This window comes from Sitodiplosis mosellana, unplaced genomic scaffold (genome assembly GCF_009176505.1).
Source record: "Sitodiplosis mosellana isolate CC-2019 unplaced genomic scaffold, AAFC_SMos_1.0 Smas_scaffold_6191, whole genome shotgun sequence".
Lineage (NCBI taxonomy): Eukaryota > Metazoa > Arthropoda > Insecta > Diptera > Cecidomyiidae > Sitodiplosis > Sitodiplosis mosellana.
Genome location: NW_022601432.1, coordinates 4,771,175 through 4,843,263, shown reverse-complemented (window position 1 = coordinate 4,843,263; position 72,089 = coordinate 4,771,175). Strand labels below are relative to the sequence as shown.

Below are 72,089 nucleotides of genomic sequence, written 5' to 3'. Positions count from 1 at the left end.
TTTTGTGCGTCACACAACGTCCATTGAATGTATCAGCTCTTTTATTAGTCGCCGTTTTTTTCTTCTTCATGGAATAAATTTGTTTATCGTCTGCATGTTTTGCAATTCTTTTATTTGACCCTCTGAAACTGTCACAATTATTGCCTAATTTTGGTTTGTATGTGTGATTTTATTTTTGTTGGCCGTCATTGTTGTTCGTTTTTTTTCTTCTTCGAACTGTATGTTTACATGTTATCACAATCATATATATCATATCGCTTGACTCATAGGATTTGTTCGTGTATCATTGTTAAATGATGAATGTTTTGCTGATATGCATGCAACAACACCAGCTAGCACCAGTAGCAGCAACAGCAGCAAGCAAATAAGGCGAGGAAAGTGTAAAAGAAGACAAAAAAAACCGCATACAGACACGAAATGCGCACGCCAAAAAATGAATCATCGATGCGCAACGAAATTGTCGGTGTTTTGTTGAAATTGAATATCATATTATGGCTATTTCAATATCAAGGAAATGTGTCTACAACATTTCTATATTTACACTTAATTGAATGCGAATGTATAGTCATATCATTTGAATCAAGGGCGAATTCCATTCATCGTTAGTCATTTGACATCGAATTTAACATTTTAAAAGAGTGCCACTGTTTTGGCCAGGCTTTTCTTTCATTCGTGGAAAGCTCGACATGACTGGGCCCTCGACTCGACTCGGTCCGGCTCGTCTCATTCATTGTGTGGGAATTCACCGCCAAATTCAAAATTAAACAAGTTTAAAACCCGTAATAACCAGTAATTTATGGCTTTGGTTAGCGTGTAAGCGGTCTATCTCTCGCTCAGTGTGTATGTTGTAAATATAACGGTTGATGCATTTCGTTTGATGCGCGAGTGAGAAAGAGAGATTGTGTACAATTTTATTAGACATTCTCGTCGAATTATATTTGCATGCGTAAATAGAGCTTGTTGCGTTCTATTTGCTTCCAGTTTATATATTTATTCCCATAAATTTTGTGTGTGTGCCCTTTACATCATGTGTCTGCGTCAAGAATGTGCAACAAAACGTTTCTCAACCTCCCTCTCTTACACTTTTCTCTAGTGTCTAGTCCCATTTTCAATTTCACTCATCAATCCTGCATGTGTTGTGTGTGTCTGTATGACCGACGCAATTTTATGTGTGTGCAATGTGCTGAATGAAGATTTAAACATTTTCCACATAAATTCAAACATATTATGGTTTTACTCCTCATTTGTCCTTGAGTGTGCGTTTGTTTTTTTTTTATTCTTCTCTTCATCCAATATGCGCTATGATCCTGTGCTTAGACTGGCTGCTGCTCTCTTTCCAGCGCTTCACATTTTCACATTGCAGCAACAGCAACTCTCTCTGTGTGTGCTCTGATAGTATCTGTTGCCGTATGCATACCGTCATTTATTCATTTCATTTCGTTCTTTGTCCCTTCATACATATGGATGAAATTGTATACAAAATGCTTTTGCGTCTAGTTTTTGATATCTCTCCCGTAGTTGTCGTCAATGTATTGGTCTTTTCTCTTCGCTTTTTTTTAAGTTGCGTTTAACTTCTCGTTCGTTTGTTATGTTTATTTTTTTTTCTCTCTCTCTTCTGTCTGTCCTATACTTTTCTTCTCGCTCCCGTGTTCATTCGGATTGTGATTTCACTTCTTGGAAAACTCTCCATTTTCCTTTGGAATATTTCTTCTTTTTTCGTTTTGTGTGTGTGTGTGTGTGTGTGTGTGTGTGTGTGTGTGTGTTTGCCATTGTTTTTTCTCACTGTCTTGGCCACCTTGTTCTTCATGCTTTATAATAATTATTATTACGATTATTATTTTGATTATGTACGTGTCGAAATGGCATTAAACTATCTCGGATAATGCTATATTCAGTTTGCGATGCATATTTACCGAAGGGGAAATTTGGTTGTTTTTTTGTGCAATTTATTTTTATTAGCTATATCTTCCAAGTCCACCAGCCAACACGTCTGCGTTGAATCCGTAGGCGAGGCCGTTTTCACGGACAACAAACCGATCACAAGGAGATGATATTAAGAAAAGATAAAGATCATACAAAAGAAAAACACAAAAGTAGTAATAGGTCGTTAGAGTGGAATGAGAATATTATCTCAATTTTTAACTATTGTCTACCCCCCCTCCCCTGTATTCTTTTCTGCCAAGTTTATTCCTTTCAATGTTTATTTTGACGTTATTAGTATTGAATTGCTCGTATCTAATTAGTTGAATCAATTTTTCACGTTTCAGATATTCTCCATCACTCGTCGGTTCGTTGTTCATCCTCTTGCTTGGATGAAAATTAAAGCTTTCTCAATTAATTAGTGACTTACGTTCTCACTTTTGACCTTGGGCAAACAAGGGAAGATCACGTTGCTCTCTTGCTCTCTATCCGCGCCAACATGCCATTTGATTCCCATTTTTCTTCTTCTTTTTCGGTTATCTGCTTTAACAATTTAAGCTCAAGCTGTTCGTGCATTTTGACATTGAGCAAATGACGAGAGACATAAGCCAAGTGCTTGAGTCCTGTCTAAGGACTTTTTCGACGAAAAAAAAAACCGAATGAAAAAAAATAAACGTCACGCAAATGGCTGAAAATGCAATGTTTTCACCAAAATCAAATCCAGAAATTATCGTCATGATTGGTTCTTTAGCAAAATCAATCAATTCGTAATAATAAAATCTAAAAAGATAAAAAAAAACAGTCGCAAGGTTTATGTCTCACACAACCTAAATGTTGTTAATACAAGCGATCCCTATGTGATAGGGAGGCTTTTATGCAACCCGACCAATTTATTTGATAAGTAAATCATAAGCGAGTAACAAGAGAAGAAAAAGAGCCGAACAAAAAATGGCACGTTTTTGCATATTGTGCTGGCACCACCAGCGTGTATGTTTGTGCAGGGATACTCCAGGAGAGTTTTGCAAGATGTCTCAATTCGGCTGTTGTTCCTTTTGATTTCGGTGCCACTTATGTATGTGTGTGTGTGTGCGTTTTTTTCCTTTTTGTTCTTGTTCACTGTGTGCTCAAGTTGCTGTTTCACAAGTCAAGTCACAAGTAACAACTCGTAAAAAGCAAAATCGTAAGCTAGTTATTATTACTATAGCTGCTGTTGCACATGCATTATACCGAAGGACAAATAAAGGTTGCAAGCGAATGTCTGTGTGCTTGAACTGAATAATACGTCTGTTGGCTGTTGCTTTTTCTCTTTTTTTCAGTCGTTCGTTTGGTGTGTGTCGTGTCGCCGTCATCGTAGCCGTTGCTGTCGTCGTCGTCGTCGTCGTTGTTGTTGTCGCTGTCGCTGTAGCCGTCGTTGAAATCACAACTCCTTCTTCTCTCTCTTTCTCTCTCTCTCTTGGTGTATTATTTTGCCGTTGGTTCCTTTCCACATATATTTTAGTTGCTGCTGCTGCTGTTGTTGTTGTTTCCCTTTGATTCAGTACCAATTTCCAGTATCTCAAACCACCATCACCACCACATGAAGGGATAACACCGAATGTGAACGGTGGAGTTGAAAATGCGCTTAGAGTGATAATAATATTGGCATAAATGCATCTAATGAGAAAACTTATGAGCAAACAACACCAGCCAGCATTGCCATGCACACAATGTAAGCGCTGGGTCGCATCGCGCTGCAGAGGACACAAAAGACACAAGCATATAGTGTATGTGGATTATAATTGCAGTCGCTTGACGTCGATTGTTTTACTGATTTTTTTTTCGTTGGTTTTTGTTTTCGGGTGAATTTGAAGTTGGTTCTTTTCCTTCTTCAATGCTTCTTTCGGCAATGCTTCTCTCTCTTTTTGACTCGTTCGTGTGCATGTTTGTATATGCGTGTTTTGTCATCAGACCGTTAACTATGGATTTGAGCATGCAATTCATACGTTGAAAATATGATGGCAAGCGAAAATCATATTGAAAAATTGTTGCAACTATCATCGTAATTACTTACGCCAATTGCACTTTAGGAGGGCAATGCATATTGATTGAACCCGTGCAATTGTGTATGTATCTGTGTGGGTGGTGGTGGTTGTGCGAGGATGGGAGTATGGAAACAGAAACATACCAACATCCCAGTTTAGATTTGAGACGATTTGCCATCGTTAGTGTCAAAGATTTAACAAAAGAAAATCCAACGACTAGCCATTTATTCGCATATTAATATCGATTCGACAACAGCTTAAACCAATTTAAAGAGAATACATGAACAGAAGAAGAACACAAAAAAATCCTGTCAATCTTTTCTGCTTCTTCGTTATACATGTTCCTCTTTTTGCTTCGTTGTTCGTCTTATTCATTCGATGTTTGCCCAATGGCACCGATGTAGAGACTCCGAAGTAATTTGTGTTCTTTAAATAAAACTTTGATCCTTTGTGAGTGTCAAACGCGCAGACATATCGCATGTGACACTGTTTGATGCACGATGGAAAAGGCCAAGATGTAAATTTGTTTTTGGAATTTAAATCAAATGAGAATGCCCTGCTGCCGCCGCCGTCGACAATGACTACGACGACGGTGATGGCTATACAGGCGACGAGACTGTATACGTATGTATATATTCAAACGGTTCATCCACTCGAGCGCGAACGAGTGAAGAGAGTTGAAAAATATGCGAATACGCTTTTATGAGCATTTCAATCAAACGTTTCAATGTTTGCAACGAATTATAAATGCATTACAATGAATTAAGCGACGAAGGGGAGAGAAAGAGAGAGAGAGAGAGATAGAGAGAGAGAGAGAGAGAGAGAGAGAGAGAGAGAGAAAGAGAGAGAAAGAGAGAGAGAGAGAAAGAGTGGGACAGAGAGAAAAGGATGAGACAGATGTTCACTGGTGCGATAAACTTTAATTTTAGCATAATTCATAAGCTTTCATTTATTTGTTTGCTTGCTTGCTTCCACAGTCATTTTATCATTTTCTTTGCTCTGTTTTTGAATTCAGTTTGCATCTCATTGATACCGTCATTGTCGTTAGCCCTTTCCTTCCGTTGCACCCAATTGGACTTTAATCACACTTTAGTTGATTGTTTCAATTTAAAGAGTGAATATTTTCGACCGTAGCTATTCATTTTTTGGTCGCGCCAGTTCAGTTTTTTTTTCTCTCGGCAAAGAGAAATAACCGAAACAACATAACAGCAATACCGGCTACTGAACGAAGTAATAGCCAAGGAGAGGGAGAGAAAAAGCAACAAAAAAAAGCTGCTCATAATTCGTATATTAGCACTTGAAGTCACTTTGGATGTGCACATATTGTATATCAATATGATGTGAAGCGGAATGGCGAATGTGCATGATTGTGTGGCGGTGAATCAGCCATCGTGTATACATTCTATAGAATTAGGGTGGTGTGATTTAGCGTAGCCATGCAATGGCAAAAGTGTCATCAGAACGAACAACGGACGTGAAAAAAAAAATGTTCTATCACCTCAACGCATTCCACGTCGTTCAATTCAATTTTGAAATGGTCATAAAACACGATTGTCAACCAAAGCGTCTAAACGCCCGTCCTCCCGCCACGGTCACATGAAATGCCCATCTCGACGGGATCAGGTTCTTAATACTCGCCAACTGTTCTCTGATGCCAATCTCACCAGTCCATGTCTATGCATATTGGTCTGCCACCTTGCACAAACGTTCCGCACTAACATACATAGATAGATAGCTGAAAGCAGTACATATATCCTTTATGGTGTGATTATTAACGAAAGCCACAAAAAAAAGATTCTACGAAAGAACGCAATGAACGAAATGTGTAGCCCATAGTGAATATAAACCGCATGCAAGTGCATTGACAAGGTCATGTCAAGTTCAATGAAAATGTTTGGATTGAATGCGACGCACTCGTTTAAATATTTCAACGATGACTGCTGCTACTTCTCTGCTGGCGTAATTGATCTTGGTTCTTCTTCTTGTTTTTTTTTCCTTCGTGTGTTGATTTTGACGCTGTTGTTGTTATTGCTGGCGGTGTTGGTGGTGGTTGTGTTGGCTGGCGAGCACCAATGTGCATATAAAGACCTAGCGATATATAATATCATGATGAAGATTTGCTTCGTATAAATTGTTGATTTTTTTTTACCCATCTTTTTGCTTTACTCTTTCTCTTTGTCAAAAATGTTTTTTTTTTCGGGTGTGCAGTACAGACTGCAGACACTCAATTCGCACCGCATATATTTTGGCGATATTGTCAAAAGTCGAAATATTGTTTTACGTCTGTTCATTCACTTGATTTTATATTATATTTTATCCATTCGCTGAATGTCACTTTGTTGCTGTTGCTGCCGCTGCCACCGCAGTTGTTGTTGTGTGTGAGTAATTTTCTTGGCACTTGCCGATTCGTCATTCGGCTGTGAATCTCTTGTCGTATGTTAATGCCGACGATGTCTTGAGAATTGAAGTTCGACGAATGGCGAACATGCCAGCCACCAATTGAATAAACCAATCGTATCACACACATACACAAACCGAAAAAAAAGTCGGTTGATTATGTTGTTGTTGTTTTTTTCGGGTTGCTGTTCACTCGTTATTTCGGGAGTCTTGTCTGCCATTGACGCTTTCGATGAATGTCATTCCGTGTAGCACGCACTTAAGATGCAATCAAAAGCAACTGCGATATGAATTAGTGTGTGGTGTGCTCTTCACTTCGATAAATTTCTTCATTTCATTCGCTGAATCTTCTTCTTTTTTTTCGCTTTCATTTTGTCATATCCTTTTTTGTCCCTCTTGTAATCAATTAAAATATCATTTCTGATTTCAGACTGAGTCTCTAATTCATAATGTGTGACAAATGGGTTCGACAGGATCAAGAGCGAACAATGTCAAGCAGGAAATTCAAAAGTCATTCAGACATACATACACGTGCGCACAGAGAGCGAGAGGGAGAGAGAAAGAGACAAATGCCAATCGTCAAGAGAAGAGACTGCAGCCATGGATAATATAAGCTGATAAACAAGGGACACCGTATAGAATTCACTCCCCGTTGGGAATTTCGTCGTAGGTCTAATGTTCAACCGGGAATGGGTTCAACGACTACTCCATTGATGATGTGATTTTTATTTTGCTGCTCGCATTTAATTTAACTTAATATCTTGTTCACTTGTGGCTGATAAAATTTGTGTTCTTTTCTCTCCAAAAAAAACTGACTTCATTTGAAAAGCACTTTGCTAATATTTTTTTGAATAAAACACATGAGAACGATTGACGAGATAAATGAAACAACAAAAAACAACAATTCGCCGAATATTTGTGCGGTGTATTTGTCGCCGTTTACCATCTGCTTTTTGAATTCGGTCATCCGCAAATATAGCCGAAAACAGGCCAATAGCAATTTGTTTTGCGCATCGTATCGAGAACGACAACAAATAGAAAACAGATGTCTACGGCTTTTTGGATGCAACGTAGATTTTTTTTTTCTGATGACATGATCAATGAAATATGATCGGTTGTCATTTTTTTTTAAATCACCCAAAAAATTCGGCCACATTTTCAAGAATGTGATGAGATGAAATTCAGTAACTCAAGCCAACTGGAATTTTACCAATATGTCTAACACATTCCTTTTGCTTATTTTATGCTGAGATTTGCAATTTTTTTTTTGATTATCCAGAGGAAAAAAGAAGAACAATGAAGAGTGAAGGAAAAAAGGAACGAAAAGAAAAATTCATGAGGATCAATTCCCAAACTTTTAAAAGTTTTGATTGTCAAGTTAAAAGAAAGCCATTTTCTGTCTACATCGAAAGTATTGATCAAACTGTATCCTCTTACCTTTATCCGTCTTTTGTTACATTTTACAGACAAAAGCGTAGTAGCCAGCAACAATTCTACATTAGCTGTGTAATCGTTGCATTAACTCCAGCCACATTGTCGGGCATAGAGCCATTTTATGTTCCCTAAGAAGCGAACACGAGTCATTTTCGACGTTTTTTTCCTCTCTATTTCTCTCTCTCTCTCTCTCTCTATTTCTCTCTCTCTCTCTCTCTCTCTCTCTCTTTCGTTCTTCTTTTCCCACATACGCGCATTCTATATGACGGGACGGGACGGGACGGGGACATCGCGCTGTGGACATTTATTACAATAAAATTAATTGAACTAAAGTCGATGCGCATAAAATTTGATTAGCAGCAATGACACAAAGTAGACAAACAAACAAACAACCAAACAACAAAATATCAAGCCAAAAATTTTTATATACACGTATCGCATATTTGTACGTTGTATTATATGGTCGAAATGTGCTCAGGATATAGACGGCATTAAACATATAGATGTGTGTATATGGCAATTTTTTATATCGTTATTTGGGTCTTGAAACGTTCTTTTCAATTTCGTTTTGGAATTGCGCGCCTCGAAAGAACAGCCGAGAGTAGAGAAAAAAAAACAAGTCAAATCGTACGTCAAGATAAATAGCAAGAAACCGACCGCGTAACCGAATCGAGACCGGCACGACGTTCGATGCGTAGACGGGGTTGTGCAAATGCATGACATGCATGAATATCAAAAAGGTATATTTTCGAATATGCAAATATTCATTTCAAGAGCAATCAAATCATATGCACACTCTTTCAAATGGAGCAAAACTTGTGATTCAGCGAGAGAAAAAAAAAACCATCACATTCTACTGGATACATATCAGTCGATGTCGTCGCGTGATAACGACGGCGATGGAACAAAATGTGCAATAAAATCTTGTGAATGTCTCGACAGCTCAATGTGTTTCTTGCTCGCTTGCATGCGCGCGCGCTCACGTCGTCCGCCTTTTGACTTTTAGTGTCATCATTATTCGGTCGAAGCAACTGCAATACCTCTAAAAACAACAACCACACAAACTGGAGAACAAAAGAACAAACGAACAATGTGATTCAAATAAAATAACTCATTAAACGATCAGACATGGATTCAAATAAACGATCGTAATTCATTAGCGATCGAAAAAGCCACCAACTTGTTGTGTTTGAGTTTTTTCTTTCGCGATACAAATGACGATTTGCATGATAGACTCATGTTATGTTTCATGACAAATATTCAAGCTGTGATGTCTCTTTATTGATATTATTTATGATGTTAGCGATGTGGATGTAGACACGCTGCGGTGAGTACCAATAACAATGATGATGATGATGCACCGGATCAAAATAATTCCAAACAAAACGGTGGATTTTTCCGAATACGCATTTATGGATTTACATTCTGGCACAAACAACGTGATAAAGTTATAAGTGGGTTCAAATAGTCTAGCGAGATAGGATACAAAAACAAGCAAACAAGATCAGAATTGGTTCAACAGATAAATGACGTAATTTTTTAATGCACCATTTTTTTTCTTTCGTTTCAAATTTTTTAATGAGGCTTCACTGAAACCAGATCGTTCTAAATAAACAAGCGATTCACAAGGATGAATCCTAGTTGTGGTGTATTGGTGTATCTTCATGTCACGTAATTGGAATAGTCCACATTTCGTGGAAAAGCTTCAAGTGATCTGATTTATTGTGATGAGAAAAATTGAAATTTAAGCTTTCCTGATCCTGTTATGGTATGTTCTGGTTGAAACCAAACACTTAAATCAATACGAGACTTTTGAGTCTCAAGATCTAAGACAAGTGGATCATTTGATTTGGTACCTCCCAAACTGCTGTACATATAAAAGATTGGCGATGATCAATTCGGTCGGAAAATTCGTATACAAACACACACACATACGTCATCAGGCTTGGAATGGGCCTTGCCTGGTGTTCTTATCATGTTGAAACATAATAATGAATGGCTATTATTTTCCGAATGAATAAACAATTGTACGTTGTAGCATATTGAATATGGGCCGAAAAATCAAAGGTAAATATGTATGTAAACATTTTGTATACGATTATCAATGTTCATTCTAATAACCGTAGACATGTAGTGCATTCGGGCGAATATTGTTCTAAGTGAAATAAAGCGTGTGTGTGTTTGTTTATATGTGTTGGCAGAATGTTTGTCCTACACACACACACACACACACACATAACAAACTTATTAATAATCGGTTGTTGTTTAAAAATACGAATTGACGCGGCGCAGTGGACACAGTACGTTTCACGGTACATTGCATACCATAAACAATAGAGAAAACGAAAACGAGCGACAAAATATTGTTTCATTTTTCTTCTTCTTCTTCTCTGAAGCCACTGTGAAAAATAGCCAGCCACAAACTGTGTGAGTTAGTAAATGAAAAGCGTTCATTTCGTTTCTAGTGAAATGGCTCGATTTTCGTCGTTGTCGTTGGTTTCGATGTTGGCTGCGCCCATTCATGTGTCACTGTGCAGTGTGCTGTAGTTTTTCAAACGGTACCCCAATCACCGACTCCGAAATATTCGCGTTGCGTTCGAGTTTTTCAGGCAGCAGCAGTAGCAGTAGCACCGATTGCCACGTGGAAAATACACTCGTTATTTGTATTGAGAGAGAGAGAGATATCTGCACTCATTCGATATTCACCAAATAATATAACACACACATTACGTTGTATAATGCAACAAATATACGAGAGAAGAAAAAAAAAACATTTTGTTCGGAGACAGACAGACTCATAATAATCAATGTGCCGTTCTCTCGTTCTCTCTTGCTTGCTCTGCTGTATGTATACCATATATATGTTGTACGTATCCCCTCATTCGAAGAATTCGGCAGACCCTTTCACGAAATAGACTTTCAAGACGGGCAAAATGACGTGAAAAAGAGAGAAAAACATAAAACCAACAACAAACAATTTCGGCTAGACACATGAATCGATGGGAGCGAAATGTATGCGATTATTTTTTTTTTTCGTTTTTTTTTGCCATTCGTTCGTTGGTTCGTTTGTTCGGTTGGCTTCGCATCTCCTTTCTCATCATCACAGGCGCATTCCTAGCTACGATGAATCGGTTTTTCGTTTGTGCAGACGTGCGCTAGGTACATATTGTATGTTTTATGAATAAAAGGAGGAAGAATCCACTTTGACGTGAAGTGAAGAATGAGTAGCGATTGAAGATGAAGAAAGGAAGGAAAAACAAAACAACGCGCAAAACGTTTGACTCTCTCTCTCTCTCTCTCTCTCTCGTTCTCTAAACAATCAAACAATTCGTGGAAAAATACCGAAACTAGCAAAAATTGATGGCGCAAATGATGTCGTTTGATTTATTGCCCTTGGACAATCCAGTGCAGCCTCTCGATACAGACACTCATACACACAAACCAACAACAATAACCAAATGCTTAAATATGACAACGGGAACCAGACAGTTAGTTGAATTGTGCATATATGCAAAGTGAGAGACACACAAAAGGAGAAGAGGATTCCTTCGGCACGATACATAGCTCACTCTCTCTCTTTCTCTCTCTCTCTCTCACTCTCGGCCACCACACTGTTGAAACGCCAGTCAGTGAAAATGGATAAAGACAGCGTTAATAATTCCTTCAGACTTACCCCCATTGCGGTGACAGTGAGACAATACAAATGCCGCCGTTTTTAGTATCCAAACATATCGCCCATATACATATACATACATGTATATATGCACAGAATACTTGGCAGACTTTGTTAATTTGTTCTCCATTTCAATGTCTGAAAACAAATCATCTATCTCGCTCTGTTTCTCGCTCTCTACACACAGAGAGCAGTCTATAAACGAGTTCTAGTATGCGGATGTATATTCGGCAGAAATCAAAATGATTCGGTAACTCGACGACGTTTTGTGTGCGTTTTTTTCCCTTCTCTCTCTCTCTCTCGTATTTTTTTGTGTGCGTTTTTTCTTCTGTCTGGCCGAAAGACGCTATGTCTGTTGTTTCTGAAACACTCAAATTGAATTGTTGCAAATGATTTCAAGCTAAAGCACCGAAAAGGACACAAGAAAAAAAAACAAATTGAGAAACATTTTTTATCTACTACCAATTTAAGTCGAAATTCCATTAAAAACTCACGGTATTAAATTATAACCCAGTTCCAATGTACGTTTTAAGCTCGATCAAAATGTCGTTGTTAGATTTTTTTTCCCCTCAATTTTTATTTTTCTCGTTTTTTGGATAAGTCGGGTTGATTTTAAACGCAGCCCTATACACGCATGTTTTATTGCAATAGACGGGAGTACCACCATTTAATGTTCGCTCCTTTTTTTTTCGTTTAATTGCTGCATCTGAACTTCACAAGTTAAATTTTCCAGTCGGTAGTTAGGTGATCGGAAGGAGTTTGAGACCGCCACCGCCAACGACGACCGTTTGATTTCAAGCATGAAAAAGCTTTGCTAACACCAACCAACATAATGACTAAATTTGATGCATCACTTGTGAAAATAAATTGCACATCGATTTTTCATCAAAGGAACAATATATTTAGATGATGTTCCCTTATTGGTATTTTCGTTATTTTTGTTACTGCCTTGCCTCTTCTTCTTCTTCTTCTTCTTCTTCTTCTTCTTCTTCTTCTCCGCCTTTGTTTTTCGTTCGAAAATAAATGATTCTTGTCATCAATAATTAACTTTTATAAATTATTTGGAATGAAAAATTGACATCTGCTTGACGTTTGCTTTCAATTATCCGAGAAGCAATCGTTTCGAGTACAACTGGGGAACGTAAATTGCAACAAACCAAATAAATGTTGTTGTTGTTGTTGCTCATTTAATGTGAACATTTCGAATAAGAGTACGACAGCCCGTTCACCCATCCAACCAAACTAAGTGCAACAAAAGAGTGTTTTGTGTATGAGAAATTGGTTATTGTTGGAATATTTTCTTCTTGTCCATAGATCCATTTGGATGTTTTCAATGTGACTGTTGAACGTTGTTTAGTCGCGAAAATGGTTCTAGAGTGACGGAGACGGTGGGGAATCGTTCAGTTCTGTTGGCAATTTGACTGAATGCAGTCAAATCATGTGTAACATTTTTGCGCTAGATGCTTATGTTGTGTGTCTTCTTTGCCGCCGCTGCCGTCATCGCCGTTGTGGCTGTCGGCAAATCTCTTTGTGCAAAAGCCCTGGTCTCGTGATACTGTCATTTTTAATCATACGTCATTGAATCCATTTCCGCCGATCAGCGGTCAAATGTAAACGCTTGATTCCGCTATAAATCATCGCAAAATGAATCGCAGCAAATTATTTTCTCTATTTTGAAAATCGAATAATACAGGGAAGAAATAGCATACACAGACACACACGTCCATTTATAGAGATAATCGAAAATTATACTCTGAAAAAAAAAATATATATATATAGTGTGTGCCAGCTGTCAAATCCAAATTACTAACTGTTGAAAATGACGCTCCATAAGCGAATGCGAGACGACAGCGTTTAAAATTTTTTCAATGAAAAAAAAACAAATCAACAGCAACAATAACCAGCTCACAAAAGTGTTTTCACTTCTTTCTTTGTCATATTTTTTTTTCGGTTGTTCAGTTGTTGTTGCTTTGTTTCATGGAGTGAGCGCGCGAATGACGATGAGGAGAGCAAAATAAAAACAGAAAAAAACACACAACCAAATGTATTGCGTACAACCTCCAGTCTAGTCATCGGGTTCGCTATTTTAAATCCGTCTGCGAAAACGACGACCATTTAGTACATAGAAGTGCATACCATATAAGCGGATTTATATAGTTGATATAACGAAAACTCGCCATTAGAATTTATTCCGAGTTAGTCTGATTGCACACACATAATGCGAAAAAGTGGCAGCAATGGCACACACAAACACACAATGTAGGGGTACTTCAAAAAAAAAAAATATGGTAGAATAATGGGTATGTTGTGGCCGCTCTCATTCTCTTATTGTCGTTTCACTCACATTCGGCGACTGCTGTTGCCGATGCTACTGATGATGTTGCTGTTGTCGCCGATGTTGTTACTCCTGTGTCTGTGCCGCGCACGCTGCTCTGGCAACAATATCCTGATGAAGTTCATGAATTTTGCACAAGTAGACTCGGCGAAAAATTGCACTATGTCTAAAGCGCGTGCATAGCCGAGTGATTTGAGACACTTGTCCAGTATGTATGTGCATAGCACTAGCATCGCCAGCCAATCCATATCGTCTGCCGCTGCTGCAAAACGAAATAGAATACTTACATCCTCCGAGACCGAATACAGATTATCAGTGAATATAAAAAATGAACGAAACGAGAGGAAAAAACACACATATACAATCCACAAAAAGCGTAGAGGAAATAAAGACGAACAAAGAGCGGCGTGCATACATATTTTGAGCTAGGAGCTGAGTAGCGCTACTGATTAGGAACGGATGATGCAGTTTACAAATTCAACTTCAAATTCGTTGAAATAGAATTTTTTTTCAACGCGAATGAGGTTGTTGTTGCGTACGTTTTTTTTTTCGTCTACCGTCAAGTCATTATCATTGTCATCAGAGCATTCATTTTTCAGTAAATTAATCACCGAAAATGGTGAAAAGTGTTTCATACTTTATCTTATGCTTAATTCAACGATGCGCGAGCGCGCGATTGTTTAGTCTGTGACGAATGAAGTTTTGCTTATTAACATTCCTAAACCGAGGAGGGTCATTCTTACATGAAATGTAGAGCTACTAATCTGCCTTTTTTTTCTAAATACTTTTTGAGTGATGAAACAAATTATGGTGAATTTGAATTTTATGCTCATATTTTTTATTTAATTTAAAAGAGGTGCACTAACGACAAATAAGTGCACAACATCTCGAAGCGCCAATCAAATTTTTATTATCAAATGTTTTTTAAAAATTACATTAATTATGATTAATTAAAGTATTTTCTGGGTCTTGAACAGAATTAAAGTGACTTTCGATTCTATGCTCATATTATTTATTTAATTTAAACCAAAGGCGGTATATTTCAAAAAAGAAATAAAACCAAGATCTTGTGATTCATTTTGAAAATAAATATATTACTTCAAAGTTACTTTGATGAAATACATTTCATGTAGTGCGCCAAAAAAATAGTTTGTTGTGAAACAATAAAATAGATTAAGTAACTAAAAACTCAAGAACGCAGAGCGAAGCGAAGCTCTGCGGTCTTGTTTTTAGTCTGCGGCACACACATTCACACTTTATGTGAAACCAAATATGCAGAAAGCGACATAGATGCATACTTGCGATGTACAACGAAGTAATGTTACTAAGCATATTCGATTACACGCACTATTTACGTGGCTGCTAACATTTCAAAAAGAACATTCCTTCAGCCATATTGCGTGTGTGCCTGTGATCTTTGAACTTTAAACGATTTCTGAATCAAATCACTTCCCGAGTGAGCCAAAGAAACGGTTCATAAGGCATCTAGACTTTTGCTTATACCTTGTGTAGATATGCATTGGAGCGAACGAATATTGTTATTGTTTTTTTTTGCTGTAAACATTTGCGAAAGACAGGATGAAGAGAAAAAAAACCATTCACTCCTATGAATATATACACAAGGTATATGCAAAGGTGTAGATACCTTACGAACCGTTTCTACGTTTTACTCGGGTTCCATTCGAAAATCACTGTTTCCAAAACAATGTAAAATTGATTTGCAAGCATTCTTCTACTCGGCCATGGTATGTGTTATTGCGTTGTCCTTGTCTGCTATGTTTCTGTGTCCCTTCAATCACATCCACTTGGCCCGTGACAATTGCGATGTAGTTTTTTTTTTGGTTCATTCTTTCACAAATGACGAGAAAAAAAACGAACTCGAGAGACACTTTACACATAATGGATGTTCGCACAGACTTACACACAGAACGAGAAAAAAAAACGTTCGAAAACTTGGAGAATGCGCTATTCTGCATTCAAACACGAAGAGAGAGAGAGAGAGAGAGAGAGAGAGAGAGAGCGAAAGCAAGAAAAGAACACAGTGCTTTTGGCAATAGTGGTGCTACATGATGGTATAACCCCTCAAATTCATTACTGAAAAGAATTTCAGCTAGAGTTTTATCAGTTCTTTTGTGTTCATTCAACACGAATAATACAATTAGTTTCTGGCGCCTTATTTCTAGAATAAATTCATTATATCCTTTGAGACTGATTCGGTGTGTGTGTGTTTTTTTGCCATTCTTCTCTCTTTTTCTGTGACTCTTTCTTTCTCTTTCGTCGAGTATGCTTTGCATTTTCACTGTGTGCATTTGGGTGAATTCATTAGTTTTGATCATCTTTCGAGTTATTTAGCGTGAAAAAGAAGGAAAGAAGTCGCAAAAAATGCATTTCAAAATGAGCAAAAGAGTGACTTGAATCAAATGGTCTTTCTCGGTCTGATAAAATTTAAAAAAGAAAACGAAGAAGGAAATAAAAACCGACGGCGGCCTCTTATGCTGAATGATTTACGCAATTTCCTTTCGGTAAGTGTTCGGTTCATTCAATGAATCTGTAGTTGAGATGTCAGCTGTACAAACGAGTCGACGACTTGATTTGAATTCACTTCTTTCTTTTTCTGGAAATGGTGCGGTCTCGCAATGCTGATTAGTCACACACATCTCCGACATTTCAGTTGGAAGCATACGGTATGACCTTCATTATGTCATGTCCTTCAATTTTCTTTTCACACAGCATCACTTTCTTTTTGTTGCTATGCTTAAATGTGTACTCGCGCGCGAGAACAACTTATAGCGCACCCCGCGCCACACACACACACAAGATATGGATGGTGCGAAGGAAAAAGAAACACGAATGGTGTCGCAAGTCGTATTTGTATCAAGTTTTCTGCTGACCTTGCATTCGATTGGCTTCAAAATGATTTTCATTTAACCTTAATTCGGTGGTAAAGAAGAATGGAACTGGTTGAAGAATGAAAAAAAGAAAAGGGTTTTATTTATTTGTCAAATCGCACTTCAAAAATGACATCGATAGTCTCGATTTTCAAGTTTTCTATTCACACATAGTGAATTTAAAAATTCGGCGCGCCGCGCCCGTTACAAGCAGCAACTGATCGTCGAATGACGGGGCTGTCTGTGTATGACAATACATGACGAAATGAATTACGCAAATCGATATACAAATTCAATCTAGAAGTAAGACATAGGTATTTGTGTTGATTATGGCGCGATGGTGCTTGATGCAGTCGTATTTACGCGTACGTTTGAGAATGCAAATCGTAGCTGATCGGCTCGAAAAAGAGAGATGGAGTGTGTGCGAGAGACGGAGACGGAGACAGAGAGAGAAAGAGAGAGAGAGAGCGCTCTGTTCATATTCACCAAGCCGTCATGTTACATTCATTTCGCACGATGAATTCAATTCTCATCTAATTTCTATCTTGTTAGCTATATATGATTTCAGCGGAAGACAATTAGTTATTGTCTGTCGGTGGCGTTGTTGTTTTTTTTCCTCTACATCTTCTTTCGCTTGACTTTGTTGGGCTTGTCTTTGTCGCTGTTTTTTATTCTTGTTCTCCCAACTTCTACTCTGCTCTATTAACTTCAGACGTAAACAAATAAATTCCAATCCTAATAAATATGGTAAAAATAAAACGCACAATGTGTCGAGTCTTAGTCTCGTTCTCTTTCACCGAAACACACATCCCTATGTGATACGTGCCATGTTTGCGAATTAAACACACAAACCGATTCTTTGCTCGCTCGCTCACTCACTCTCTCCGTTCGTCTTCATCGCATTCCCGACTTTCTTTGTTTTGTTCTTGCGCAATTAAAGTGTGGTCAATTTATTTAATTTGTAATTAGCAATTGTTGTTGCTTTTTTCGCCTTAGCGAAAATTGGTTCTATGTGCACCGTTTCTTGTTGGCATGTTTTGAATTAATTCGACATAACTTTTCGACGACTTTTATTTATTTAGTACTCGTCGTGCATTCTCTTCAAGTTGCGCGCGTGCTCTTCCCCCCCCCCCTCTCCCTTTCTCTCACTGTCGCATTTGATCGCTCGCTCGCTCTAGCTTTCGACTCTTTTGCGCGTCGTCCTCTCTCTTTTGCTCCAATTTCACTTCATAGCCAATTCGTGTTAAACGTGCAATATGCACTTTTCATCACTATTCATTGTTATGTCTAACTTCAGTTGGAAATTTTACGTTTATTTTCTTATTATAGTAGTTTCTGATTTCAAATATCCATTTAGTTTGTTGTTTTTATTTTGGTTTTATTTTTGGTTGTGTGTTTGAGTTGTGTCGTCAGCATTTATGCGTTAATAAATATGGGTACGTTAATTGAGCGGTATTTTAACTCAGTCGGTCTCTATTTTTCTCACATGAAAATAGTAGCCAAGTAGTCGGGATAAGAAAATATATATAGACATTTGGAATTGAATTCAGCATTGAAACATTTATTACAATTTTACTTGCATATCCGTGTGAATTCGTCGAAAGAGCGAGAGAGAGGATGAGATGAGAGACGTTATTTTGATCTCACCGAAAATGTGTTTCGGTGTACGTGTGTATCATGATGCATATAGATGAGGAAAAAGCCGCACAAACCACTTTATACTTGGAATATGAAATGGTGCTTACTTGTTTTCTGTCTGTCTGTGTCCACGACGACATTGAAAGATGCACATTTGACATCTTGAATATTTTCGTGTAATCGAAGAAGAGCGCACGAATTGTATGTGCGAATGTCGAAAGCGTATGCGGTTGAATGGACATGTCTTGGACTGTGTGTGTGTGTGTGGAAGACAAGAACAAAAGGACATGGCCGAAGTTTAATCAACGAAATCGAAGCATATATGAATGGTTTGGAGCGAAAATGTAATACAGAAAAGTTGAGCGGAAAAATGTCGATGATGAATGAGCGGAAAAGGGATAGCTATATAGAAAACTGTATAGTAAACTATAGTGAACTATATAGCTATCCCTTTTCATTTGACATTTTTCCGCTTAACTTTTCTGTATTACATTTTCGCTCCAAACCATTCATATGCAAATAAGTCAGAGAGCACGAAGAAAAAAAAAAAAGAACCCAAAAGAATCGATGGTTGCGATTGCATAAGCCCCAATGTCAACATGAACATCGTCAAACATTTGAAAAACGTGCGTTCCGAAACGGACAACGCATATCAACTTTTAGTAATGTTGGCACTAATGTTTTATGACAAGTTTTTTTTTTCTTCGGCTCCCTCTCTGCGTTTCGAGACGGAGCAGGATAAAATGCAAACCGAATGTCTGTTTGTCCGAATGCATTTGAGTGTGTGTGATGGTGGTGGCGGTGGCTTTTTTTCTCGCACTCGGCTGTGTTCAGCTATATGTGTTCAATGCTCATATAAATAATTCTTTATTTTTTGCGTCGCATTTTGGCACGACAAACAAAGTGCACATGTGGCACGTTTTTATGCATTCCACACATCATACAATGCACGACGAATGTCAAATTCAATCCATAACATTTTGAGATAGCAGGTAGCATGGCGATCTGAAAGTTTTGCATCGACTGCGTGGTTCGGTCTGTCTGGCTTGGCTAGCCTGGTTGCAAGGCTGGTCGTGGCTGTTTAACTCATAAAACTCAGTCATCTTCTTCACCGAATGCGCTGATGTGTATGTGCTGCGACGATGTACGAAGACCTTGGAATCATTCTTGCATTTGAAATAAGACATCTTCCAAGAACACGAGGATATGTGGAATGAATAATGGCAATCATCAATGGGTTATTTTATGATATCTGAGAGAATTGCACTGACCCTCTTCTCTCCTCTCCCACCCATTCTATCCCCGAATGAAGCGAAAATTTATACCAAAAGATGGCAAAGACTTGGATTTCCCCGAATGAACAGAGGGAGGGAGGAAGGTTAGCTTTTTGTACAATTTCGCTCTATTGAAGCTGATATATTCAAATTAAAAGCAGACAATTACAATTTAGACGCAGGCACATACACAGACACACGGCAGAGAAAGCGAAATTGAAAGAAAGAGCGAGCGAGTGAGAGGAGAAAGAGCGGTGGCGGCGGCGTCGAAAGACAGAGAAGAAACTCTTCACGCATACACAAATGCAAATGACGCATTTGATTGAACGCAATTACTGCAATTAGACGGCCTCATGGTGTGGAGTGCAGCTAAAAACCATTTATGTATTCAGAGTTGCTTTGGTCAAGATAATGCGTTGCTGCCCAGATAGAATGCGATTAAAATTGCCAGCCGCATACAGAATGGACACACAGGCATATAAATGCATACAATACGAATACACAATTCGTGTTTCGTTGCATACTTTTTTGTTTCGTTTGTGTATTTTGCTTTTACTCTCTCTCTCTCTCTCTCTCTCTCCCTCTTACTTTGAAATATGCAATGGCAATGAATGCGCGTGTTGAAATACATAGCCATGTGGCGTGCTTTGGAAAATTCAAAACACCCAAGCTCCGTACTGTGTGTCCATTCCATTTGCCAGAGTGTTCACCATACAAATTCGCTTACGAATCAAACGGGCAGCCTTTCTGATCGTGAAAATAGTAAACAATACAGCGGCACCTGGGGACTAAGTGCAATGTGTCATACTTTCAACGTTTGAACTAACACAGACGCATACTTGTTACAGCAAACTATGTGCATGATTCTCTATTTCTCCAACCAGTCGCCAGGTGCCGCTTTATTGTTCTTGTTCGACGTTTCCTATCTATTTGTACAGACGATCAGAGAGGCTGCAAACGGGGTATAAGTGATGCGACCGAATTCGATGAATTCCTCGCGATCGTCTGATACTATTTTTTTTAATACTTCGTTTGGCTCTCGTTCATTCGTTCATTCGCTATTATTTGTTTGTTTCGAGACGTTCCGCGCAATTTCACGCTTTATTTTACATTTCAAAAAAAGGATTTAAAAAAGTGCGTGCTTTTGTTGGGTATTGAAATCTGTTTGTGGAACAGTTGAAAAGAGCATTTTTTTGTGTTTCGCGTACATGCTCATTATGCATTATCCATTCAATGATTCTGATGCTACTGCTGCTGCTGCTGCTTCAGCCGCCACCGCCGCCGCTGTCGATACTGATGATGATAAAGATGCACAGCAGCATTGTGTCTGCCGTTAAGTGAATAATTGCATTTCGCTGTGTAGATTTGTTTGAATTTTTCTACGTGCACGTTGTATCTGCTCGCTCAGTGTCAATATCCAATAGATTTAGAGCTGAACAATTTTCGTTCTATACCATATCCCAATCAATAGACGCGACGTTGTCGTTATTGTTCAGACGACTGTTGGCACAAAGATTAAAAATGGCTTTGCACGAAACATGAAAACAATAACAACGAAAAAATTGCACACAAATCGACCAAAAAGTTGGTGGAGCGCACACACACACACAGCAACATGAACGCGAATGATGTAAAAAACAAAATAAAAATAAGTAAATAAATAAATCCGCAGGATGGAGGATGAGAAGCGTCACGAATCAAGTTTTATTTTTTTTTGCCATGTTTTGAGGTTTTCACATGCATCTATATCATACTTTGTGTACATGTTCGTAATATCACCATTGGTTTGTTGGTTGGCTGTCGTCGTTGTTTTTCATTTTATTTTTCGTTTAAATCAGCCCCATGTAATTGTTGTTGTGTATGATACTGATAATATCTGCAAGCACAAACATGATATTAACACTATGATTGTTCTTGGGGCACCCAGGGCCCCCAGCGAACTTTAAAGTTGAATAAAAGTACTAAACAGAATATAAACCAACCGGAGTTAAGTCTCATTGTATAGATTGAACATTTCTCTACACGAATGAAAAAAAAACATATACATATGTGTGAGTATGTGTAAAATACAGCCTGCCGCAAAATATGTTACGCTGTTGTTCTTGGGGGACTCCAGGGCCCCATGGCTATTTTATATTATAACTGGACTATAATAAGAGATATCGACTTGGTGTCTGTAGCAGTGTTGTAGACTAGTTTATGTACTACAACTTCGCCATAGACATCAAGTCGATATCTCTTATCAGTTACGCGAAAAGCCGCGAAAACGTGAAAAACGCGAATTCATAGTTTCTCATTTTTCAAGGAACTGATAAGAGATAACGAGATGGTGTCTATGGCAAAGTTGTAGCTCTGGTCAAGTACTACAACTTTACTATGACACCAAGTCGTTATCTATTATCAGTTACGCGAAAAAATGATGAGAAAAAATTCGCGTTTTTCACGGTTTTCGCGGCTTTTCACGTAACTGATAAGAGATAACGACTTGATGCTGTAGCGAAGTTGTAGTACTTAAGCTGCTTTACAAGTTTGGTATAGACACCATCTCGTTATCTCTTATCAGTTTCGCGGAATATTCGAAAAACCGCAGAAAACCGTGAAAAACGCGAATGTTTTCTTATCATTTTTTCGCGTAACTGATACGAGATAACGACTTAAGGTCTGTGGCAAATTATAGTCCTCGACCAGAGCTACAACTTTGCTCCAGACACCATCTGGTTATCTCTTATCAGTTTCGTGAAAAATGATAAGGAAAAAACGCGTTTTTTCGCGGTTTTCTGCGGTTTCTCGCGTATTCCGCGAAACTGATAAAAGATAACGACTTGGTATCTTCGACAAAGTTGTAGAGCAGCTTGAGTACTACAACTTCACCATAGACATCAAGTCGTTATCTCTTATCAGTTACGCGAAAAAACGCGAAAAAACGCGAAAAACGCGAGTTCTTGATAATCATTTTTCGCGAAACTGATAAGAGATAACGACTTGGTGTCTGTGGCAAAGTTGTAGTACTCGACCTGCTCTACATTTCTGTCGAAGAGGCAAGTCTCTTACTTCTTATCGGCTTCACTAAAACGAGGTGGGAAAATTTCGCGATTTTCGCGATTTTCGCTATTTTTCGCGTTTTTCGCGGAACTGATAAGAGATAAGCAATATTTGTTGCAACAAAATTATAGCAAACCTCGAGTATTACAACTTTGCTTCAGACACTAATTTGTTATCTCTTATAACAGTCCAGATTTCATATGAAGTATCTTGGGGGCCCTGGAGTCCCCCAAGAACAGTAATATGTTGCAAATATGAAGAACAGTCATAGTGTTAACGTTGAACGGGTTTTACTCTACATGTGTGCCTGTACACATACACACAGTATACATGAATACTGCACCGATGCATGCGGCTGCATGCAAAAATTCCTCTGTCATGTCTTGTAATCAGTGCTGCGTTGTTGTTTTTTTTTCTGTTCCCTTTGTTGCCGTCTCTGATATATGCACACGCACTCTCGACCATATACAACAGAGAGAAAACATATTGGCCGTCGCGCGCGTATTGAAATCATGTACCAAGAACTGTCAAATGTGAAAGAAATATAATAAAAACGACAACAACAGCAACGGAAAAAAAGAGACGCAAACGACGACGACGACGACGACGAAGAAGAAGAAGAAGAAGAAGATGAAGAAGAAGAACAAGAGAAAAGTGCAAGCAAATGCAAAGAAAAATCGACCGTTCTAAGCTCGACGACTAACTGGTTATAGCCTTGTGCCCACACTAAACATGTCAAATTCTTGTGATAATAATATGATGATACACGTAATGAATGGGCGATTGACTTGACTATATAAATGCGCGATATATGGAGCTGAGTTTGACGGGGTCGTACCATTATTATCTATCGTATTGCTCTTGTCTCGCCTCCCTCGCTCACACGAAATTATTGAAAGGCCATCCATTTCATAATTGTTTCATTGGTATGAACAGAAAGAAATGGAGAGAGAGAGGGAGAGAGAGAGAGAGAGAGAGAGACCGAGTGCAAAGGAGCGTGAGCGAGAGATGTAGCCGAAGTTAAATACATTTTTAACAAGTATTTCTTATTATTTATGCGCGATGTATAGCAAACAATTGTGCAAAAGGTAGAACATGATTCTTCGTACGCGTATCGTAGCGTCAGACGAACTCACGTTAACAATACAGACATTACACTCTCTTTTTTTTTGCTCTTCTTTCGTTTGCGTCGTTGTTGGTTGTTGTTTTTTTTTCTGCTCACTCGCAATTTTAGTTATTCATTCGGCATATACGGCTATTCTATGTGTAGTGTTTCTGTCTCGCCTGGTATCGCCGTTGCTGCTATGTCTGATTGCCTCTCAGCAGAACCGGCACACAAAGTGAGTCTCTCTCTTGCAGAGAGAGTGAGAAAGAGACATCGAAAAGATCTTTAGAACATGCAATCCAACGAATGGCACAATCCACCAAATGTGAACAGCGAACCAAAACGGCACAGCCGATTACAGAGCATACACATTGACGGTATGTATATTCCATATATTAGCCGGCTCTAAAGATTTGCTGGTTCGCTGTTTCGATTTGATGTTACACATTCATAGACATATTAGCGGCACCGTGAATGGAGAAAAGGTTTCCCTCTGCTATATCGTCATGCACTTCGTATGACGACACAAAATCGCCGCTCGCACACTCAATCGTTTCGGTCTCCGTCTATCCTTCTCGTTTGCTGCTCGCTCACTCGCTCGCTCGCTCGCTCATCGTACTGTGTATCCGTTGTGTCAGACGCAGAGATGGTTGTTCAATTATTTAATACCAACTAATTGGCATTTCTGCGAAATGCCGCGTTCAATTGTACGAATTCGCAACAGATGCATAGCATTCGGATGCGAGTTTGTCCATCTCTGGCTCGTCACATATATGCGTAATGCTGTTGTGTATGTGATAGAGAGAGAGAGAGAGAGAGAAGCCGAGACAGAATATGCCGTAGCAACGTAGTATTCGAGACTGCATACACGTATATGTATGTGCGTGCGTGCGTGTGCCCCGTGTCTACAGTCTCAACCAAACAATAGCCGTGTGTGTTTATATGGCCACGGTTTGCATACACCGGACGGTGTTGATACACATGAAAACACTACGGCTGAATTTCAATCGAACGACGACGACGACGACGACGACGACGAGAGAAAAAAACGTTTCGGTTTTGCATGCATTTTTGCCGCTATCAAAATAATGCCAATCCAAATACCAATTTCAACTACTATTAATTTGTGTGTTGAGTTGTTGATTCGAAGGGAAACAAAATATGTCTCGTCGATAATCGTGCCTCTTTTTTTTCTTTCCAAAATATGGAATGGAAAAAAATGATCACACAATTTTTTTTTTGTTTGTTTCATGATTAATTTCGACTTGGTCTTGTTATGTCGATCGTTCATGTTTTCCGACGTCTATCCGACGGTTTGCGGTTGTTGTTGTTGTTGCCGCCGCCACCGCCGTCGTCGTAGTCGTCATTTACAGTCGCTGACATGGCACTTGTGCATGTATTAGTAGTCGGTATCATGGCATCGCGTCTGTGTATGGGTGATGTTTTTTTATTTTTACCTTCTTTTCGTTCGTATGCCGCACATGTGTGCAATTCTGCTTATACTGACTGCTGAACCGGGTTGGTGAGCAGTGATATAAAATATCTTTAGCGTATAGATTCACATTGAAACTGCTGTCGCAACGGTATAAATATTCGAATTTTTCATTGATTTATTAGAAATTGTTCAGGTTTTCCATTACATCGGTCATCCACGCCAAGTGAAAGATTCGCATTGCTAGTAAAATTACCGAAAAAACCGCGGTCAACCAAACAATTCGCGTCATTCTAAAGATACAAATTTTTATTCTCAGTGGAGTATGACGACATGACGGCAATGTCGACTGACGATGTTGGCGGTGCAGAGTAGTAAGTTGAATTCTGTCGTTCGGAGTCATCGTCATCGTTTCGTTAACATCGCGCGCGCTGTACGTTTTTTCCTTTTTTTAGTTCGTGTTCACAAAAATGTTCCCGATATTATAATGTTGTCGCGGCCAACAGACGAACGATTTTATTTAAAAATCGGCCAATTCTTCTGAGTATATAAAACGCTTTAAGGCCGACAATCTATATTATTTTCGTTGAAATTTTATGGTTGAATAAAGAGAAAAACACACACACACACACACAACATTGACCGATTTAATCGCGAACGAATATTGATATTCGCGATAAATAAGCAAATTAATAAAAAAAAAAAAACGAAAAAAATTGAAGAACGAAAACAGTGTGACCTTTCCTGAGAAAGAAAGAGCCAGAAAGAAAAAAAGAAGGATCAAAGATTTAAAAAAAAGAAGTAATAAGTTCATACGAAAAATTTATTTGCTATAGAAAATAAACAAGTTGAAAAGCGACCGATCTAACTATTTGAAGAAGAGAAAAGAAGGAGAAAAGAAGAAGTTAAGGTGCATCTATTCTTTAGAGGCGACAGACAGTAAAGTGCGACAAAAAAGAGAATATACATTGTGTTGTGACACATACGACATATATACATATTGAATCGTATAAGTGAGCGTCGTCTGAAGTGAGCGTATGAAATGAAACACAAATTATTGGCAGACAAAGCTAAATAATTTTTCCGTTTTCAAAACAAAAACCCCAAGCAACAACAACAAGAGAAAATACAGAGAATCTCGATTGTGCTCCGGATTTTGTGCATCTAAGTAATCATTATCACATAGCCGATAAGAGACTGTACACAGCAAAATTTGGACCGATACAAGTAAGTTTGAGTAAAGCAAAAACCAAACAACACTGAAACAAACAAACAAAAAAAACCTCACAGAATGAGAAAATCGTCAAATACAGCGACCTCAGCGCAAATGTGAAAAAGAGTGAGAGAGAAAAAAAAGAAAATATTTTTAAAATTCGATTTTATTTTTCTGTGTCGAGCACGAAAAAAAATACACGTACCCACAACAACAACAAACAAGACTGAGAGGGAACAAAAACCCATACAAAATGCAAGAGAAACATAGCCGGGGCAAACACATGAAAATTAATAAGCAATGAAAGCAACAACTAAATAGAAGAAGTAACGAAACAAATGACAGAGAGTTAAATAAGAGGCAACACCAACGAAACTATACCGCAAAAGTATTTGTGGTGTGTTCCGTTGATCTCGCGCTGTCATTCTAATGCAAAATCAAATTCTACATACACGTACACATACGTTTTTTGCCAGTTGTTTTGAATGAACGAGCTCGTTGATTCTCTCTCACTTGCTCGCATCCAACGAGCTAACCGATTTGGAAGTGCGTTATTATTGTGATAGAAAAATTGCAAATTTTTGCACAACGAAATATTGAGAAGAACAAAAAAAAATCCGAAATGGGAAGAAGAGCATGAAAAAAGAGAGTAAAATTCACATGAACTGAAAAGAATCGGTGTTTTAGCCCATTTCTCAATAATAATTTTCATTCTGTCTCTCTCTATCTCGATCTGAACCAAGGCATCTCGGTGACGAGAACATAAAAAAATCTTTGCGGTGTGTGATCCGCTTGTTGTCATACTTTTGGTTCGGTTCATTTTCGTTTGGCGCAACACTCGACTGTTTCGTCTAGTGTGAAAAAAGCACACAGCAGAAAAAAAAAGCGCACAATAACATTATCATCATTAAACCCAAAAGAAAAAGTAAGTGTCAAGCGAAATACAAATACAACAAGAGACAGACAGACACACGCACAGACCAAAACACACACACTCACCGAAAAAAAAAAACCGACAACCTCCACAACATTTTACAAGTATATAATTAATTAAATAAATACAAAATTATTAATTGAATAAAAGTGAAGAGAGGGGGGTTGCCTAAGAGATTTTTTTTCCTTTTGCTTCAACGTTTTTTTTCTTCTTCTGTTCGATATAGAAATATTCGCGAATAAAAGCGAAGAGTAAAAGTAAAGTAAAGCGAAAGAAAAAAAAAATATGGACGACATTCAGTGAAAACGCGTTTAAAGTATAATAATAACACGCGCCGACCAACAACGCATAAACATGCGTTCAAAATAATGAAAATAAGTGCGAGAGCTAAGAATATTATTTATACTCGATTTTGTTCTTCAGTTGTTGTTGTTGTTGTTTTCTTTTTCTTCGTCTTTATAATATTAATTTTATTTCGTCGATTTCATCTCGGTCGCGCCTTGATCTCTGCCATGTCTCCTGTAATCTTTTATCAAGTGAATCTGTCTCGAATTGACTCCTGAACAATTGCCGTTTTTGTTTGTTCTGATCGTGTATGTGTGTTTGCTAAAACGCTTTCGTCAATAAATTAATTTAAAAAAAATGAAATTAAAGAGAAGAGGTAAAAAAAAAACACAGGCGGCTTCTCACTGCTAAGCACTTGCATATCAAGCCATTTACCGGTTATTTATTGCGGATAAAAATGGGCCAGCCAATCACAAGCGATTTTTTTCATTCCTATACAATTTTAGCGTTGCCGATGAAAAGTGTAGTAGGAAAATTGAGCAACCGGTCCTTTTCTGCGTGTGTGTGTGTGTGTGTGTGTTTTGATCGATATCAAACACACTTTTTTTCCTCTACGAACAAAACTTGGGCCTCATTCATAAAGTATTCAACGATTTTCATTGATTTTTTGTTGTTGTTTCGTACGGTGTGCATTTTTAATCATTACGGGGCCAAATGATTTTCAAAAAATTGATGAAAGAAAGAGAAAAAAAAACTGAACGCAAATTTCGACGCATGAATAATAAGAAAAATAGAAGGAGATGAAATAGAAAAGACACCGTACGAAAAATTTGGTGGTTTCAAGCAACAACAAAAAAAGCCTGTGTATACTTTATTTATAAACATTTCTACTGTTTCCCTCAACAAAAGGAAGAACAACTATTTTGAAATTTGTCAAGACCGGTAGCTGAAAAATTTACCGTAACCGTATTGACTAAACCGAATGAGAAGTAGCAACAGTAGAAAAAATAACAACAACAACACGCACACAGCGAAGAGACAGAACAAGCGAGGCAAAAAAAGCGGCAAGTAAACGAGTATATACGCAAGCGACTAAATGAAACAACGCCAGCTTAAAGGCGATACACGAATGTAGAAGAAAAAAAAAAAATCACTTCAAAGTGTGTTTTGCTGCTGTGTTGCTTTCAAATTGTTCGTTTGTTCGTGTTTTTTTCCCTTCTTCTCTCGCTGTTGTTTTGACGTTTTTGCCTTTCCGCCTCTATTTTATAGCGCTTTTGATGGCTGGCATATGCAGAATTTTGTGTGTTTTTTTCTTCTCTTATAAATGCGCGTGTGTGTGACGTATGCACGGCTACTTGTCTGATTCCGTGTTATGAGAGAGAACTTTGTATCGAAGTCGTCTCGCGATTAAATTCTATATCGGCATGCTAAAGATGTGTAACGATTGCGTTGTTGTACACCCAAAATGGAATCGGCTTTTTGAAAGAGGTTGGCGAAAGGTAGTTGGAAAAAAAGGACCTTGTCCAATAATCATTTCCAATAAATTGCCCTGGATTCGTTTTTTGTTTGTTTCTTTTCCGACCGTAATATACGTTCAATTTTTCAATAAATGAATACGTATGACACCAGCTGCAACAACATAGCATATGTGGCTGACGACAATAGGCCTACGACACACAGAGAGAAACAATTTCAAATGAAAACACAGAGAGGAGCAGCAACGGCAATAACAACAACAAAAATCCAACAAGAATGTGCTACCGCTGTCAGAATTGCTATCGTCAAACTGTCAAGTGGTGCGTGTGTGCACGTCAGTATCGTCGACACCGTAGCCGACGCCGCCATCACACCAAGCGTATACACACAATTTTCATTCTTCGTCTCCATATTTTTTTCGCTCTTATTCTTCTCTCTCTCTAGCTCGTCTACTGAGTAAGGAACTGAAAATCCAGCCACTAAAACCCACATGCATTTGATTTGTGATGTAGAATTATGGTTTTCAACGTGTTTTCTTGCTCGTCTGAAAAGTGCGTTTGCACTTTCTTTCGTGCAAATGTCAAAATCAACGTAGACGACCATATGATCTGTTGCTTAGCCGAAAGCTCTTTTTTTTCGTTCGACAAAGAAAAAATTAAATGCTTTTCAATTTCGGCCAAAATCATTCACAAATAAAAATACGGCGGAAGTACGAGAGAGAGAGAGAGGAACAGACTTAGCGAGAGACGACGTCGATGAGAGAAAAATCCGGCCATCGGCGATTCGCCATAATTCACGACGTTTTTTTTTATATTTTGATTTCATGTAATAAAAAAAGCCGCTTATTTGTTACACAAATCGGCGAATTGCCCAATCTGTCTAGCGTCTCGAATTGATGAATGGTCACTTTGACACAAATTCCTTAAGCCAAGCAAAAATTCCAACACTTTCAAAATTATATTGAAACCTTACAGACAAGCCGAGCAAGAAATACATTGAGAATCAACCGGACACATTGAGCGGAAATCGAGCTAGCGGCACCAAGAGGAAACAATTCGCTGATTTTTAGTTTCCCAATGTATCGACCGCTCTTCTCTCTCTCTCTCTCTCTCTCTCTCTCAATCTCTGTCTATCTCTTTCTCAGCCGCTGTCGGTGTCTCTTGCAAAAACTGATCGGATAGAGAGTGCAAATGAAAGAGAGTGCCCAAGGCGCGCGTGTATGAGTACGGTGTATTTGTAAGCACATTTATTGTGTAAATGCATGTTCGACGTACGTGCGTATTAATTAATCTATTATTCCTTGTAACATTATCAATTAATATTTATTTCATTTTGTGTTCTATGTCGAGTGTATTTATTTGATAAATAATGTATTCATTGCATATGCGCATACAATATAATGTCTACAGTAATTGCTTTGGAGAGCAGGCAATAACGGGACATTGAAAAAAAGCCACATACACACAGACCCGAGCGAACCGAGCCAAAAGAAAGAGAGAAAAAGCGCGTGAGAGCGTACACACAGCTGAAAAAAAGGACAGACATGAGAGCAAGAGAGCAAAAAAAATATAAACGTAATACAGAATTGAGCAATGCAGCGAAGAGTAATGAAACACACGAAAAAATAAAATGAGAAATAATATATACACTGAACCCTGTTGTGTATTGACCTCCGGGATTTATTATTACCGCTGAACAGAACAGAAGAAGACAAAAAAAAACAACAACAACAACAACAACAACAACAACACACGACCGATTGAAAAACACGAGCGATTTGACGAACAGTTCACATTAAACAGCGGCAAAGCTACGTACTGTCTCTCAACTGAAAAGTTTAAAGTCTATTTTTAAGCGTTTCAAAGTAGGTGTTTTTGTTGTTGTTGTTGTTGTTGTTGAAGAGGGAAAAAAAATCGTATTTCCCAACACAACTCGGTGTGTGTATGATTCGATTGCGAGAATCAAAGCAAGCAAGAAAGAAAAAAAAACTGCAAAAGTTTTATACAATTGTTTTTCCTTTTTCCGCGAATGTTATTTCAATTCAGCTCGAAGACGTGAGTGCCGTCATCTTCTTGTATTTAATTAAAATGTGTGGTGCGCGCGGCTGGTTGTCGTTGTCGCTGTTGCCCCGTTGCTCGCCCCGTTTTACTGATAACCGAGATAAGAAATCGTCAAGCAAGCGCGAGCACACGAAACCAATTTAAAAAGTCGAACCGCGTGAATACATAAAATGCACTAAAACTAATTATATTGAAAGCAAAGGATAGTGAGATAGGAACGAAAAAAAAGGAGTGAAGGAGACGGGAAGATAGAGAGACAGTGCGAATAAAAGAGAGAGGTAGAGGGAGAGAGATCGAGAAATAAATCCGAATGAGCATGTTTCAAAAAGGGACTGTCTAGTGCGCTGCATTTTCAAAATGTATGAAATTCAAGTGGTACATTAGAGACGGTTTACGTCTTGCAGTTCATTATTAAGTGCATTGCTGCACCAACCCAGCACGTATATATACGTATATGTATATGTATGTAATGGTTGTTCGTTTTGTCTCTCATTTCTCTAGAGCTGTATAAGTTATGTAGAGTTGATTCGGTTTGGGTTTAGGATATATATGTATCTCTCAGTCTCAGTATCTGCAAAGCTTGATGTCATGCTATGTTTATTTTTCTGACCATTTTTCGACGTACACCGACCAACCGCCCGTCCGTCCGATCGAACGGAAAACAAACACGATGCACAAGAACTTGCACACACACACTGCCTGCTACAAGACTCTTTATGAGTCGAAAGAGGGAACCGATGGAAATATGCAACAAAATGAGATAACATGTGCATCAATAAACGAGCGAAAAGCGAAATTGCATCGCTTGGCCAGAGAAACATTCGAATTTCACATAAATTCAACACAATGAGCGAAACCAAATCAAGAACACAATTTTTTCTTTTACTTAAATTATAGACACATGGCCAACAGCGACCATTTGCTATGCCACCATTCAAATCCGCATAAAATGTTAGCCATGTGTGTGTGTGTGTGTGTGTGTGTTTGCAACATAACGACCACAATAACAAACGGCGATCAACTTTTGCAAGGAATATAACATAGTCGATGATTTAAAGATAAAGTTCACAAAATGATAGGCGCGCGATATTTCAATTTGAATGTTTTCTCTTTCTTCATATTTTTCTGCCCGAGTCGTCTCAGCACTTCACTTTTCTCTTTATATTCTTCGGCTACAAATCCCCTTGTGATGCAAGAGAAGAATGGAAAAACATCAAGACGCGCACGGCACGGATAAAATCGCAAATAGTTTATAAAATGCAAGGGCATTTAAGTGAACCCAAGCATAACATGCCAGCAAAAGAAGAATAAAAATGCAGCCAAACACACATACACACATACACACACTTCATATATTATGAGAAATCGCTGCATGTCATGATTGATGTCTTCAGGCATATGAGAAAAAAAAACAATTGTTTTAACGGACTGAAATTATTACGGTAATTGGTACTTTGCGATGATCACCTTTCATTAGCAACGCACCGAATCGCATCCAAAGTATTGTACCCGCCACCATTTCATGTGAAGAGTTTGAAGGCAAACGAAAGAGAGATAAAGAGAGAGAGAGAGAGAGAAAACGAATGGTTTGAGATTCAAAATTTTGTTTCGTTCAGCTCTCAACCATTTTAATGGCACACCATGTTCGTACCAATGAACTTAATTGCAAACAAAAACCAACGAAACATTTGATGTTATGAAGAGGTGTATGGAGAGATTTTGTCGATAAGATTAAGACCATTTGATATGTGATAGATGAAATATGTTGGTGTTATTTTCTATTCTTTGCTGTGCATATTCGATCAGTACCATTCCGTTGCACATCTAATATCATTACCATATAAAATCTATTGCAATGAGTTATTCGATACGGGGTTAAACTGGAATGCATCATTCGATAAATGCAACGTTCGTCCGATAAGCAGTTGAGCTTTTCGTTTTGTTTTAAGCCTCGGCAAACTTAATCGAATTACATGTTCAACGTGCGAACAAAACAAAAAATCGATAGAAATCGATCAGTGTACAACAACAACAATCCAACGCGCCGAAACACGGCTCGAAAGCCAAACACAAAATCCATGTCAGGTTCTTCTTTTTCTTCTGTTTATGTGTATATGGTGTTTTATCAGTATTAAATTTAGAATCATCGAGAAAATATGTCGCAATCACTTGGTTTTCGCAGACGCATCAGTCAGCATTATTCAGGGAATCACGAAGATCCAACAAATAAATAAAGCAAACAAACGCAAATACTACAAAAAATGACACACAATTATCGAAAAAAAAAAAAAAAAAAATAAGCAGAAAAATGTCTCAAAATGAAAATGTTAGCGCCGAATTATATTTAGTTGACGACGACGAAGAATAAGAAGAAGAAATGGAACAAGAGACGACGAATTGTGTGTGAGCTCAAATAGCCAAATTGCGGAATGTGCAATATTTATTGCGAATTTTACATTGTATTATTATCGTGAAACATGATACCGTCATCAACTTTAAATTGCTGTGCGCGTGTGCGCGCCTCTTCTACCTCTCTGTCTTTCTTTCTGCGTTATTTACCATTGATCATCCATTCATCGTGGCTGCTGTTGATCAATTTCTGTTTTACTTATTTCTCGGCATGTTTCTTTGTATGTTCGGTTTCGTCTTATCAACGATGATTTCGAATAACGTAAATTGAACACAAACATACACATGTACTTTGGAGTTCGGTCTTTGTTTTATGACCATTCACATACACCATTGGTCGCCTGATCAAAACTGATGTGCACGCATAATAATATTATTCCCGTGAACGCAATTGTCTACGTAACACCAGAGAAATGGAGATTTCTCTCCGAGAGAGAGAGAGAGAGAGAAACGGCAAACAAAATAGAGCAGACAAAAGGTGGAAGTATGAGTAGACACACATCCGATTACATATTATCATCATACGGCCGGATCGTGCTCAGACTCCTGGCAAAAAAAAATCACAAACATATAATATAAATATATGCATGCGTTAGCGTACAGCAACAAGAAGAGAAAAAAAAACAATTGACTACTTGAATCAAAACACACAAGCCGCACACACACATGGGCAAAAAAAATCGTAAACAAACGAACCAGTCCAGGCCAAATAGATCAACAAACCAAAGCACATTCCTCTACAACGATTTCAATTCAAATACGAATTCTCTTGAGCATACATCTCGTCATAGCATTCACAAACAAGCACATATTACAATATCTAGTGATTTTGTTTTTCTATATTTCATATTTCCAGTATGGCTATTCCGCTTATGTGCATTGTATACACAATTTTGTTTCCCTTCTCAAATTCCATTTCCATTGACATTAACTTTCACAATGGAACTCAAGAATTGTTGAGACATAGAATAATACTAGCATTGAATACGGCATAAAGCGGCTGAACTTATTTTGCATTCACTTCAAAACGGTGACAATTTCCATTTTTTTTTTTCTTCATTGGGAATATGAAAAGAAAAACATCCTTTTCTCCTCATAAAACATTGTAGATTAATGACAATTCTTCGTCGATTAATTATTTGTTTGGTCTGCTTGAAACGAAAAGAAAAAAAAATATCATTTATCACACATTCACTTGGCAAATGGAGAATCGTATTTTTATTTGGCGGGCGTTCAAGATTGCAACTTTTCTCAACACTAGGGAATTACAATAATCATTTTCATGAATGGCCAGACAAATCACATAAACACCATCCAGAGTCAAATAACCGATAAGACTTGGTGTGGACGAAGAAAGTCAACAACAATAACAACAGAGAAAAAAAAAACCAAAATCTTCTTATGATGTGTGCAACAAAAACGAAACGAAAAAAAAGGTCAGATTCGTATACTCAAAGAGGCTCTCGTGTCCACACAGACGCACACCACATATACGCGCACCGTTACCCATCGTGTCTCTTGATATTTCCCTTGTTTAGACTACATTGGCCCAAGACACAAAAACAAAATGCCCATGAAATTGAACGAAGCTGAAATAGCAGCCAGCAACACATACAAACATGCAAAAGATTACGTAACAAACACCGTCTGAATGATTGACTCTGTCCTCATCCCTTTGATTCCGTGTATCAGACAGCAAACAGCCTTGTTTGTCGCTTGCAGCTAGTTATTTTTGATCACGTTTTTTCAATTATCCCAAATTTTTTTCTCTCTCTCGTTTCATCGTACTTTCTAATTTTCTATTCATTTATCACGAAACTACCACGTTTGTGTTTTTTGGTTCATATCTTTCGCGCGTGCGACGACGCCGTCACCTTCTCATTAGTTAATCGACACATTTGCGTTTGCGGTGGAATGCATCAAAAGAAGTAAGAACAGACAGTAAAGAAGAAGAAATAGTTGAAAAGCAACTAATGATGGAAAAATACTTTCAATTTTCTCCAATGAAACATCATTGTTCCACCCGTTGAGTGGCAATGCCTTGAAAACAGATGTAAACGACAGATGCAAATGCTGTTAGATCAGCGAATAAAAAAAATGAGGTCAGACACGATAAAAACTCAGCCGCGTTAACGATGGAATTTTTTGAGTGCTCTAAAAATAGATAGACCAAAAATTGTATATGCATTTGTGTACAATCATGTTTTGATTTGTTGCTACTTATTTAAACTTGATTTGTTTTCGGCATATTTTCAGAAGTGAAGTAGATATCGTAAACCATCCAAATTGTAACATAGTTCTAATTGTAACATAGTCTCAAAATAAACTACTTTTCTAAAAAAAAAAAATACAATTAAGTCATATATTCATATCGGTAGATTTTTTCGTGTTCTTCTCAAATACGATATAAAAAAACCCTTCAAAGTTTTGCAGAAAATTAGTCTATTTGTGCAATTGTTACAATTTAGACTATGTTACAATTTGGATGGTTTACGATACATTGAACATGTTTGGCTATTTTTAACTGGGTTTCAATCAAATCATGGGCCATGAAACGTGTGCATTGATTAGAAGTGAATGCAAAAGAGAAAAACACGAAATTAGCCGTGCTGAGATGAATGCGTCGATTGTTGTCAATTTGAATTTTGAAAACAGATCAATTCAACTCAAAATCCAATGAGAAGCGACAACCGAAGTGTTCCTCATTTTAAATGACAAACATGTTCGCTAATTTATTCACCAGCCGCCAATTTGATGTGCGCTCACACCGATCCAATGTGAATGAGAAAAATCCCATTCAATTTCATGTTGACTCAAGAGATGACGAAGAGAAGGGAAAAAAAACCTTCGCCAAAAATGTAATTCTCCAAAGAATTGGCACATCAATTGGCCAACATTTGCATATACGTGAAAAAAAAAGAGTGTCACTCTCGCTCGCTTGCTTGCATGCTCAATTGTTCAGTAAGCGAGCTTTTTACGTCTACAACAGAACACACACACACACACAACACACTATAGAGATGTATTCAAGAATATTGTGATGAATCTGAAAATAGAATAAACAATTCATTTTACGTATTCAATCAATTTTGAATGCTAACCGTGCGTTGTCACCTCCAAACAACACCAACAATGTCAACCAATCCTATGAATAATGTCAATATAAACTTGAATAAAGCTGATTTTGATTTGACTGAATGTATCCGAAAAAAAGAGAAGGAAGAGAGAGAGAGAGAGAGAGAGAGAGAGAGAGAGAGAGAGAGAGAGGGAACTCTCGAAAGAGCAGAAACGGGATTGAGCGCACCCCGCGCCACTGTCTGTGAGCGAGCGTGTGTATCCGTACTGTATGTGCAATGAGCACTCCGGCAATTATATTAATTCCAACGAATCAAAGTGGCAATGTCTGAGCGAGCGCACATCGTTTCTGTTTCTCGTGCAATCGTTTTACCAGCTCCAGGCTCAACATACTTTCAATTGACCATTGATTAGCATCAATTGAGCAAAAATCATGCCAACTATACAAAGTTCACACGGATTTCTGTGTCTCAATCACTCCCTCTCTCATTCGCTCTGTGCGTTCTTTCCTCTTTCCTCTCTCTCTCTCTCTCTTCTTTTCACCTATCTCCTGTTTCCGTTGTTTCGTCGGCGCGTTTTCATTTCCATGAAATACATCTGTGAGACATTTCAATGTTTTCCATTCCAGCGATCTTTAGAATCGCTTTGGCATTTAATTAAAGCATTCAAGTACGCGACACTCGATAAATGCACACACATCCATGCCATCGTACGTACGTACATATAGATGTATATCGTTTTCCGGTAATTATGGTCATACTCTACTTTTTCAATGATTCTGATGTGAGTGACAGGGTTTTTGTTGTCATTCACATGCAAAATACGCTTTTGTTTCATATTCATATGATGTGATAGTTTATGCAGCGGCAGTGATGACAGCAGCGGAATGAATTTGTTCGATTCAATGATTGATCTGACAGTGAAACATAAAAAAAACGTTTTCATCAGACGGTTCTCTATTTACGATTTGCGCCAATGTTTTTGGTGGCGGTGATGTTTGGCGTTTGTTTTTTTTTTCTCTCTCCTTCAATCAAGACATGTGTTAAATAGATCGGCGGCCGTCAGCCAAATGGTTTAATGGAGAGAAAAAAAAAGTAGAGCAATAACGAAACCGAAAACAAAAATTTAATAGTATGTGAATGTGCCAGTCAATATAAACGACTGATCCTATCAACATATGCAGCCGCACTGTATGCAGTATCGAGACATTATCTAGTCGAATATTATAATTTTGGCCGGCGCGCGTCAATAAGACGAATGTTCACATCAATTTCTTTGAGATACGTTCCAATTTTTTTGTTGCCGTTTTTTCTTCTTCTTCAACGCCTTACATCATCATCGGCACGAAGAAATAGAGCGAGAAGAGGAGCAAGTAAAAAGAAAATAAAACAAAAATGGCATGAAATAGAATCGAAATTGTTTCGTCTCTCAATGGAACAACAAAGAGGCAGCCGATGCCATTCGCTAAGCTATATACACACACACTCGTCTATTATATGACATTTTGCTTATCTTTTCCGTGTTCTTTTTGTTTCGTCGTCGTCATTTTTTTCTTCTCGCTTCTTATGAATGGTTGCGTTTTTTGTTTCGGCTTTCAATTTTAATGCTACTTTTGGGATGCCCCTGACATATGGGCTAAATTGTGCGGCTCGTGTGTCTGCATATACATTTAATCATCATCGTCTGACAGGTGAACATACGACTATGTTTGTGTTTGAGTAAGTGAGTGAATATTTCATTGAATAAGCAATATTCATTCTCAGTTCGCGTCGTTCCCACTGAAAATGTTTTAATAGACACATCGAACTGCGATTCAATTGCGGTGAACGCCAAAAATGTTGCATCATTTGTAACTGTGGTTGGTTGGCTCGCGCACGCACAAACAACGACGATAGCAGTGATGATGACGGCAGCATCGACAACGACGATGATATAACGGCGTCTGTGAGGGGAAGTGCGCATGAAATACGTGAAATGTGGCTGACCAAATTAATTTGAGCCGATTTGGGAGGCGATTCAATTTGCCGACTCAAATTGGTATAATTGATAGACAGAATGAGCAGAGAAGTCGAGAGACGGAAACAGCTAAAAAATATTTTTTCGTGTGAAAAAAAAAATGAAATGGAATAGTACCGAGATAGCAAGGAAAAAAAAACACAGACAATCACTGAAATATGCCAGAAACGAAGAAGAAAAAAATCAACGCTATTTTTGTCTCGCCACTATTGATTGTCAGAATTTCTTCACGTGGCCACTAGCAATAACAACTAGTTAACGGCTTTGTTGTTGTTCAGTTCAGTTCAGTTGGACATTTTTTCTGTGTTTCTCGTTAACACATGATTTGCTTCCCTCGCAATCGGCTTATTATAATTAGCATTACAAGTTGAAGATAACTTGGAATTACCGAAAGAAACGGTGGCGTGTCACAAGTATTTTCTCATGAAAATCCGTTCGATCAAACGAAATGCCATGCAAACAAGCATTTTAAGGCGATAAAATTATTAGCAATGAAACGAAATCACATATCACTGATGCAGGGCATCAAAATGCGCGTTGACAGGCCCTAGGCAACGCTGTAAATTTACAAATACATCGTGCGATATAAAATATGTATGAGTGTTGTGGAGCAGAGAAACGTGAGACAGACAAGCATTTTTATGACTTTTTATTTAAAATATTGTCGTCCTTTTGCCGTGCATGTGCGAGACTTGAATCGAAGCAGAAAAAAAATATTATGTCATCGTTTTTAGAGAGAACACACTATTTTGCGCACGTATAATAGAGAAAGAGACGAGGCAAACGACAGCATAACAATAAATCGTAGCGGTCTAGCGTTATACGGTGGCAGTTAAGAACAAAGTGAATAAAAAGTCAATGAAAGAGGATAGAGTGAGAGTGAGAGAGAGAAAAAAACAGCAACAAATGTGATATTAGCAACAATGACAAAAGTAATAACAAGAAACGCAACGCGATAATGGCAAAAACGAGGCACCGAATTCATCGCTGAGACAGACACACGAAAATGGAGAGAAGGGGGAAATAAGCACGAGCGCGACAGCATAAGCAGCAGCAGCAGCAGTGGCGGTGGCAGCACAGTAAAAACGAAGAAAAAAAAACCGCCATACGTGCATAAGCCCGAATATAAAGTGTATCTGCTAAAATACTAGGTGATGATACCGTTGTATTTACGATTGTGACGATAATGGAACGCGAGCACACGCCAGCCGATTGAATAAATATTATCGGTTTTAGCTGTGTGTTGGATTATTTTCCCTTCGGTTTTTATTTGGGGCTCCCTTGAGCCCGTTATCACTTTGTGTCACCATCGATCGTACGCGTTGCTAGCTCGCTCGCTCATTCGCTTGTCGTCGATTACAATTAGAGAAATCATGATTTGGTTTCCCTATCAGTTTTTACGACACAATCAGAGACGATAACATACACACGAGATGCGCGCACAGACACAGCACAAAAAAAAAGATGAAGAAATGAAAATACAAAAAAAAGATGAAGAAAGAATGATGATGATGATGATGATGATGATGAGAGCGACAAAGAGCTCGACCAAGTTTCCAACGCACTCGACGAAAATTTCGGGTTGATTTTCTAGACCGCGCGCATTCATTGCATGGCATATATTGCGGTTGGGGCCCTTTCGGTCACACATAACAATGGGAAAGTCCAAATTCAGCAAAAATTCCACCGATGCAAGATAGAAAGAGATAGTGCGAGTGCGAATGAGAACGAGTGGTGACGAGACAAAAGCCACAATAGAGGGAAAAATTACCACAAATTGCTCGTAGAGAGTTCTATCATTGTTTGCTCGATGGTTTCGCCTTTTGTATCCATATTAAACGCTAAATATAGGCTCTTGGTGCGTCAAATGAAAGATGGAGAGAAAAAAACACCGATTTTGCTTTTGCCAAAAAAGAAAAGAAAAACCAAATTTAAAATCGATTTTATTAACGCATGGAGTCTGTACTGTCCTTTTTATACACGTGTGTGCTCAATCTCGTTACATCTCTCGTCTTCTTTCATTTTATTTTCAATTTCGTAAAAAAACAAAATTCGGCATAAAATTCTCTCTCTCTCTCTCTCTCTCTCTCTCTCTCTGTGTGTGTGTGTGTGTGTGTGTGTGTGTGTTGGTGTATGTTTTTGGATCCGAGTGAATTTCAATTTCGGGTGAATATGTTTGTTGTTTTTCTTTTCTCATATGGAGGGGCGCTTCGGAAAAAAAAAGAAACACAAGCAATCCGGCCGGCATTGTGATATTCATGAAATCGGTCGCTTCCATTCGAAAATTTATTCCGACAATGTAATTGAAAATGCAAATAAAATCTTCTCAACGCAAATCACATGAAATGATGACGAGAATAATTAGAGACATGCAATTCACAAAACAATGGCACAAGACATGGGAAGCAGCATTTTGTCGCTTATTCGGATACACATGGAAAACCAGTGAATATTTGAATCTGGGCATGTTCGTGAAAAACACCACAAGACCGAATGAGATGGATAGAGAGGGAGTGAGCGAGCGGATGAGTTAGAGTCAAAGAGTGTGTTAGAGAGAGACAGAGTGTGTGTGTGTGTGTGTTTGGTGTGTGCGTGCGTGTGTTCAAAGTGAAAAATCAGACAAACAAAGATTTGACCTTGACGGTGCAACTGCCGCAGACAGTGAGCAAAAGAAATTTCGCGTGTGTACGGTATACATAAAATATAACGAAAAATCGTACGACACATCGCACGACTATGGCTATGGCTATGGCTATGGCTATAGTTACAGAGAGCTAGCTCTTCGACTCTGACTCTGTTCGACTTTTATTGAAGTGAAGTGCACAGTTACAGACTTTATAGTCGCACCGCCCGACAAACCGAATGACGTATACGTTTGAATTTCAAACATTTTCGATTATATAGTAGCTAAATGGGGAGAGAAGGAGAGCATTAGACGGCAGCGACAACGGCGACGAAAATCCATGCACACACATACTTCGCAGATATAATTGTGTATTGGTTTTACTATACATAGGCATAGGCTGGCTGGTTGGCTGACTGACTGTTCGGTTGTTCGGAGCACATACAACATAACGCATAAAACCCATAACGCCGACACCAAAAATTGCTATACGCTTCGGCAAACCGCGCACGGCTATACAATAAAATTTGATATGAACATTTTTGCCCGCCGTCGCTGCTTCTGCTGCTGCTGATGCTACTGCCGCCGCCGCCGCCGATAACACAAACGATTGAAATGTGAAATGCACTTGTACACAACATAGTGGAAAGATACACATAGACCAGGCAACACCAGCCAGACACTGACTGACGGCCCGACTAGTCCTGTTTATTGAATGTTTTTCGTCAATTTGTTTATTTATTCCTTGTTTTTCTCCATTAAATTACGGCTTTCATATGTTTCATTGCTTCGTGTTTGATCTTCTTTTCAATTTTTGATTTTCAGTTTGGCGCGGTAACAGCTTTTAGCTTTTTCTTTCCTTTCGTTCTCGCTCTCGTTCGTTCATTCATTTTTTTCATAATTTATTCAACTCAATGCATGTATCTAATGTTTTTTTTTTTTTTTCATATTGTTCGCGTGCTCCAAATATTTGGCATTTCAATCAATTTCAGTTTGATATTTGTGTGTTTATTAATTTATTTGCGATGCGACTGTTAAGATCGCATTGGGTTCGTGCGCCGAATAAGACACACATCGAACGGCAAAACGGTAAATTGTTTAGTCCTTGAAGACCATTCAAATGCTATCATCTCAGACGGCTGCTATTTTATTGCACAAATAAATGAGGCGAAAAAAAAGAACAAAACAAAATGATCGTGTTTGCGGCTAAAATGATGATTCATTTAGACGCCAATTGATCGATCTATTTACATAGTTTCGAATGATTTGCGAATGTTAATTATTTTCACCGCTAGCCCCGTGTGTGAGTGTGTGCGTGTGAATTAAAATTGAAGACGGCAAGGGCGGTGAATTTATTTCGTGATATCGCCGCGACACCGAAAAAGGTGACGGCAATAAATGTGCGTAACCTTTATTACGCCATCGCTGACACACACTTCATTTGGGGGCACCGCCTAAATATATTCCATAAGACAATTCAAATGTGTGGCTGAGCAAAATGATTTCGCGTAACGTCTGTGACATTTGACACTTTTCTCCCTCGTGAATATGTGATGGCAGCGAATATGTGAGTGAAAGAGAGATGGAGAGAGAGAGAGAGAGAGAGAGAGAGAGAACAACAACCAACCAAAAAAGAGAACACAAATAATAAAAGAGTGGCATTCGTTTAGACTTTGGCTCCAAATACATTCCAGACAAATCAATCAGCTTCACGTTGCTGATTGTGAGCCGCTTTTATGTCATGTGTGTATGAGTATGAGTGTGTCTCGATGTGTGTTTCTCTCTCTCTCTCTCTCTCTCTCTCTCTTTCATTGCGAGCCAACACGAAATTGACCTCTTGGCTGCTGTATAGACCAAAAATAGCTGGACAGTACTCGTGTTCACCGACAGATTTGATAAAGCCATTAATTATCAACATTAGCGATGTGAATGCATTGAAATATCCACACCATATTACACGAACATACAACAAACTAAATATATTTTTTTCCCTCTTTCTCGTCTTCTAATATGTCTTTTGTCATCAGTATATGAAACGAACTCTTAACTGAAACATTTGTTTACATTACAGGTTGACGTCGTTTAAACGGATCGTGATTTGTTTCGTTTGAGTGAGCGAAAGAGATTTTGTGTATATGTGCGTGTTTTTTTGACGCAAAAGCTTTTTAATTCACACCTTTTCGGTATTGTGCATTCATTTCAATACTTGCGATCAACGTGTAACGATTGCGAGTGATTTGTCACCGTTGTCGTTGTCGTCAACGATTATTAGACCAAAAGAGAGAGACAGAGAGACGGAGATTGAGTGCGAAACAGAGATACGCATCCGAAAAACTGAGTGCAACCGAAACGACCAAAACAACAACATTGTGTGCCAGTGCCGACAGTGTCTACATCACATCAATTCAGTGTCATTGCGCGACTGCTCGCATAAACAGAGTTGACAACTGTGTAGCAACAGACTATCAACTATAACTATTGATTCAAAAAAACAAAACATTTTTACTCCGGAAGCAGAACATCCATTACCCGTAAGTAGATTAGCTAAAAGCCGTACATTCTTTTTTTTCGGTGTTGATGTTGTGTTTTTTCCTCGTGCTAAATGTGTCAAACAAGTGAACGACAAAAAAAAAGAGAGAAGAAATGAAAAGCAAAATGGGGAAAGAGAGAGAGAGAGAGAGTGAGAGAGAGCAAAAACAACCGTGTGGTAGTCATTGAATTTCGATTGCCAACTAAATAAATAAACCAGTCCAAGCAGACGAAGGCTAGACAGAGAATCGTTGCTTCTTCTTCGTCGTTGTCGTCTTTTTTTTCGTTAAAAAGAAAATTGAGTGAGTCTGAAGTTTCAATCAGCTTAAAGATAATCCGCTGTTTTGATGTGTCGTTGTGGGTGGGCACAATTGGCACCAAAGAAATCGCTCATTTATAAATAAAGTCCACAAACGAACAACAACAAAAACTGAAAACAATAGATTGTGTGATCCTTCAGTGCTACAGGTGAATAAAATGTGATAAAATGACGAAGAAAAAAAAAAGGATGTGGGATATGTACGGTTTGTTTTTTTTTGATCTTTCAGTGTGTGTATTTGTTTTTCTTTCTGTCGGAACCACATGCACTGGCCGATACATATTATGACATCGAGCGAGCGAAAAGACGTGTAATGCGAATTCATTGAATGGTCGACCGATGTGCAAACATTTTTATATGTGTGTGTGGATCAAGAACAAAAGACCGAAGGCAAAAAGGGAAAACATACAAAATGTGGAGCAACCACTTGAAGCAGCACCAACCACAAAAACGTTTCAAATGTGTTTCTGATTCACTCGCTTGGATTGAGTTTGCTCAGCGAGACGATGCTCCGCGTGCGCCTACGGGACGGAGAAAGAGGGCCCATTTCCCAAGCAATTTATTGAGAAAAAGAGAGCGATTTTTCGTTGTTGTTGCTGTGGCTATGGCTGTTGCCGTTGTTAATTTAAAAATAGGCTTCACTTTTCTCATACCCATGTGTATTTATGCAAGCATATCGGAAAAAGCGTTTCACCATTTACTCTCACAAAAGTTCAAATAGAATTCGGCGAAAAGTAAATATTATTTGAAAAACCGTTGTATAATTTCAAAAGAAGTAAAGAAACAGCGTCCGCGCTGTGTTACATCCGCACATAGGCCTGGGTATTAAAAACAATACAAGACGACGGCGAATGAAAATTTATATATATATATATATATATATTTAGTAAAAACGAACGAATCCAAGAGCAAAAATAATGATAAAACAAAGAAAAACATGTTCGCCCAAAGACAAAACAAAATTAAATGTCGAGCCTTTTGCTTTCCTTCCCAGTGTATCGGAATGTTTGTTACATTTGTTACAAAATGGGAATTTCAAATTTTTTTATATGTATATCCCACGACAACGCGGTAGATGATGATGATGAGAAAAGTAAGTAAGAGAAAGAGAGTATGAGAAACAACAAGTGAACGAAAAATATAAAACACAAAGTGTATGGCATTCGTTCGCTCGTGCGCAAACGTACTGTTGTTTGATTTATCATTATTTGATGTCTGGTGATCGTCGTTTCGTTACATTTGATAAAGTACAATGGCGAATCAGCACAAAATGTGGGAAAAGAGCAACTAGAACGCGTGTCTCTTCATATTATGTTTCTTATCAGTGCTGTCGTCGCAATCACATTGCTCGCTTCTTTGAGGCTTCTTTTCCGCTCTCTCTCTCTCTCTCTCTCTCTCTCTCTCTCTCTCTGTCGCGCTCGGTTTTCGTTTTGTTATCGTTCCATTTTTAGACTTTCATCAAAATAAATTAAAGATTCACTGAAAAAAAACAATAATGAAGTAGAGAAACAAAACAGAGAAAAGGAGAGAACGATACGGATGCCCTCAAAATGTGACGTGTTGGCATACATATAAAATTCGAAGGCATCTCTGTTCATATTATCCAAATTAGAGAGAAAAAGTCAAGCTCAGAACTCCCAACACACATTCGACCGCAAAAGCTCGGCGAGCCCAGACTATTAAGTACACACGAATATATGCGATTAAAATTTATACAGTTCGACCTGAGAAATCACAAGAAGCCATTTCGATGCGATATTTCTATCATTGAGAATAGTGTTTTGTTGGGTAGGAAAAACAAAAACACCGTCCCGAAAAATCGCTCAAAGCAACTCAAAATACCGGCCCCAAAAAACAAAACCCATTTTGCAATCGTATACCTATCAAACACGTATTTATTTTGCAATCATTATTTGAATTTACGTCGAACGTGAATGATTGTGAGTTCTTTATTTTTTTTTTGTTCGTCGTCTGCGTTCGTCTCCGTTTCTTGATATTTAATTACAGCGTCGGCTAATTTGTAGGCATTTTTTGAGCATCTGTATTTGTCTGAATGCTCAATCGCATCTATTCCATTGATATATTTTTCATTGTTGCTGACGCTGTTGCTGGAATCCTTCTTATCATTAGACTTCCGCGATTGCCACAAAAAGCAAACACACACTGCTAGATTGAAATGAATGGCAAGCAATTGATGCGAATGTGTTGTTTGTTTGGTTTGCTCTTGTATTTATCATTCCATTTGACGAGCCCCATCTCTCTCACCCCTCCCTCACTCCGCTCGCTTGCGCTGAATAAATCAGTCTCGAAGGGATTAGTTAGACAATTGAAATGTATACAGTGGGATCGGCTTTATTTTTTTTTTATCAGAATCAATTGTGAATTCAATGAAATATACTTTTATGTATATTTTATCGGGTAGACGCGAGAGAGCACCCGTCTGTTCGCTTTGCTTTATTTTAACAATGATATATATGGCGTGCCTTCGACAGATACTGTTTGTGTTTACATCGTCGCATTTTTCAGTCTATTTTTTATTTCAGTTGTTGATTGTTGTTGTACATTCGTTGATGTCATTAATTAAACATAATATTTGACGCAAAAGTCAAGCCATTTGCGCGATGATCAAACATGAATGTCGTAAACACACGCATGACTGTTCAGTTGCAAAATATAGACGACGGAAAAAAAAGTGTCGGCTACTTTTTTTTTTCCACATTTCTTCTTTTTTTTCTCTCTTTCACACTGTTTTGTCTGATACTTATAGAGATAAGACATTGGCTTTCCAACTGCAATAAGCCAAAGTCCAGCCGGCACCGGTGATTAAATCGGTATTCAACACTGTGCCTTACTCATTCGCCTGAACTCAATTCAACTGAACGAATCGTCGATAGTTTGTTACTCGGTTTTTTCGATACGAAGATTTCTTTTTTCTTCCCAAGTTTTGAACGAATTCAAATCCAATGTACAATTTTACCCAGAAATAAAACTGACTTTTTTTTTAAAAATTCAATACTAATTATCTCTATTTTGTTTCCATTTTTGCAGATGATCTCAGTTCAGTCAGGTTATGCAGGAATGGAGCGTTTCGGCGTTGATGTTGGCTTAGGATCGCCTCCAAATCATCGGTAAATGTCAACAATTATATTTGCATCAAATCGAATTGAAACCTTCATTTTTTACATCTAAACTGAATTGCCGGTGCGGTTTCAGGCATAAAAACAAGATCAAACACCTTACCCCATTTGATTTCATGAACCCTTTTATCAATTTCAGTCGACGAATGCGTTCTGATTCTGTGCAAAGCGATCTTTTGCTCGGTGCCAATACATCGATATTGAGCAGTAAGCCGGAAAGTCGCAACAGTTTATTGACCGAAAAGCATCATCACCATCATCTCCACCATCATCGGCACCACTGTCATCGGTGCAGCGATGAGATCATACGCTGTCCACATCACGTTGCTTTGCCAGACGGTGAATGGAACCATCCTTTTAGTAATTTACAATCGGTAAGTTTTAAGCTTGATCGTAATACAAATCGGCAAGTCGTTTGCACCGCCGTGTTTTATTATCTTTTGTATGCAGTCAGTTAATCAGTGTTAATTTCGGGGTACACGATGATTCATTGAATACGCGCACGGCCACGATATCGAACCAAGTTACCTTGAAACCATTTTTTTTTCCTTCTGTGTATGTATATATTTAGTCTGGTTATCAGGTTACACTGAGAAAACAAAATTGGCACAAGAGACATGAATGAAAACACGTCTATTTTCCCACTCAAGCCCATCCCCTTCCCCGAACCAATTCATTTTTGAACCACGAAATGCACTCAATTTAATGGAGAAGAAATAAAATTTAATGAAGCGTCAACACACAAAAGAATTGTGTAATTATCAAACACACATACACACCCAGAAACCGCAATATACCGAGAATCACAGACGATTTCTGGCATTTTTAATTTGTTATTTGTTTTGAACAACACATTTTTATTTTCGGCGTTTTTTTTTATTTATTCATCGTGTTCTTGTATGGATATATTTATGACTAATAGCTGCCGCTTAATACACCTCAGTTGAGTCAAAACCGAATTCTGTCAGTCTCTCTCTTGATTCGAAATTTATCAACCGGTTGTTTTTTTTGTTCGCTTGCACCACATTCACACGACACTTGACAAACAATAGATATTGATGACACATGATGACAGATATTTCGAATATTTTTGATGCGCAGAATAATACACGGTTTTTGTGCGATTGTGTATGATCACGTTTAGATTAGATACCATGACTAGATAAAAAAAAAACATTGTCTGTCTGTCGCGCTCATTTTTTTCTGTTCATATTAAATCAAACACGTGTGCTGAGATACGCGGAACTGTTCTATTCGCAAAAATTCTCGAGTAGAAAATAAAAAGAGGAGTGAGCGCAGCAAAAAAAAAACAAACAATGAATCATCATGGCTGAGTTATTGATTTTGAGACACTTAGACTAGATATTGATTGATTACACATTTACTGTTATTAATTGATAATATTTTTTTTTCTTTTTTCATTCCTGTGTCGTTTACAGCATGCGGAAATAACGCGTTCCTACATTCGTGCGCCGCCGAATAAAACGGCATTAGAAATCAATTTGCCGGTACAGAAACTGAATATGTCGGTGATGAAATTGAATAGTCCGTCATCGGCGCAAGAATTGAATATACCATCGATCACAATGTCATCGGGTGGAAATTCCGTGGCGTCATCAATAAATAAATCCAGACATAATCCGATAGCAAAATTTTTCACACGAATCAGTAGCGTACCAACGGGGACACAACAACAATCAAAATCAGCGTCAGCATTGTCACAATTCCACCACCACCACAGCAGTACAGATTGCCAGTCGACATCACCATCGCCCTCATCATTATCGTCGTCATCGTTAGTCTGCGTTACATCATCACCTTCATCCACATCTTTATCACTGCTGCAAACCGAAGACTCGCGATAAAAAGCTTTTTCGTTTTGTTCTCTTTCCATCATACAAAATCAATGATAATATTATTAAAAAAAACAACAACAAAATAACAACAGCAACAACAACATTTAAAAATTGAACTAAGAAAACAGAGAAGAAACGAAGCTCATTTGCAAATTTAGCTAAACAACAAAATAAAAAAATGAAACGTCAAACGGTAGTAGTAACAACAACAGTGTAACAAAAAATAACAACAACAAAAAGAAAACCACCAACCACACGTCGATGACGACAACAAAGAAAATGAAGTGCAGACGATGGGAAATTTGAAACAAGAGTGAGCGCCAATGGGCCATTTGGAGCGGCAGCACACAATTGCCATTTCATTGGTATTGTGTGTGTTATTGCAGCGGGCGCAATTCACTCTTTGAGTGCCAGCCACTGCATTCTGTTCGAATCGGCGTGTCTTGGGCGAGTGGGGAACGGTGTGTGATCGCAACTGGGAAATGTGATTCAGAATCTGCGCGGCCAAGTCGTACAAAATGCCAAAAACACACACACATATATATATATTAATGTACATTAGGATAGGCATCAATGGTGCCACCCAAGTGCACACCAGCCAGACCAAACATGTGGTTAAAAGCGTATCAAATTTATAAGAGACACATTGAGAATAGCAAAAAAAAAAACATAAAAAAGCCAACGTAGAAACAAACCACTCATTATATGTATATGTAGTTGCAAATATTTTGTACTGTGTAGCCCATTTTCAAGTTTCTCAGTGTGCGTACGAATGCTGCGAATTAGGGTGGAATCTATTCGGATGAAAAGAAGAAGAAAATAGACGGAAGACGAGTGAGAGAGAAGGGTTGAGAAAATACTGTTGGGTTTCTTGAGTCTTGATGGAAAAAGAACCAGACGCACACAATAGCAAAATAATAAAGAAGAGAAAAACTGAAATTGAAAGAGTTGAAGGTGAACTAGGAGAAGCAGAAGAAGATGAAAAATGCAAGAAAATTTAACAATATTTTAACAAACCGAGTCCATTCCACTTGGTACACATCACTTAGTCTTTAACTTTTACGATAAAATGTAATTTTTTAAAGATACAAACTGTTTCACTTACACACACGGACACATTTTTTTCTAAATTTTTTTTTTCTCATTCATTTCGTTTTGTTCCAATACGAAAACGCTTTTGGTGTGTGGTATATGTTTGTAGTATGCTCAACAAAAGCGCAATTGAATTGATGCAATTGGGAAATATGTAAATACTATTTGATAGATCAATGAACAAACCAAGTCGTCGCTTTTCATGTGTTCTCCCCTTCAGTTCTTCTTAGCTTTAGTATACCTAGATGAACCTTAGTATCAAGAGAGAAAGAAAGCTAGAGAAAATAAAGAAAACAAAAACTAAAAAGAAAAAAATGATGGCGCCATGCTACGTTGAAACCAGGACTCAAGTGCACCCTCGGAAAATTTGGAATGAAATGAAATTTTTCAAGTATTTGCTAAATATATACATATTTATACACTTTTTGATTCTTTCGTTCATTGTAATTTCTCCAAATTTTCGGAATTTCCCTCATTTCGCGCTTTTTTCAGCAGCTCTCCGTAGCCTTTCAATACAAAATTATCCACCACTGTGAAATGGAAGACAAAAAAAAAATTGAGAAAAACTAAAAATAGATATCAACTGCAAAATATTTTACAATTCTATCACATGAGAACAGAAATTATTCAAAAACAGAAGAATACAGAGTCTTGTCATGGGATTTATCGAACATTCGGTGTGCATTATTAACAAGTTAAATTTCAATGTATGAACAATTTCCAGGAATGAATTTGAAATGTGAACAATTTAGACAAGTCAAAGATGAATAAAAAGAAACAAAAAAGATATGGATAAAAACGACGGACATGTGTGTTTGCTTATGTAAATATGGAATTCGATTTATAATAAGATATAACAATAAAATACTAATTAAACTAATTAAAAAAAAACACACACACACACAAGAAATGAAATTAATTTTCTCAATTTTAGTTCTTTTGTTATTATTTTGTTTCTTCGATAATATTTAAATGAAATTATTTTTCATCAAGACTTAGACTTTGAAATGCGTTAAAAATGTATTTGGAAATTCTTTTCGTCTGCAATTGTTTTGTATCGACGGAGCAATTTCGATGGCAATGGGCATACTCAACAATCGAGTACAATAGAATACACATATACAATGTGGGCTTAGATTATTTAATTGACATTGACATCAGCTGAAGCCGCCGCCGCCGTAACACACACATACACACAGAATAAAACCTAAAATAAATGAAATAAAAAGTCGAAACGCTAAAGAGAAAAGAAAACACACAATCTATTATTATCATTATTATTACTAGTAGTAGCTTCATAGATGTAATAACGAACAATTCCATGCACTATGATTAATGGTTAAGCAAAAGAGAGGAAATGAATAACAAAAAAAATAATAGCATTAAGAATTTTTAATTAGTTTGATATTTAATATTTGATGAAGTTGAACGAGAGACAGAGAGAATGCTTTGAAACAAGGCGTTCACATTTCGAAAATTGCGAAAAATAAATAAATAAATATATTATTATATTAAAGAAAATCTATTTGATTCGATGTAAAAAAAAAACTGAAACAGACAAAACAATGCTGATGATTGATTTGATGAAACGTAAAGGTGCGTGTAGCCACGTTTAAAAGCAGCGAACCGGCATTGTGTGTGCGTGAATATGAATATGAATTTAAAAAAAAAAAACAATTTTATTTTCGAATCCCCGTTTTCGGTTTTTCAACTCAAAATATAGTATATATATATATATATATATATATATATATATGTATATATTATAACTAGAAAAGACTGCAGTTCATCAGAAAAAAAAAACTAATAGGAAAGTCAACGACAGTTTTTTTCTTCTGTTCATTCTTTCTTCTTTTTTTTTAAATTTAATTTAAATAATTCAATGCACTGAAAGCTATAAATTAGATTTTAGACATGATACAGTTCGGTATAGAAAACAGGAGCGAATACGGTAAATGTGTGTTTCACTTCTTTGATTGATGAAAAATAAATAAATTTAACAATAAAAAAAAAGTGCTACAAATTGAATTTGATGAATTGATCTATGAACAACCAAAACAACAATCGCCAAAACAAGTTCGGACTCTTCTCTGACCGTCGAATGGCATTCGTCTTTCCGCTGACTGAGCGAAAACTGAAAACTTCTTGGGACAAAACCACACCTACTTGTCATATGAATGGAATGAACCAATATTTGCTCGCCGATATATTCCATTTTGGATAAAGAAGAATTTACACATCACTTTTCTTTTCCGCCAAGTTGTGTGGCACTTTTGTGTTTGACTTTCACGTATTATCCGGAGTACTACTTGTGAATGCGTATTTGCGCGCCCTGTATGTGTATCCGTGCGTACGCACTCGTGTATGAGTACACGCAATCACAGCCTTGACAATTCCAGCCCAAAGGAATTAACTCTTATTTTGAAATGATATTAAGCATATAAATACAGATTGATATGACTTGTGGGTGCAAACACGAATTTTAGATTGAATGGGAAAATGAATGGGCAACAAAAAAAAAACCGTACACGAATCGAATGTAATAGAAAAAAAACGAAACGAATCATCTTCACTGAGGTGGGAATATCAAAAGCCAAATGTCTATTTTTTTTGTCAATTTTTCATTTGGATTTTTATCATTCCAATAATTCAACTCAACGCATTTCGATGGGGCCCGATTGCGACAATTTTTCTGGATTTGAACCGAATATTTGTTTTTCGTTTCATTTCCCTAGATAAATTACAAAATAGCATAAAATCACGATATTACATGTATACAAAGAGAAATATATAGACATTCTAGTTCCTAATTTTATCATTTTGACAATTCAAATATGCATAAATAACTAACTCAATCTGATTTGTAAAAGATGATTATTTTTTGTTCGGTTCGAAATAAACACTGAGGAGAAAACACTTGTCGTTGTAAAAAATAAATTCCAGGGCAATTTCTATCTCCTCCTCAACAAGAAAAAAAAAACAGAAATCTCTCACACGCCACACCACACCACACATTTTATTTATTGCACGCTGGCTAATTAACACGTTTTGAGACATGCGATCGAAACGAGCAGCAAGGACTCAATTGTGTCGATGATGCGAATATGAAATCAAAAAAAAAGAAATATATTTATAGATTGGTACACTCTAAATGAAAGATGCTTAGTTACTGCGTTCGCAAATGTGACAGGTGAATATTAAGCAAAATGAAAAGGAAACAAAAATGAGCCGAAAATTCTATGAGATAATTTTAGAATAATCAGTTTGTGGTACATTGAATTGCTATCGGTTGCACATATTACATACACATTTTATTGCAAGGAGAAACACAGAACTGATTGCGTTTAAAGAATTAAAAACAAAAAGAAGACGACGAAGAAAAAGAAGGAGAAGAATAAAAAGAAAAATTATTTAATAAAAAAAAAAAAAATCAAATGAACACTATTTTCGTATTTGCCATTTACGGATTTAACTTTTATGTAAATTATAGAAAAAAAAACAAAACAAATGAATATTATGAACAATATAGAATCTTAAATATGTTAGTTTATGAAATCATCAATTACATCACTTTTACTTAAACAATTTGTATCTTCATTCAACTACGACAACAACAAAAATACAATCAATATCGTTTATTTTCACACGATAGTTGGCTTTAATTCATTTGGAGATTGTGCGCGTGTGTTTGTTTTACATGCGAAAGAAATGAATCGTTGATTTTTTTTTGATCACAGTGAAAGCGGGCTCTTTCTTCAATCATTTCATCGAATTTTATCAGCACACGAGCTTTTTTTTCTTGGTATTTTTTTTCTTTCTTCAGAAATGCAGACAGTTCAAAATTCGCCAATTCATTAAGATAAAATCAAAACGAACGAAAAAAGAAAATATATCGCCAGTTGTTTTTTTTTTGGTTTGAAATTGGTTTGTATTGCGTCCAATAATAATCAAACACTTATCTTTGTTTCACTTTCGTTTCAAAACGGCTAACATTTTATAAGATAAAAGAGTATATACTTGAAATGCCAATGTGATTTAGATGGCATACCTTTAGCCGATAAAATATTGGTGACTCATTCACGCTTCCCTTAATTGCATCATCGATCGATGAACGGAAATCATTCTGATCAGCGGAAGCAAAAAAAAAATAATCGCGATGATTTAATTGGACGTACGTACGAAAGCAGACTACATACTTTTCGGATGTAATCAATCCGAAATTTTGTTTTTCGGATCTAATCAATGGATGAACAATTTATGGCGAACTGATAAAAAATGAACTTTATTGCAAATTAACACAATTCAGATATTCATAATTGATGACCATTGTAATTGACGACGGCTGTCTGAGATACATAGCAATGTTCGACAGTGACAGATGACACACAAAAACAATGAACTTATATAAGGTCAGAAAAAAAAACGTTTCTTTTTTTTCCCTTAAATTCTATGTATAGATCAAATGAAAAATCCATTACAAATTTTAATTCAACAAATTTACAATTGAAATTGAAATTGAAGAGAAAACCAAACAAAAAAAAATGCTTCAAACAAATTGAGAGAAAAAACCACACACACAAAAAAAAACTCTATGGGAAAGAGCAACAAAATAATTAGGAAAATATATGATTGTTGTTATGATTGAATTTAAACGAAAAACAAACAAAAACATAAAAATCAATAAAGAAACACAGAAATCTGCGCGATTTTGAGCTCAAAAGACTATAAGTATGCGGCGTGTGAGCTCAACGCCAATTTGTGATGGAGGTAAATACACACACAAGAAAGAGAGAAAAAAAGAAAGAGAGAGAGAGAGAGAGAGAGAGAAGAAAGAGGAAAAATGTGAAGAAACCTTTGGGCATTATTTTAAAACAAAAAAAAAATAAAATTAATGAATTACTGAAAAAAAAACAAAATTTCGCAGCGACATTAACATAACGATCAATTCGTGTGTGGTGTGGACAAACAAAAGCCGGATCTTAGAATCGAAGAGAATCTCAATGCATTTTCATTTGATCGTCTCTTATCGCAGCGCCGAACAATAAATACTAAAATTACAAGAACAAATATAAATATACATTTTATTAAAGACTTAAGAAATTTCTCGATATTATTTTTAGGGTTTCTTTTAATCGTTCGGTAATTGGAATTGTGTTGCGATTCAAAACGATTTGACATTTTGAACAGTACTTTGATTCTTTGATCGAATCTCTTGTTTGTCCACACAACACAAATCGATCACCAATCAATCAATCAATCTCTATGTGAATCTATTTTAAACAATGATGATGGAACTGAGTGAATAAAAGAATAAAACAAAAATTGTAACAATATAAATCGATTGCGTCTTTGTCTGTTTTTTGCAACCATTTTCTTGATTTTAAGGCTGATTTTTGGATGATCACACGAGAAATGACTCCATTCATTTATTTATTTAAAAAAACACACATCATTGGAAGTATCGTCTTGGATGAGACTACAGAAGATAAAAAATCAACTGTGGGCCATGATTGAGGCGGATTTATTCTTTTTTCTAAAAGCCATGGGGAAAAATAACAGTTGCATTATTTTTAATTTGGCACAAATTGGCTTCATTTCACATAATTTAGATAGAGCTTTCCCGCTTTGATCCTCGGACTAGCGGCCAAGATTTTGATCATTCTAACAGTTCTCTTTGATTGCTGTTTGATTAATGCTCTGAATCGAATGTTCAAAGAATCACGACACACGAGAAACATTCATACATAAAATTATGTACACTCATTGGTTTCAAAAAAAAAATCCGCTGTAAATTTTTATCTCGATCGTTGTGCCAAATATGTGTGATATGAAGAGCATGGGATCATATCGTCAATGTGGATTGCAAGCGAGCTTGTTGTGTCATTGAAATAAAATGTTAAATTTTTTCTGATGGGTTTGGCTGTTGCTGTTTGTCACACTTGTAGTAGATCATGTGCAGGAAAAATGGTTTGCGATTGGAAATGATGACATATTTATATTGCATTTTGGACATGGCAAAGGAGTCGTCGATATCATTAATGACAATTCAATTAAAAATAATTGATACGGTGAGTGCCGCCGCACTCATTCATTCACCCATCGGCTCAAATCCATTTCTGCAGACGAAAAAAAAGGAGCTATAATCGAAACCAATTCAAAGCGAACAATATACCAATCAACTGGTAAAAGAATCAACCTCAATGTCACCGGAACGAGATAGCCGTCGTGCAAATCAAAATTGGCTCCCGTTTTGGTCAACGAGATTAATTGACAATATTCTCGGGATATGTGCACTTTGAACAATGTTTTAGATCGTTTTGGTTGATTGGCTGGCTGTTATTGTCCAACAAAAGGCTCTCTCTCTCTATGTCAATAACGGGAAGTGTATGAATCGTTCGCTTCGAATATGGGTGCGCGTGCGCGCCCAGCTCAAGTGGCTGAAAACGAAAAATAAACGAAAGTGTCACGTAAGCATCAAATCACAATGAAAAGCACATCGCCGAAGCGTATCGGCTCAATTACCGTTCTGATTGCTACACATGTCGATCGTATCGGTTGATAACTCTCATTCGTTCGTTTGCTTTTTCTCTCTCCATCCTCATCTTTCACTTCCTGCGATCGAACTACACGAAAGTGCTGCTCAACGTCGTCTATCTATAACAAAGATGTAGAAAATGCATCGTGATTATGTCAAAACCAGTTTATTATTTTCAACTCAGCAATTGTCTCGATGATCACTCTCAATGTGACAGTTTGCAACCACACTCTTGAATGCAAAATGTCTTAATACAGTACGAGAAAAGGATGTGCCGATATTAGATTGCATTGTTGGCTTCTTGTTGAACCGCCAAAACGCACCCACCTATCCGATCAAGACCAAGAGACTTCTCGTAACTAGCTGACATTGAATAATTTTCCCAACACTAAGATTGTGATCTAAGTGGCAATAAAATTATTATTCTACAAACCGAATATGATTTAAATGATAAAGAAAACATACCCACGATCAGTTACTCTTTTTCTCTTTCATAGCCGCACGCTGATCATTAACATTGCATCTCGGTGTGTCATCTTAAATAGAACAAAATACGCGCATTTCTAATTGAAATGTCTCAAGTAATTTTTGAAAATGAAATAAAAATCCAACAGAAGAGAATCAATTGGTTTACAAATGAACTTAAAATCTTCGATTTGTGTGATTTTCTTGTGCAAAATTAAAAAAAAAAAAACTGGTCCAAGAGTACAAATTTTCATCTCCAATATTTTTATTTGAGCTTCTGAAAACCACACACACATGCGCGCCCGCTCATGATTTACTACAACGTTTTTATTTATTTATTTCTTACTCACGAATTTTATTACTTTTCTGCACGCAAAGTAGATGGATGAAAGTATTTACGTGTATCATACGTACCGTTTGTTTCCTTTACGATTGGATGCTGGGCACTTCATTTCTTTATTTATCTTTCTTTTTTTTGCTGGGTTTTGCCAATATTTGGAATTTTCAAGGGCATTACGTCATTATAAGTTATGCATTATTAGTGTGAACACATGTACCAAGCATTTGAACCATTTTCCCGTGTTTTTTTTTCATTGCAAAATGAAAAAGCATCGTATGGGTCACGCATAATAAGCAAAAAGCACGTAAATGTCACAAAAAAATTCCAACTGTGTGCAAAATATACATGTTTTAATCCGATTTCATGCGATTTGTGTGCATACACCGTTCATCGTGCGGTGTTCAAATCAGCAATCGGCGGTGTAAGATGTTTGTTTCAGATGGGTAATGCATCGATTGATCGGCATCTCGAATTGGGTGTATGCAGCATTTTATCAATAATAAACATAAAAGAAAAACGATCGAAATGAGAGAAATCGCGTATCAAATAAATATGGGCAATAAATTTGTGAATGTGATATTTGCCGCACACCAAATGGCAAATGTTTCTCCTCGTACAACAGTTTCGTTTCGATACACTTCGACTGAGTTATGATCATCACCGATTGCCGCCAGAGTTCTTTTTTCATCCTGACCTGACCCATTGATTGTTTGTGTTGTACATCGGATGATCGAAAGATGGTTAAATCGCTGGACAGTTCGATGAAATGCCTTTTCATTCAGTTGGGACTTAGTAGGCCAGTAGCAATAGCAAGCAACTGCTGGTCCAAAAAATCCCACCTCAACCGGAAAGGTAAACAAAAGTCCAATATTTTAAGTCAAGTCTTCAACATTCAACAAAAATTAAGCTTTTATTGTTATTAACATCTGAAATTGAAAACAGAGAGAAAATTCGAAAATTAAATTGCAAAAAAAAACGGTTTTTTTTTCTTCTGGAGAAGAAAAATAATGACTATTTCAACTAATGGTATATAACTATTTTTCAGATCAATAGAGGAGTCCATTACCGCGATCTGTGATCATTTCTTCGTCTGTCCCATTAAAAATGAGTTGGATGAGTCTTGGTGCTGTGAGAGAAATCGACGGATACATACATACATCGAATGATCGCATCACCAAAACGAAAACTGTTAACTGTTAACTAATGCTTTTCATTAAACCACACGACCTGAGTGAGAGCACATAAGCAGATTATCGCTAATTACTAATTTATTAACAAGTCTTCGGTACGTTGAGTTTTGTATGTGTGTGAAGAGAAAATTGACAACAAACATAATTTGATCAGATGCTTATAATCTGAATGCGGGTCTATAATTTCAGTGAAAATTGTTATGATTACCTAATATGGTTTGGAGTTTCCTTTTTTTCTGCAAATGCGTAAAATACGCACATTGTACTGCGCGAACCGAACATTTCCATTTATTTATCCGCGAAGCAAACGAAGCATAAGGCGACATTTATCTTCACTTCTTTGGCCACACTGATTTATATATTATTTGAGTTTATTAAATTGCGAGCACAAATTCGCAGCATCGCATAACAAATATATCGAACAAACTGACCGACTGCTGGCTCCCACCAACGACCCGAACCGCCAGCAATGATGAAATATTGTGAATGGATGACAATGCAGGCCACCATATTTTCCTTATAATTCGCACATTGGGTGGCTCATACACACCATATTGGCCATATTGCAGATGCATTAGACGTAAATAAATATGCGCTCCTGCTTTCATTTTTATTATCATCTTTCGAACTGACATTATTATTGTTGCGGTGTGCTGTTGTTGGCCATTTCGCGAAAATTGCCCTGCCGTTAACTAGTACACACACATACACAATCTAGCATTAATGCCAACGAATTATATGGTTTGCTTTTTTTGTTTGAATGGATAACGTGTTTGTATATTCATTAGGCCGCAATTTTTGAAACGCATTTGATGTTCCCTTTTTTGGTTCCAGCTTTCTATTATGATATTCCTTTTGGGCTAAAGCCAATTGCTTGTGATGCTGTAAATCGTCATTGCCGCTGGCCACGCATAAATTTCCGTGTTGAAATGCTCAATTATATTATTTAGCATGTGATCACTTTGTTTTTAGCGAAATATGGAGAAAAAAAAAGCAGTGAAAAACTTCGCTTCGCTCCGCTCTCCGTTATTGAGTTTTTAGTTACTTACTTAATCTTTTTTGTTGTTTCACAACAAACTATTTTTTGGCGCACTACATGAAATGTATTTCATCAAAGTAACTTTGAAGTAATATATTTATTTGCAAAATGAATTACAAGATCTTGGTTTTATTCCTTTTTTGAAATATACAGCTTTTGGTTTAAATAAATAATATGAGCATAGAACCTAAAATCACTTTAATTTTGAGCCAGACTCAGAAAATATTATACGAAAAATTAATGTAATTTGTTTCAACACTCAAAAAGTATCTAGGAAAAAAAAATATTAGTAGCTCTACATTTCATGTAGTGCCAAGAAAGAGTGTAGTTATCTAAAGAGTGAACTGTTTTGTTTTGAGATCTTCATATTTAAAAACAAAGATCGGCCTCCAAAAAGAATGTTTTGCACGTCAATCAAATGCAATTCATCTGCTCTCATTTCAAGCGGCGCGCCCAACAACAAATAACATATAAAAAATTATTAATCTCCAAATAGTTCAGAAGATGTACACCAATATTTACCGATGCGATGAAACAAATCTGATAAAAAAGAAAATATAAATAAAACTAAATAAATAATCGAAAATAAAATGAGATGAAATCGAGTCCGTGCGCAAAAGTAGCAGATTGCCACATAAATTTAAATGGCAGTAAAATAAAACAAATTCCTCGGTGTTACTGTTGTTGTTGCTGTGCTGTTGGATGTGAGTGCTGTTCGTACGATTACAGCTTTCGCCTGTTCTTCACCTAAGAAGAAGAAGAACACAGCCGAAGACATGCGCGGCTCTTTCTAGGCTCGTTCCACTCTATTGATAGAGATAAAAATCACTGGTTATTTCATTGCGAACATGAACTTGGTGGTTCTTCATTTATTTATTTACTTCGCTTTGGGTTGATCTATTTCGGTGTAATTTTGTGCGCATTTTTTTTGCATTCAATTTTTTCTCTCGCTCTCTCTATCTCTGTGTCCTCTCTTCTGCTGTTGTGCGATGCAAAGGTAATCGCTTACGGTGCTTGAATGCACAGAACATTGGCGTGAGTTAGAGGAGAGATAGACAGGGATATAGAGCAATTGAGCCAAAGACTCTGGCTCATCGGAGTGCGATGAAAGTATCAACAAAATAACGTAATATTACTTTGCAGGTTTGTTTCCAACTCTTTTCTTTCTCTTTCATCTCTTTCTTCGCTCTGCATTTTGTTCATTTTCCGTTCGGCTGTTGTTGTTGCTGTGAATCACAACTGCCCCAAACGCGGTGATCGGTGCAAGTTAAAAGTCTCTTTGGATATACAAGATTTCAAAGATCGTCCACACCGTGTGTGTGTGTGTGTGTGTGTGTGTGTGTGTTGTGTACACGATGAAAACATGGGCAAAAATTACAACGGCACATCGCGTCGAAATAATAAATTATTTTATCGCATTCCAAACACAGGAGATAATTTATGAAAAATGTGCAGAGCAAACATGACACTTTACCAAAAACAACTGTCAGTTTAACACAACGATTCCATGCATTTCGTGCACAACATATACAAGACACACGTTCAAACGTTGTGTGTCTGAAACCAAATGAATGAAACATTTGGTCTATCGATCGAATCACTACCAAAGTGCCAGTTTTCTTATCGAATCTATCGTCAAAAAAGAAAAAAAAAACAACAAGTCAATGGGTTCCGATCAAATTGCACATTTCATCGCATACTAGAGAATCGATTCGATGGAGATTAATCTTCTAGATCGTTATGAATGAGGTGATAAAAATGAACAACATCCCAATGAAATGCATTTTGGCCGATCAAAATGGTTGTAATATGTGAAAGTAAAGTGTTCAGTTGTAAAATCGAATTGGAGGATTTTTTTCTTCCACACATTTTGATATGATTTATAGTCTATGGCCAGGCCGCGCCTCGCCTACTGTTTTCCATCTTCAGTTTCAGCGATTATTATCGTTTGATTGTAATTGAAGAATATTATTTGAATAAATTCGATTTCCGCATGTTTATTTTAATAGATATTCAAGTGAGAATGCGAGACAGAGAGAGAGAGAGAGAGAGAGAGAGAGAGAGAGAGAGAGAGAGAAAGAGAGAGAGAGAGAAAGAGTTGGTTTGGAATTGCCCCCGTTGGACGTACGTATGTGCAACGCCGAATAACATAAATTATGAGGATTAGGTGTATTCCATTTGCACGTGCGAGAAGTAATTTACCACAGCGGGATATGTTATGAATTTCAAACTTAAGCTGATTATTATTCCCAATGATTCAAAGATTATTTTTTTGCAAAGACCAAACAAAAAGATATCAATAGAAAAACACCTCTTATTTTTCCATACATCAAATGATCAATGAATAAAATTAAATCGATGAAACAAAAGGAATTTTCATTATTCGTCTATCATAGACGAAAACAAAATCCAATCTAATTCGAAATCCTTCGCTATGAAAACCGTATTTTTAAGCTTGCGCTTGCACCGGACGCAGCTGTGAAAAAGACGCGCGCGCGCACGCTGCAGATGAAATGGCAAACGAAAATTAATGGTGAAAGGCATTTAATTGGAAAACTAACATGTTCGTGGGTTGAAATATTTCAATATGTCAAAATTAGAACAATACTGAGCATGTAAAGTCCATTATTGATTGCATAAAATGAATTTTACTTTGGGCCGAAGACAGACAGACAGAGAGAGAGAGAGAGAGAGAGAGAGAGAGAGAGAGAGAGAAATCGAAAACGAGCATGTCTATGCATTTGTTGTTTGCCATTTGAAAATGGCCAAGGAGAGAAAAAAAATTGGAACAGACCAAACCATGGCAATAACGTGATAAAAGACACCGTTTGCTGTCGTTTTAGCGTGTGTGTTTTTCTTCCTTGAAACAATTTCGTGCAGTTTGTTGACAGTCTCGCAGCCAAGGTGAGAGATGACTCGGTCGAGTGCTTCATTACAATCAGAGAATTACAATTCAGTGTGTAGGAATGTGTATTCACATCGTGATATTGTCATGTATCCACTATATGCATGGTTTTGTTTTTTTTAGTGTGGATCTCGGTTGTTGCGTGGTCGAGGATGTGAGGAATATTAATCAAATTCCTATTTTACTGTATACTGACGTTGTCAAACGCTTCTGTGTTTCTTTTGTCGCTGTTATTTATCCTTGGTATGATGTAATTTATTGGACGACACACACACAAACGAAGAAAAAAAAACGCAGACAACAACTGAAGAGAGATCATGCACACTAGTCTCATTTCATTGCAGACCGGTGAGAATTGGCTCGAAACGATAAATATGAACCCGAAATTAATTGTATACTGTTAAAATGGAAGCAACAGCGCTCTCGGTTTCTCTCGTGTAACTGCATATTTATTGAAGAAAACGAAAAAAAAAATTCTTATCAAACAGTGGAAAAGAGAGAGAGAGAGGCCAGAATTTGTGAATATATGCCTGTGAATGAAGTGCACGCAGGCGCTGGTGAGCGAGCGCGCACCTTCACGCTCCTTGCGCGAGATAAACTAACGAATGGAAACGAGCAAAAATGCAGAAGAGCGGATTTGGTGCGATTTGTTGTTTGTTGAAAGTCGCTAAGCGAAAGCACGCGACCAACATAACATCATCAACATTAAAAAAACCAAATCGCAAACTCATCGGTCAGTCTAAGCTCTTGCTCGCGCTCTCTCCCCCTTTTTCGTCATTGGATATGGCCAATGTTTCGACGAAGGCAAACAAAAAAGCATCACAAACACAGAGAGCGAAGAAATAATGTAACTGAACGAAGATGAAGAGAGAGAGAGAGAGAGAGAGAGAGAGAGAGAGAGAGAGAGAGAGAAAACGTCACGACAAGGCAATAAATTGTGTCTACTAGGGTGCAACGGTAGGCAACGTCATTGATTTGATCAGCCTTCCTGATCATGAAAATAGCAAACAATACAGCGCCGCCTGGGAACCAAGTGCAATGTGTCATACTTTCAACGTTCGAACTAACACAGACGCGTACTTGTTATAGCAAACTATATGCATGATTCTCTATTTCTCCAACCAGTCTCCAGGTGCCGCTTTATTTTTTTTGTTTGACGTTTCCTATCTGTTTGTACAGACGATCAGAGAGGCTGGATTTGATACAACTTACACGAATTATATGCTGGCATCCGCAGATTTTTTTCTGCAGCGTGAGTGACAAATATTTTGCTATTTGTGATGGAAGATTCAAAATGATCAACAACCAAATTCCGAAGGAGATTCAAAACTGCAATCATTTGGAACGCGGCTATGATATGGAATTCACACTTACATTACTGATGACAACATTCGACCTGCCTCTTTCGCAAACGTGCGAATTTTGAATCGGTTCCTATCCTTATATTTGACTGAGCTAATAATGAAGGAATCAATTTCGTCGTAAATTAATTTGCTTGATCGTAACTGCGTCAATTTGATCTCCCTTGAAAGCTATTGATTGCAAACGTCGTAGTGTTGAGTCAACACTGTTGCTAAAATTTATACGAGCAAAGCATCCTTCGACGCGAATATTCTCAGTACTCACAATATTGCGACAATGTTAAACGTGACGCTACACCCTACCATAGCATTTACAATGGCAATATCATAGAATTAATCGAAGCAACGATGATGCCATGTCGACAACAACGGCACGGATCACATCAGAAAAAGAACACAATTTATGCTGTAATTTATTCATACAAGTTGCTCGCGTTTTAAAGTACCAATCGACGAATAGAGCACTGATTCCTTGTGGTTTCTTTGCTGTAGTTTTTTTTTCTGTGTCTTTCTATTTTTGCTTTCATTTATTTTGTAAGAACATTAATTCAATTATTTGCTAGCAATTTCATGGTATCGAAATTCAATGGATTCGAACTCATATCAATTCAAACAGCTGAATTAAATGTGCAATTATTTGATCGTATTCGACTTTGTTCGCTTCATTTTTTTCACTTTTCAAATTTTCGCTGTATGCTTGATCTTTATCATTTGCATCGTTCACTTCATTATATTTCGACTTGCCATTTGCCTGTGCATCATTTGCCGACCGACAACGATGGGTGCATGAGCAAATAGACTACTTTTTTCCCCCACTTGATGCGAGAACCACAACTATAAACAAATCATTGGAAACAGTAGTTAAATTGATGGCGGAAAATGATTAATGCATATTTGTTGGAAAATTAAGTGGAATTTCATGGTTGAGTCTCATCAGTATTCATTGTGTTATGCATCCAATATGATAGTTCTTTCGTTGAAAATTGTCATTCAAATGGTATCGTTCGGTAAATACGTTTGCCACTTGCTTTTCGATGATGATCATTTTCTGTGTAATGAACGTGCAAACGATCTGCTAATAAAAACATTGAATTCAAATTACCATTTCATGGGCTTTTTCTTGGATTAATTCAGGCTTATGTTTTTAAAATTAAAATTCTAATGAGCAATTTATGACTTAATAAACTTTCTTCCAATCACTCAAAAATGTTCATTTTTGAATTGTATGTCTAGGTTCTCATGGTGTTAGGCGTTAATTTTTTTTATAATACGGCGAAAAAAATAATTGAACTTAACAAGAATTTAATAGATTTGCTGTGAAATTCTAATTAAAAAACGACACTGTGGATGTTCGATTATGGTGGAGTGTTAGATTTGTGACCACTGACATGGTTGGTAGCATACAAATTGACGACATTATTGCCGCGTTGATTGCGTTAAAAGTGTCTTGAAATTTCCCTTGAACTAGTTGGTCGTGATCTATGTGTATCAGAAAGTTTGAATGACGGTGGAATAAGTGCATGGGAAAATGGTATTGATCGGATCGGCATCAACTGTTTAACCAATTTTAGAATTGTCAACGGGCATTATCGACAAGCGTTGAAGAAAATTAAAGACGATTGAAATGGAGAAGCAGAATGAAAAAAATCACACGCATAAAACACTTTAGAAAATCAAAATGGATGCGACAGTGGCAATGAAAGAAAAAGATTGTGCACTTTGTCACATATACAATGGCAGGCAGAAGTGTCTGAGATCGCGTGCTACTGTGTAAGAATGCATTGCGTACTGAACTACGATCGAATTGACAGCTAAAGTGTTTTTATTCTCTCCAGGCGCATTACGCATGGCCATTTTTTTCTCTCCTCTATATATTTCTTTTGCATCTGTTCTGTTCTGTCTCTCACTCTATTTGCCCAGCGATTCGATAGATATATGCTTTTCGTCCCGTTCTTTTCCATTCGTTTATTATGTATCGTGATTTTGTTTCATCGTAATGAACGTTTTACTGATCACATCATCATTATTGGTCTCTGCCTTTAATTTGATTCGCACGATGCAAAAGAAGAAGAAGAAAAGTGGAAGAAGAAGGAGAAAAAGAAGAAGTCGGACTTAGCTTACACACGTATCGTATCGCCGCGTCTGAAATGTATCGGAAGAATTTCTTTTGCAATTTAAATTTGATAGACATTTTAAGAGTTCAGTAAATTCCACACTGGTGCTGTTCCTCATTTCATTTCGATCGGGGTCTAATATCAAATCGCGAGACTAAATTACTGGTGTTGCCCGTATGCATTCTGACTCGTTGTTGTTGTCGTCGTCGTCGTCGTCGTCGTCGTCGTCGTCGTCGAGTGTTGTTGTTCTGTTGTATTTTGCTTTTCTAGCTCCTCCGCTCGCGATCGATTTTCCGACCATTGAATCTCTCTCTCTGTCGCTCTCCATCTCTGTCAATACGTGTTATGTTACACTTCATGTCGAATGAAATGCGGTAACTGTGTTCCGTGTTAATTCCAATATTTACATCGGGATAATCATTTTTAACGAAGTGCTAGTTCTCTGAACCATTTGTTATTCGACACACAGCTGTCTTTTTACTCGTGTACTTTTGTGGGCATCACACATCACCGATTAGGCGCGCTCTGACTCATTTTCCTCATTCGCTCTTTTTTTTATCACCCTCTCCTCCTACCTCCCCATTTTGTCCTCTTTAGCTCGACCAATTCATAAATAACTGCATATCGATCCACAACGATCGATCGATAAGTCCACAAATAACTGCATATATTTTGGCTTGCTGTGTGACCTCTTCGCATACGCATTGCATTCTTCAATCGAGAGTTTTATCATACAGTGTTTTGTTTTATTCTTTATGAACGTGAACCATTTTGAGGTTTTACTTTTACCATAAACAAAACCATAATAAATTCATGCACCGTTGTTGATTTCATGTTTCATTTTATGGATTGTACTTATGCCCTAAGGTGTACGACAGATTCCATTGGCATAAATATATATTAAATTAATGGTCGACATCAGCAACAACGACGACAACGACAACGAAAATTATCTCAATTGAACCTTGACAGGGATGTGTTAACTGCGAATGAATTAGATCAAGAAAATACTTTGACAGTTTTACTCCGGATTTCCAAGGACGTGATAAAATTAAAAGCAACTCAATGGTTCTTGTCATCACCGTTCCATTTTTAAACAGCTCAAAGTGCGTGTGAGCGAGAGAGCGAGAAAAAAGACAATTGCACTTGAGATTACAGCACAGAGGCAAAAGAGTCTTTTTTTACAAGTAGGTTTGCCTGCAGCAAAGAACTAACCATCGTATATTAATTTGCACGATATTGAAGGAAGAGAAGAGAAAAAAACAGCCCACTGAATTACAGCGATGTCTGGCCATTGAATTCCTCTGAATCACACACTTATCACATTCTTGATGCATTTTCCAATCTATCTAAGTATCATGCAAAAAGTAAAAAAAAAACTTTTCACCTTTTTTTTCGCTCGGCTTCGTTTTTATTCGAATTTGCAGTGCGCAAACACATTCCGTTCACGATTGTGAATGAATGCTGCTGTTGCTGCGGTTGCTTCAAAAAATTGTGAATCTCAATTTTGGATATTGTTAAAACTGAACGTTGTTAGCGAAACGAACGCCACAGAGAAACCATTTCGCAATTAGATTCACGAAAAAAGCTTTGCTGGCGGCAGTGTACAGTTGCACTAGATCGTTTTTTTTATTTATTTTTGTTTTGAGGGAAATGCGGAAAATATGCAATGAGCATAAACTAGATAGAGTGTGCATATGGTAAATAGGACCCAACGAGAAAAAAACAACAACCAAACCATTTACATTCTGCCATTGTTTGAGCATGTACAGAGCGATAGACCGTAGTAAGCCAAAGTATTTGGCCGACGATAGAGTCGAAGAGTGACTCTAATTGTGAAGTTGGCCGGTTAGGCGGTGGCAATCAGTTGTGTGTGAATAGTCAATAGGCTCTGGTTGTCTTGAGGGCGACATTAAAGCGAAAATACCGCCGTGCAAAACGACGCACATTTGCTAATTATTTGCAACAATTTATCTTCAACTAGTTAGATAGACAAACACGTTCATCGACTGCGACGTTTTCCTTTGAGCATTAACGCACGCATACCACACGGGCATTGCTGGCAATTTATGAGGAAATTAAAGGCCATGTCTGAGTGCAATATGATGCGATTCTAGCAGAGATAAACGGTTTTTTTTGCTGTTGCCATGTTCGAAGGAAAGTCATTTGCAGGTATTTAAAGAGAGTTTTGAGCCGAACAAATGTGAATGATGATGAAAATTGGAATTTCTTCCAATAGCTGTCAAATGCAAAGGTTAGTGAAGTAGCGGATCACATGTGAAGCCAAAAGGCATATCCATAATTCAATTTAATTTCTAATAAAGTGTCACTGCGTTGGAATGAATCTATTCTCCAGGAAATGCAATAAAAATTTATGGCACCGGAAATACAAAAGAGGTTATTTTTGTATGTATGACCGCATGCAACCGACGATTATCAGAACATTCATTTTCCCTGTGCGAATAAACTTCCTCTTAAAGCGCATATCTCTTAAAACACATACACTTGGTATTGTTGCTCCTTGCGCACACTCTGGACTGCTATTGTAGTTGATTAATTCTGAGTATGTGTATATGTAATTCAGAGTTGGTAATTTTTATCGCATCGTACAATGTGTCGTCTCATTGAATTGCAATGCCTTTCATTTACGCCGTGCAATTATGCAAAGTAGCCATAAAAGATAGATGAGACAGATGCAGATTGAGTGTGTGTGTGTTTGTGTTTGTATGCACCGTTTTGCCAGTGCCCGGGCTGGTAACGGGCAAAAAGTATATCTCCCCTCATCGTCCTCATTGCAATGATTATATGCACACGATTTTCTCTCTCTCTCTCTCTCTCTCTCTCTCTCTCTGCTCCTTTCTTTTCCACCGAGATCACCATATCGAATCAATTAGTAAAATGACCATGTTTTGCATATGCGACGATCATTTTGCTCGAAATATTGAAAATTACTTTATATGCGACGGCTTAAGAAAGTACTATACAAGAAAAATAACCCGATGCATCTGCATAGGAATGGAATTTTTTGTTGTTGATGTTGCTACTCCAATGATGCTGTTAACGCAAATAAAATGCACATCTTTCACATAATTCTATTCAATATTCTTAATGTTTATTATTACGATATTTCTGAACGTGCCATCCCAAAGCTTTACCGCCAACATCAACTCATTATATTCGGAATAAATTATGAGTTAAAAACATATATTCCAAGTGCACATAAAATTGTGATTTCGTCAATTGAATCGATCTCACTTGTCTTATACACTGAACATTTGTCGTTCACTTCTTTTTTTTTTTTTGCTTCCTCGTCGTCTTTTGTGTATCATGTGAACAGAAAAAAAAATCAACCAAGTTGCGATCACAAGTGGAAAGTGCATTGTTGTGCGCTCATAGTTTTGTATTGTTGGATTAAAAGCTGTAACAAAGCACTGACCGATACAAAAAAATGGGGAAAAATTCCATTCCATTTCGATTGAAGCGATTGGAAAATTGATCGAAAAAACTATGCGCTGGCACTCAATCGCTTGCGCGCACACACAAAATGTAGAGAGAATGACCGAAAATAAGGAAGCAAGCAGCGAGAGCAATACAGGCAGCTATGCGCACAGTCGTACCGATAAAAAATTAGATATGTAAAAAAATTCAAATAGAAATTAAGCATTTATTTCTTAAATGGCCTAAAGGACAATAAAACATTTAATTAATCTACAACGTGAATCTTAGCATTATTATCATCAACAATATGCGCGCTCTCTGTGCTTCATTCATTCATTCAGTCAGCGCTGTGTTTGTGTGTGTGCGCACGTTCCAGATGGATATGCATTCTGTGCATCGGTCAATATTTGTTTCTCGCAACTTTTTTTTTCCTCTTCCAAATAGGCCGCACGGCATGGCAATTTCTATCTTTACCTCCTGTTATTTTTTGTCGTTTGTGTATGTGTGTGTGTGGTGCATCGAACCATTCAGCGTATATTCTACGATATGTGCTCACTAACCTGAGGATAGCGATGTTGGTTTGCATGGCGTTTCTATTCGATTTTAATTATTTTTATGTTGATTTTTTATTTTGAATCTGTGCCTGTTTTTTTTTTCATTCATTTTATTGTTTTGAATGTATTGTTGTTGGTTGTGGCTTTTGTACTACTGTTTCGATCATATTGACCGGTTTGTGGTATTTAATCGAATTTATTATGCGATTTCTGTATGCAGTATCATGAGCAGAGTGTGTGTGTATGTGCACTTTTTTTTTTGTTCGCAAGTGAAAATAAAATCGTGATGATAAGATTTGAAAATACGGCAAATTTTGATACGGTAGCTATGCGCGCACCATCATTTCGTACTACCAACCATGAAATCGAACGGAAATTTGAAGTGAACGAAGGAGAAATAGAAAAAAAGGGAGAAAAAAATGCGATTCCATTCAAACATGGAACAATTGGATGCAAATCGATAACAAGACGCGTTACATATTGTGACAACTTGAAAAATGCACTCAATTTGTATTGACGATGGGAAAGAACGCTTTTTTCCTCTCTATCCTCTATCTCATTCTCTCCTTTTCTTTCTCTCTCTCTCTCTCCCTCCATCTGGCTCACATTCAGCAACATTTGTTTCATTTAATGCAAATGGAATATACCCGAAGCTTTTTAATCGATAGCGTTCCAATTCATTTGGTTTTTTTTGTACCAAATCCATAGGTAATGCAAAGCAGGCCGTTTACAGTAGATCAAACATATGGATGAGGGCGGTTTTTACCGCTATGAACTTCATATTATGACGATTGCTGGACCTATCTCCGCCATTTTCACACAAAATCTTGACGAGAATCAAGCAATTGGAACCTCTTCAAATTATTATCCCAAACTGAAGCCAATTGGCTGCAAATCAAGCATTCAAATTGTAACTGTCAAAGAAACCCTCAGTAACAATGATAAACTGAAGACAGTTTGAAAGGGTTTATCTTTTAACCATTGAGCTCTTTTTGACAAGTCTGTCTTTGCTGATATGAATGGAATGTTATACCATTCATTCTCTGATATATTAAACCATTCGACATAGTTCAATGTTGCGTTGAACTTTAGTTCAAATGGAAATAATGAGAATGACATCGACAAATGATAGATTTTGACAGCAATTTTGACAACAATATAACATAATTGAGAAAAAATGGCATTTTTAACATTTCGCCCGAATAAGAGTACGATTTTTCGTGAATAAATTTCATGACTCGAAAAAATAATATTGAACAAACTATTTGCATGCCCATTTCAATTTCAGAAGCTGAAAAATGTGTGTCGTCTGGGAAATTGGTGTAATATAACCAATATTGATAAGGTTTCTGAATTAAAAATATAATAATCAGGGATTAAAATAGGGATACACATAATTAGTCGAATTGATGCAGTCGTCGAAAAATCAATCGAAGGCACAGTAAAATTAATTAAGATTAGTCATACAGGCATCCAGAGCATATGACTATTCCTTCGGCCCTTTTTCCTTGGATTTTTGCATGCTCTGTCACGGGAAACATCAGCACCACCACAAATCGGTTGTTTAGTGATGAAGCATCGCATACATATATTTTGCGTTGTATGTTTTTCCCCGCTCTCTCTCTCTCTCTCTCTCTCTCTCTCTCTCTCTCTCTTTCGCTATATGTTATCTGCCGAGACGCCATTAAAATTGTATGTATTATCATCTGAACGGTAGTATCGGTAGTTCGGTTTCGATAAGGAATAAAATTTATTATCAACGTTTCGCAATCAGAACATATTTAATTTACACATCATAATAATAATTTCGAGGCAATGTGGGGCTAGAGTGTGTGCGCGCGCGAGAGAGAGAGAGAGAGTGAGAGATAGCGAAACTGCGTTGCATTCTTGTTGCTCTCTTTAGCTGTGTTCGGGTCGCTTTTGTGTTCAGCGATTCAGTGATAGCTTCAGTACTGGCGGTGGCTT

General features: G+C 37.4%; 1 protein-coding gene across 4 annotated transcripts; it reads left to right on the top strand.

Moving 5' to 3' along the window:
• Positions 1-25,319: 25,319 nt before the first annotated feature.
• On the top strand, positions 25,320-53,827 carry LOC129576798 (uncharacterized). 4 transcript variants are annotated; one of them, XM_055462510.1, is made up of 5 exons: positions 25,323-26,386; positions 43,322-43,781; positions 47,147-47,226; positions 47,375-47,609; positions 48,675-53,827. In XM_055462510.1, exons 3-5 carry the CDS (start codon positions 47,147-47,149, stop codon positions 49,098-49,100), a joined length of 741 nt encoding a protein of 246 aa, XP_055318485.1. In that variant the 5' UTR covers positions 25,323-26,386; positions 43,322-43,781; the 3' UTR covers positions 49,101-53,827. The 4 variants fall into 4 exon arrangements, with proteins under 4 accessions (XP_055318488.1, XP_055318485.1, XP_055318487.1 ...); XM_055462512.1 differs by lacking the exon at positions 25,323-26,386 and adding an exon at positions 42,224-42,339; XM_055462513.1 differs by lacking the exon at positions 43,322-43,781 and having other exon boundaries at positions 25,320-26,386.
• Positions 53,828-72,089: the final 18,262 nt, after the last annotated feature.

Bases quoted from the DNA above. Each gene is read 5' to 3' on its own strand.
- LOC129576798 (XM_055462513.1), top strand. From the start codon at position 47,147: ATGATCTCAGTTCAGTCAGGTTATGCAGGAATGGAGCGTTTCGGCGTT. The intron at 47,227-47,374 runs GTAAATGTCAAC...TATCAATTTCAG, and splicing joins GGATCGCCTCCAAATCATCG to TCGACGAATGCGTTCTGATT. The intron at 47,610-48,674 runs GTAAGTTTTAAG...TGTCGTTTACAG, and splicing joins CTTTTAGTAATTTACAATCG to CATGCGGAAATAACGCGTTC.